Source organism: Salmo trutta, chromosome 7 (genome assembly GCF_901001165.1).
Source record: "Salmo trutta chromosome 7, fSalTru1.1, whole genome shotgun sequence".
In the NCBI taxonomy this organism is placed as follows: Eukaryota; Metazoa; Chordata; class Actinopteri; order Salmoniformes; family Salmonidae; genus Salmo; species Salmo trutta.
This window is the reverse complement of record NC_042963.1, coordinates 57180079-57244761: the sequence shown is the minus strand read 5'-3', so window position 1 is coordinate 57244761 and position 64683 is coordinate 57180079. Positions and strand designations below refer to the sequence as shown.

Below are 64683 nucleotides of genomic sequence, written 5' to 3'. Positions count from 1 at the left end.
ACTATTACAACAGCAACATCTCCTACCACTACTACAACAACAAGACATAGCACTACCCCATCAACTACTGCAACTACTTCAACAACTAAACCTACCACTACCCCATCAACTACTGCAACTACTTCAACAACTAAACCTTCCACTACCCCATCAACTACTGCAACTGCTTCAACAGCTAAACCTTCCACTACCCCATCAACTACTGCAACTGCTTCAACAACTAAACCTTCCACTACCCCATCAACTACTGCAACTACTTCAACAACTAAACCTTCCACTACCCCATCAACTACTGCAACTGCTTCAACAACTAAACCTTCCACTACCCCATCAACTACTGCAACTACTTCAACAACTAAACCTACCACTACCCCAACATCTCCTTCCACTACCCTAGCAACTACTACCACAACAACAACTCCTACCACTACCCTAACAACTATTACCACAGCAACATCTCCTACCACTACCCCAACAACAAGACATAGCACTACCCCATCAACTACTGCAACTACTTCAACAACTAAACCTACCACTACCCCATCAACTACTGCAACTACTTCAACAACTAAACCTTCCACTACCCCATCAACTACTGCAACTGCTTCAACAGCTAAACCTTCCACTACCCCATCAACTACTGCAACTACTTCAACAACTAAACCTTCCAATTCCCCATCAACTACTGCAACTACTTCAACAACTAAACCTTCCACTACCCCATCAACTACTGCAACTACTTCAACAACTAAACCTTCCACTACCCCATCAACTACTGCAACTACTTCAACAGCTAAACCTTCCACTACCCCATCAACTACTGCAACTACTTCAACAGCTAAACCTTCCACTACCCCATCAACTACTGCAACTACTTCAACAGCTAAACCTTCCACTACCCCATCAACTACTGCAACTACTTCAACAGCTAAACCTTCCACTACCCCATCAACTACTGCAACTACTTCAACAGCTAAACCTTCCACTACCCCATCAACTACTGCAACTACTTCAACAACTAAACCTTCCACTACCCCATCAACTACTGCAACTGCTTCAACAACTAAACCTTCCACTACCCCATCAACTACTGCAACTGCTTCAACAGCTAAACCTTCCACTACCCCATCAACTACTGCAACTGCTTCAACAACTAAACCGTCCACTACCCCATCAACTACAGCAACAAGTAAACCTTCCACTACCCCATCAACTACTGCAACTACTTCAACAACTAAACCTTCCACTACCCCATCAACTACTGCAACTGCTTCAACAACTAAACATTCCACTACCCCATCAACTACTGCAACTACTTCAACAACTAAACCTTCCACTACCCCATCAACTACTGCAACTACTTCAACAACTAAACCTTCCACTACCCCATCAACTACTGCAACTGCTTCAACAACTAAACCTTCCACTACCCCATCAACTACTGCAACTACTTCAACAACTAAACCTTCCACTACCCCATCAACTACTGCAACTGCTTCAACAACTAAACCTTCCACTACCCCATCAACTACTGCAACTGCTTCAACAACTAAACCTTCCACTACCCCATCAACTACTGCAACTGCTTCAACAGCTAAACCTTCCACTACCCCATCAACTACTGCAACTTCTTCAACAACTAAACCGTCCACTACCCCATCAACTACTGCAACTACTTCAACAAGTAAACCTTCCACTACCCCATCAACTACTGCAACTACTTCAACAAGTAAACATTCCACTACCCCATCAACTACTGCAACTGCTTCAACAACTAAACCTTCCACTACCCCATCAACTACTGCAACTACTTCAACAACTAAACCTTCCACTACCACAACAACAACTATTGCAACTACTTCAACAACATCTCCTACCACTACCCCAACAACTCCTTCAACATCAAAACCTACCACTACACCAACAACAAAACCTACCATTGCCCCAACCACAACCCCGGGCTGTGAATATGTCATTCCACCAAGAAAGGTAATGAAATAAAGTAAACAGAATAATTGTATTTCTTAGTTCATAATGTTGTGTAGTTCATAGTGTTGTGTAGTTCATAGTGTTGTGTAGTTCATAGTGTTGTGTAGTTTATAGTGTTGTGTAGTTATAGTGTTGTGTAGTTCATAGTGTTGTGCAGTTATAGTGTTGTGTAGTTCATAGTGTTGTGTAGTTCATAGTGTTGTGTAGTTATAGTGTTGTGTAGTTCATAGTGTTGTGTAGTTCATAGTGTTGTGTAGTTCATAGTGTTGTGTAGTTATAGTGTTGTGTAGTTCATAGTGTTGTGTAGTTCATAGTGCTGTGTAGTTCATAGTGCTGTGTAGTTCATAGTGTTGTGTAGTTCGTAGTGTTGTGTAGTTCATAGTGTTGTGTAGTTCATAGTGTTGTGTAGTTCATAGTGTTGTGTAGTTATAGTGTTGTGTAGTTCATAGTGTTGTGTAGTTCATAGTGCTGTGTAGTTCATAGTGTTGTGTAGTTCATAGTGTTGTGTAGTTCATAGTGTTGTGTAGTTCATAGTGTTGTGTAGTTCATAGTGTTGTGTATTTCATAGTGTTGTGCAGTTATAGTGTTGTGGTGTTCATAGTGTTGTGTAGTTTATAGTGTTGTGCAGTTATAGTGTTGTGTAGTTCATAGTGTTGTGTAGTTCATAGTTTGTTTCTTAGTTCATAGTGTTGTGTAGTTCATAGTGTTGTGTAGTTCATAGTGTTGTGTAGTTCATAGTGTTGTGTAGTTATAGTGTTGTGTAGTTCATAGTGTTGTGTAGTTCATAGTGTTGTGTAGTACATAGTGTTGTATAGTTCATAGTGTTGTGTAGTACGTAGTGTGTTTACTTTCAGGACTAAAACATACATTTTCAACTTTAGGATGGTGAGACTTGGAAGACAGACAACTGCACTACTCAAACTTGCCACAGCGGTGTAATTACCACAACGTATGTGGTCTGTGAGTCTGCAGAAAAGCCTGTGTGTGAAAATGGATTCCCACCAGCTAAAGTCTATGACGAATCAGGTTGCTGCTATCACTATGAATGTGAATGTAAGTTCAAAACCTAATGTTTTTAATTATCTTCTCTCCTTCTACAAATACTTATTTCTCCAAGTTTACTTGTTTTAAAGACGTCCTCCAGTGATTTTTGAACATTTCCTGTTGGAAAGTGATATCCCAAGTGTAAATACAGTAAAGAAATACAATATGTTTTGAACAAAATTGTGTTTTTTTTGGACACAACTGCAAACTTCAAAGAGTTAGTCTGATCCAGGAGCGCAACTTTGGTTTTAGAAGTGGGGGGAACATAAGTATTATTATTATTATTTTCATCCAGTCAGATAAACACACCAAACAGCCTACTCAACCACTCAGAGACATCCGCATGGTCCTAAAGCACAGTGTTGCCTTGTTTTGAAACACATTCCAATGATAAAACTGGAGGTGGAACAAAAATGCAATTTCAGAATGTGGGGGCGACATGCTCCCTGTAAACCCACCGTCCCCCGATCCCCAGTGAACGTTGCACCCTTGGTCTGATCTGATGGTGACATTGTGATGTTATCAGCTTGTGCCATTTCATGAGGATACCTAGACCACCTGTTGTGTTCAGTAAATCAGGTGTTAAATGAGGTGAAAAGGAGACTGGGGTAGGACATTAAACTCTTGTATTGATGAGTGATCTATCTATTTGCTACCTTTTTCTGTTCCATCTCTCAGGTATATGCTATGGATGGGGAGACCCTCACTACGTCACATTTGATGGCCAATATTACAGTTTCCAGGAAAACTGCACCTACGTTTTGATTAAAGAAATAGTTCCTCGACAGAACTTTAGTGTCAACATCGACAACTATAACTGCGATCCGTCTGGACATGCGACCTGCCCTCAGTCTCTGATTGTCTATTACAAGTCCTATAAAATCGTTCTTACTCCGAAGAGATTAAACGTGACAACAAATATGGTAATTATAACTGTGCTATTGTACACATTTATACACTTTAAAAAAGTGCACTTTGATACAGACATTCTTTGATACAGGCATTCTTTGATACAGGCATTCTTTGATACAGGCATTCGTTATACAGGCATTATTTGAGATAGACATTCTCATACCACTTTAGGACTTTAAATTATCCAGCTTCATATTTTGAAATGTATTATTTACTTTTTTGTAAATTGGGGGAATTGATTAATAATAATATAATATCTGATCTTGTCGACTATGCCAAATGCAATTTGCAGTACTACACTTCAGTAGTTACAAATAGTTATTTAACAACATTACATATTGGTTAACCACTTTGATGATTTCATCACGTTAACTCAAAAACCATCATCAAGGTATCTGAAACAGTCCCATGACATTTCAAAGAATTTCATTTTATTGACAAAAGATTGACTGACTACCAACTCTTGTTGTGACTTCATTTAGTTCTGGAAACCATATCTGATCTACAGTATTGTAATGTTATTCTGTTCTCTATTCTCATTCGTTATGTAATGTTTTTCCTTATCATTCACAAGGTTTACATCAATGGAAATCAGATCTTCCCGACCTATTCTAATGAAGACCTCATGATCACCAGCACTGGGGTAGAGTTACTGTTGAAGATCCCTGCCATTAAAGCAACAGTGATGTTTAAGTCCATTATGTTCAGTGTAACCCTGCCAAACTCCCTATTCCACAACAACACAGAGGGGCAGTGTGGTAAGTATGTAGGCATTGTCTGCATCCCAAATGGTACACTGTTCCCAATGTAGTGCACTCCTTTTAACCAGGGGGAATAGGGTCCCATTGTAGTGCACTCCTTTTAACCAGGGGGAATAGGGTCCCAACGTAGTGCACTCCTTTAACCAGAGGGAATAGGGTTTCATTTGGGATGCACCCATTATGTAGACAATAAACACTTTCAGTATGAATCAGAAGAACAGCTTGTAGTACTCTGAGTAAACTGAACTTTTGTTGCAATGATTTGATGTTATTTTGTTGCATGTTATTGCTTTTCCATGGCATTAAAAAGTTCACTGTACAGTTAGAATGATAGCATAACCAGTTAAAATATAGTGTAGGTAGGCTTAATGTTATAAGCGTTTCTAACATCAAAGAACTTGTGTTTATTCTCATTCCCATATTCATTTTACCTTTATAAAGGTACCTGTGACAATAACAGGAAAAACGATTGCAGATTACCGAATGGACAGATTGATCCATCATGTCCTGGGATGGCTCATGAATGGAAGATTCCTGATGATAAAAAACCCTACTGTGATCTGCAACACCCTACCCCACCTACCCCTACGCCTACGCCTCCACCCTGCCCGTCAGGAAAGACATCAATCTGTGACATCATACTTAGCTCGTAAGACGTGCAACCTTGTAATAACACAGAGAGACAGCTATATTACCAAGGGAGTCTGATTGAGGTTGCTATGACACTGTATACATGCAAGTCTGTAAACTTTCCGGTAAAGGCATGGGTTGTTTTTCCAAAACTTAGTACCAAACTTATCTTGCAGACTTGTTATTCCATATAAAATATGTCATATTCTTAAGAACTTCATAGATGCTTCACAAATAATTTAACGTGTAAGGCATACAGTAATCAATATTTGTAAGAGATCTGTCGTGACATGTTATATGCCCCATTTGGGTTAGGCCTACATAATAGCTTAAATGGGTTCTTTATTTTGGAAGGGTCTTTAAGCAATGCCATGACGTTATCCCACCACAAGCCTTCTTCGAGGCCTGTAAGTTTGATGTCTGCCACATTCCAAATATCTCAATCGGCTGCTCCAGCCTGGAAGCCTACGCCGTGAGGTGTGCAGCAGCTGGAGTCTGTATCGACTGGAGGAACTCAACTAATGGAAAATGTGGTAGGGAAGGACTTTCATATCAAATAAAGGTTGTGTCACAAATGGGTTCCTATTCCCTACATAGAGCACTGCTTTTGACCAGGCTCTGGCCAAAAGTAGTGATCTATGTAGGGAATAGGATCCCATTTGGGATGCAGGCAAGATGTTAACACTTTTTTAAATAATTCTAATAACTTTAAGATTTATCATAATTATTTTTATTTTGTCAACCTGCATTTACAAATTGTGCTCTTACTGTTTTGTCTTTCATTCCATCTTGACCATATTATAGAACTGACATGCCCTAAGACCAAAGTGTATAAGGCATGTGGCTCTACTATCCAGCCAACATGCAATTCAAGGTATCCATCTCATTCCCATCTCATCTCATCTCATCTCATTTCATTCCCATATCATCTCATTCTCATTTACATTTACATTTAAGTAATTTAGCAGACGCTCTTATCCAGAGCGACTTACAAATTGGTGCATTCACCTTATGATATCCAGTGGAATAACCACTTTACAATAGTGCATCTAAATCTTTTAGGGGGGGTTAGAAGGATTACTTTATCCTATCCTAGGTATTCCTTAAAGAGGTGGGGTTTCAGGTGTCTCCGGAAGGTGGTGATTGACTCCGCTGTCCTGGCGTCATGAGGGAGCTTGTTCCACCATAGGGGTGCCAGAGCAGCGAACAGTTTTGACTGGGCTGAGCGGGAACTGTGCTTCCTCAGAGGTAGGGGGGCCAGCAGGCCAGAGGTGCATGAGCGCAGTGCCCTCGTTTGGGTGTAGGGACTGATCAGAGCCAGAAGGTACGGAGGTATCGTTCCCCTCACGGCTCCGTAGGCAAGCACCATGGTCTTGTAGCAGATGCGAGCTTCAACGGGAAGCCAGTGGAGAGAGCGGAGGAGCGGGGTGACGTGAGAGAACTTTGGAAGGTTGAACACCAGATGGGCTGTGGCGTTCTGGATGAGTTGTAGGGGTTTAATGGCACAGGCAGGGAGCCCAGCCAACAGCGAGTTGCAGTCATCCAGACGGGAGATGACAAGTGCCTGGATTAGGACCTGCGCCGCTTCCTGTGTGAGGCAGGGTCGTACTCTGCGAATGTTGTAGAGCATGAACCTACAGGATCGGGTCACCGCCTTGATGTTAGTGGAGAACGACAGGGTGTTGTCCAGGGTCACGCCAAGGTTCTTAGCACTCTGGGAGGAGGACACAATGGAGTTGTCAACCGTGATGGCGAGATCATGGAACGGGCAGTCCTTCCCCGGGAGGAAAAGCAGCTCCGTCTTGCCGAGGTTCAGCTTGAGGTGGTCATCCGTCATCCACACTGATATGTCTGCCAGACATGCAGAGATGCGATTCGCCACCTGGTTATCAGAAGGGGGAAAGGAGAAGATTAATTGTGTGTCGTCTGCATAGCAATGATAGGAGAGACTATGTGAGGATATGACAGAGCCAAGTGACTTGGTGTATAGCGAGAATAGGAGAGGGACTAGAACAGAGCCCTGGGTGACACCAGTGGTGAGAGCACGTGGTGTGGAGACAGATTCTCGCCACGCCACCTGGTAGGAGCAACCTGTCAGGTAGGACGCAATCCAAGCGTGGGCCGCGCCGGAGATGCCCAACTCGGAGAGGGTGGAGAGGAGGATCTGGTGGTTCACAGTATCAAAGGCAGCAGATCGGTCTAAAAGGATGAGAGTAGAGGAGAGAGAGTTAGCTTTAGCAGTGCGGAGAGCCTCCGTGACACAGAGAAGAGCAGTCTCAGTTGAATGACCAGTCTTGAAACCTGACTGATTTGGATCAAGAAGGTCATTCTGAGAGAGATAGCAAGAGAGCTGGCCAAGGACGGCACGCTCAAGAGTTTTGGAGAGAAAAGAAAGAAGGGATACTGGTCTGTAGTTGTTGACATCGGACGGATCGAGTGTAGGTTTTTTCAGAAGGGGTGCAACTCTCGCTCTCTTGAGGACGGAAGGGACGTATCCAGTGGTCAAGGATGAGTTGATGAACGAGGTGAGATAAGGGAGAAGGTCTCCGGAAATGGTCTGGAGGAGAGAGGAGGGGATAGGGTCAAGCGGGCAGGTTGTTGGGTGGCCGGCCGTCATAAGTCGTAAGATTTCATCTGGAGAGAGAGGGGAGAAAGAGGTCAAAGCATAGGGTAGGGCAATGTGAGCAGGACCAGTGGTAGAAAGTGGACCAGCGGTGTCGTTTGACTTAACAAACGAGGAGCGGATGTCGTCAACCTTCTTACAATTACTACTAGCTGGTGAAGTAGGCTAGCTAGCAGTGGCTGCGTTGTTGACTTTTGTTTGAAAGTGTAGCTGGTTAGGTAACCTCGATAGTTTCACTACTACACCTTTGTCATGATACAAAGGCAACTATGTAGCTAGCTAACATAACACTAATCAAGACGTTCCTTTGTAATGTATTTAGCTTCTACAATGCTGCTCGTCGGTAATAGTTGGCTAGGTTTGGAAAATGGCGTCGCGGAGGACGAAAATAGCTGGCTAGCTAACCTCGATAATTACTCTAAACTACACAATTATCAAACTATGACAAAGACAACTATGTAGCTAGCTAACACTACACTAATCAAATCGTTCCGTTGTAATGTATTAGTTTCTACAGTGCTGCTAGTCGGTAAAGGTTGGCTAGCTAGCAGTGGGTTTGATGTTGACTAGGTGTGTTGACTAAGTTTGGAGAACGGCGTCGCGGCGGACGAAAATAGCTGGCTAGCTAACCTCGATAATTACTCTAAACTAAACAATTATCAAACTATGACAAAGACAACTATGTAGCTAGCTAACACTATACTAATCAAATCGTTCTGTTGTAATGTATTAGTTTCTACAGTGCTGCTAGTCGGTAGAAGTTGGCTAGCTAGCAGTGTTGACTAAGTTTGGAGAACGCCGTCACGGCGGACGAAAATAGCTGGCTAGCTAACCTCGATAATTACTCTAAACTCCACAATTATCTTTGATACAAAGACAGCTATGTAGCTAGCTAAAAATTGCTCAGATCAAACAAATAAATCAAACCGTTGTAATGTAAAGAAATGTAATATTACCTGCGGAGCGAAGTACTCGCACGACTACTCGCTCCAAACCCCTCATCTCATTCCCATCTCATTCCCATCTCATCTCATCTCATCTCATTCCCATCTCATTCCCATCTCATCTCATTCCCATCTCATTCCCTTCTCATTCCCATCTCATCTCATTCCCATCTCATTCCCTTCTCATTCCCATCTCATCTCATTCCCATCTCATTCCCTTCTCATTCCCTTCTCATTCCCATCTCATCTCATTCCCATCTCATTCCCTTCTCATTCCCATCTCATTCTCATTCCCATCTCATTCCCATCTCATTCCCATCTCATCTCGTTCCCATCTCATTCCCATCTCATTTTCATTTCATTCCCATCTCATCTCATTCTCATCTCATTCTCATTCTCATCTCATTCTCATTCCCATCTCATTCCCATCTCATCTCATTCCCATCTCCTTCTCATCTCATTCCCATCTCATTCTCATCTCATTCCCATTTCATTCCCATCTCATTCTCATTCTCATTTCATTCCCATCTCATTCTCATTCTCATCTCATTCCCATCTCATTCCCATCTCATTCTCATTCCCATTTCATCTCATCTCATCTCATTCCCATCTCATTCCCATCTCATCTCATTCCCATCTCATTCCCATCTCATTCCCATCTCATTCCCATCTCATTCCCATCTCATCTCATTCCCATCTCATTCCCATCTCATTTTCATTTCATTCCCATCTCATTCTCATTCCCATCTCATTCTCATTCCCATCTCATTCCCATCTCATTCCCATCTCATTCTCATCTCATTCTCATTCCCATCTCATTCCCATCTCATTCCCATCTCATTCCCATCTCATTCTCATCTCATTCCCATCTCATTCTCATTCCCATCTCATTCCCATCTCATCTCATTCCCATCTCATCTCATTCTCATTCTCATCTCATTCCCATCTCATTTCCATTCTCATTCCCATCTCATTCTCATTCTCATCTCATTCCCATCTCATTCCCATCTCATTCTCATTCCCATCTCATCTCATTCCCATCTCATCTCATTCCCATCTCATCTCATTCCCATCTCATCTCATTCCCATCTCATCTCATTCTCATCTCATTCCCATCTCATTCCCATCTCATTCCCATCTCATCTCATTCCCATCTCATCTCATTCCCATCTCATCTCATTCTCATTCTCATCTCATTCCCATCTCATTCCCATCTCATTCCCATCTCATTCCCATCTCATTCCCATCTCATCTCATTCCCATCCCATCTCATTCCCATCTCATTCCCATCTCATTCCCATCTCATTCCCATCTCATCTCATTCCCATCTCATCTCATTCCCATCTCATTATTTTACACCACTACCTAATGGACATACATTCTTAAAGGTTTCCATTATATTAAACGTTTCTAGTCTGTAATGAATTGTTTTCTCTTGTCATAGATACAATGACAAATATGTGCATTCATGTCAGGGAGCACAAATGACCCGTGACTTTGTATGTGACTCATTCATGGAGGGCTGTTTCTGTCCTGAGGGTACCGTCTTGTTCAACACATTCTCTGACACCTGTGTTCGTGACTGTGGTAAGGATGTTTTAGTTTGAGGAATACATTGTTTAACTGTGTCTCAAAGTACTACCATGTATGACTTAAAATCTTATTTTCCCTTCAAGGATGTACTGGACCTGATGGAAAACCCAAACAGGTAATAATGTGGATGTATACTACAATGAATCTGTCAGAAGAAATGGTTCAACAGCTCACTTCACATTATATCCCACAAAAAGGTTCTGTATAGAACCCCAATTTTAAGCAATTTACTAGTTTCATTGGGGCTTGTTAGAGGTCCAAGCCCTGAAGAGGCTGGAGCCCTATTGTTATTATTAATCAATCAAATGTATTTGATAAAGCCCTTTCTTCATCAGCAGTGGTCACAAAGCGCTTTACAGATACCCAGCCTAAAACCTCAAAGAGCAGGCAATGCAGAGGCAGAAAGAGTGGCTAGGAAAAACTCCCTAGAAGGAAGGAACCTAGGAATAAACCAAGAGAGGAACCAGGTTCTGAGGGGTTGCCAGTCCTCGTCTTAATAAGTTTAAAGTTTCTGCTAACAGTGTTTGTTTTGTCCCAACACAGTTTGGTGAGACTTGGAACAGTAACTGCCAGAAGTGCACGTGTAATGCTGACACCCTGAGTGTCCAGTGTGAACCAGTGAAATATCCGGCACAAGAAAATGTTACCTGTAAGAAGTACGGTGAGGTGTTGGTCAACGAGACGGTGGACTGCTGTCAGATAAATAAATGCGGTGAGTAGAGACAGGATTTGAGTTTAGACCAGATAGAGGCACCTTAACGTGCCAGCAGGTTAGCTGGGTACAAGTCTGTGTGTGCTAAATGTTTGGCATATGACAAGGAGTACAAGGAGTGGAATGTTAGCACAAAACAGGACTTCATTCTAGCTACTTCATAAAGCCTTCATAAGCACTACATAAATGTGTTACAAAGCATCTATAACATGCTTTATAAAGGGTTCATAAATGTCGCATAACTCTGTGACATAATCACCAGACTGTGAATAGTGTAGCTTGTCCCTGAGCTGGTTTCTTACCTCTCTTTCTGCTGGAGGTACTGCATGTTGATTCCAACCTTAAAAGTAACAACAAAGAAATTTAGGGAATGCCTTTGTCACACCAATTCCATTAAATGTAAGGTCTTTATTGGCATGGGAAACATATTTTAACATTGCCAAAGCAAGTGAAGTAGATAATAAACAAAGGTGAAATAAACAATAAAAATGAACAGTAAACATTACACTCATAGAAGTTCCAAAAGAATAAAGACATTTCAAATGTTATATTGTGTCTATATACAGAACAGTGTTGTAAGGATGTGCAAATTTTTTGAAATAACAACTGAGATAGCTACAATAAGTAATCTAACTCAACACTTAACTACTATAAACTCATTCAAAATTACAATAAATATATGTTAATTATTCATAAGGCTTTTATTAAGCAGTGCTTATGCAAATCAAATCAAATCAAATCAAATTTATTTATATAGCCCTTCGTACATCAGCTGAAATCTCAAAGTGCTGTACAGAAACCCAGCCTAAAACCCCAAACAGCAAGCAATGCATGTGAAAGAAGCACGGTGGCTGGGAAAAACTCCCTAGGAAAAACTCCTGAGAAAGGCCAAAAACCTAGGAAGAAACCTAGAGAGGAACCAGGCTATGAGGGGTGGCCAGTCCTCTTCTGGCTGTGCCGGGTGGATATTATAACAGAACATGGTCAAGATGTTAAAATGTTCGTAAATGACCAGCATGGTCAAATAATAATAATCATAGTAATTGTCGAGGGTGCAACAAGCACGTCCGGTGAACAGGTCAGGGTTCCGTAGCCGCAGGCAGAACAGTTGAAACTGGAGCAGCAGCATGGCCAGGTGGACTGGGGACAGCAAGGAGTCATCATGCCAGGTAGTCCTAGGGCTCAGGTCCTCCGAGAGAAAGAAAGAAAGAAAGAAAGAAAGAGAGAATTAGAGAGAGCATATTTACATTCACACAGGACACCGGATAAGACAAGAGAATACTCCAGATGTAACAGACTGACCCTAGCCCCCCGACACATAAACTACTGCAGCATAAATACTGGAGGCTGAGACAGGAGGGATCAGAAGACACTGTGGCCCCATCCGATGATACCCCCGGACAGGGCCAAACAGGCAGGATATAACCCCACCCACTTTGCCAAAGCACAGCCCCCACACCACTAGAGGGATATCTACAACCACCAACTTACCGTCCGAAGACAAGGCCGAGTATAGCCCACAAAGATGTCCGCCACGGCACAACCCAAGGGGGGGGCGCCAACCCAGACAGGAAGACCACGTCAGTGGCTCAACCTACTCAAGTGACGCACCCCTCCCATGGACGGCATGGAAGAACACCAGTAAGTCAGTGACTCAGCCCCTGTAAAAGGGTTAGAGGCAGAGAATCCCAGTGGGAAGAGGGGAACCGACAAGGCAGAGACAGCAAGGGCGGTTCGTTGCTCCAGCCTTTCCGTTCACCTTCACACTCCTGGGCCAGACTATACTTAATCATAGGACCTACTGAAGAGATAAGTCTTCAGTAAAGACTTAAAGGTTGAGACTGAGTCTGCGTCTCTCACATGCCACCGTTTAGAAAGCACAGGTTTGTCTAATTGGACACAGTGGGTTATGTCATACAGTTATGCCACATTTTTGAACCCTTTATAAAGCATGACATATGGTTATAGATGATTTGTAACACATTTTGGTAGTGTTTATGAAGCCTTTATACTGACCATGTCATTGGACCATCTTATTGGACCATGTCATTGGACCATGATATTGGACCATGATATTGGACCCTGTCATTGGACCATCTCATTGGACCATCACGCACCATAATTTAAAAACTGTGTATAGTGATTAAACAGTGACTTCATATTTCTATTCCTAGAACGTGGAAAGGCACAGCGCTCGCTCAATCATATCATAACATAGACTTTAACTTCAACCTGGAGCTAATTATTAAGGATGTAAATATTGTCATGAACATGGTGCAGGTGTCGTGATGGTAACGTGGTGCAGGTGTCGTGATGGTAACATGGTGCAGGTGTCGTGATGGTAACATGGTGCAGGTGTCGTGATGGTAACATGGTGCAGGTGTCGTGATGGTAACGTGGTGCAGGTGTCGTGATGGTAACATGGTGCAGGAATTGTGACTAACTTAACTGTTCAACAACTGTTATGTCTCAACCATTGTCTGACCCTTTTATTGTGTCTTCTCTCAGTACCCAAACCTGTTTGTGTCTACAATAATACTGAATACATGGTGAGAAGTAACACGTTTTTGATATCACTCAGAGCAGTATTACAGTAAATCATTTGTACAATTTGTATAAAATTAACCTAAATATTGATGTGCCAATCATAGATTGCCCCTTTAAGTAATCCTGAGAGCCACTGTGGCCCCAAGCTTAATTTTTGCTTCAGTACATGATACTAACTCTTGCTTGCACTCTCCAGCTTGGTGAAAATGTTCCCAGCGGCACCTGTGAGGAGTGCAAGTGTGGCCCTAATAAGGATCCAGTTTCCAAGCTGTATGTTGTAGACTGTGTCCAAATCAACTGTTCCACCACCTGCCAAACGGTACTGTACTCGGGATAATTGCAAACTCGGTTTAACATAAGTGAAACATTTTACATTGTAGGCTATACAGTATAATATTCCAGGTATATATGAAGGAAATCCACTAATGATGTCACCTTGTTGATTCTCCTCCAGGGTTATGAGTATGAAGTCGTACCTGAGAAATGTTGTGGAACGTGTGTCCAGAAGGACTGTGTTGTAGTTCTCCCAGATGCCACATCTCACATCATTCAGGTGACGTTGATGAGATAATACACCCAAATTAGATTATTTTTAATATCAGATATCTTTGTGATATCTCAAAGGGACGAATTACATCACTAATGAGATCATTTAAATGCTTACAAATGTTCATAAATGCTTCTTAAATGATCATAAATGTTAAAGGTGTAAATACTTAAGAATTGTACTGCTTGTTTACATTTTCAAATAATGAAGAACTTATTTCTGAAAAGTTTATAAATGATTTATCAATGCTTATTTATTGAAGTTTTTATAATGTACAGTATTAAATTACCAACATTTCTTTTGTTGCTACTTGACAGCTTGGGAAGTTTTGGTCGCCCCCTAGTGACCGTTGTGTGAAGTATGACTGCTCAAAAACAAAAAAACAGCTCATCGTTGTGAAATCCAAATTGGAATGCCCAGTGTTCCGTCCAGAGGACTGCGTCCCTGTAAGTAGATGAGGAAACTGGTTGAATGTGTTTGTTTGAAGTAAAGTAACTATACCTAAATATACTGGTTCCTTCATTTGATAGTCACTTTTAGGTTATATTGAATTTACACCCGAGTAGCATATTCATAGATGATCATAGTTTTCCATTATAACATCTATACTGTGTTCTCTAGCTCAATAGACTGTAACTAGTCATATCCAAATTGAGCTGAACGCTATTCTTTTTGACAGGGAACTGAGAAAACTGATGCAAATGGATGTTGCACAACCTGTAAGTTAAAACAATATACTGATTTATTTATAAATATTCATGATTTGTGTGAAGTTGTATTTTTTGTTTATACATCAGATCTACTAGTCAAATATAACCTCTTATGAACCTGACCTCTTATGAACCTCTTATGAACATAACCTCTTATCAACATAACCTCTTATGAACATAACCTCTTATGAACATAACCTCTTATGAACATAACCTCTTATGAACATAACCTCTTATGAACATAACCTCTTATGAACCTCTTATGAACATAACCTCTTATGAACATAACCTCTTATGAACATAACCTCTTATGAACATAACGTCTTATGAACATAACCTCTTATGAACATAACCTCTCATGACTTAATAAATCAATGTTGAGTTTCTGTAGATGAAACTGAATACAGATATGATGTGATATACTTTTTCAAGATGCTCAAACTCAGCAATTTAAGATGTCTTCCTTAACTCTGTCTACCTAAACAGGCACTTTACGTAGTCACTGTGATGTGAAGAACACCACCACCTACCTAGAGGTGAATAACTGCACGTCTACTGTGCCGGTGGAAATCTCAGCCTGCGGGGGATCCTGTGGAACGTCTTCTATGTGAGTATAAACTCTAAGAACACACACACACACACACACACACACACACACACACACACACACACACACACACACACACACACACACACACACACACACACACACACACACACACACACACACACACACACACACACACACACACACACACACACATGCCAAAAAAGCACATAGAAACAAACGCGACATGCATTTGGGTCTTGCAGAAATTTGTACTTGGGGAATTGGATTGAAGGGTGAGAAATCAGTGGGAGTTGACCTATAGCACAATAAATGTAATACTGTTTCTAACGGTGTTGTTTGTTGTGTCCTGTTTGCTAGGTACTCTGCAGAGAAAAACACCTTGATGCACTCCTGCTCCTGCTGTCAGGAGATGTCTACCAGTGAGAGGAAGGTGGAGATGCTCTGCCCTGACGGGAAGAAGATCATGCAGAACTACATTTACATTGATAAGTGCGGCTGCCATGACTCTGAGTGTGACAAGAAGAACCACGTCGATTAGGCCTTGAAGAATTAAGTCTTTTGATTTGTTCTTATTTACATTAACTGCATGGAATATTAAATACTTTTATCTAAAGGGAACCAATAGGGGCTGTCTCATTATCATATAGGCTACTTTCATGAACTGTATGTCCTTTCTCTCTACACTATCATAGACATTATGCAAACGTATTAAACTGATGAAGAAGCATGAAGTCATTATCTTGTTTTATTTCATATTGTCAAGTGCATCAATGTGTGACTAGGTAAAAAGTACACATAGATTTTAATAAAGAACGCATTCATTACATAACTGTTACGATTAGAAGGGACAATCTGCGAATCAAACAATAACATTTTGGCCAACCTGCCATTGTTTTGGCAAAAAGCTGAAGCATGGGGCTGGAGAAATGTAACCACTCTCAAATTCATAGACAGGGCCATGGATGCAAGGACTGACCGTCCATGATATCAACATTATAGTTTTAATCACGTTTTGAGGCTATACAGTGTTTGTTAACAATCATGTTGTTTTCAAACAATGGAGTAAAACAATCTTATATTCTGGGTTCTGATGAGCTACGACAATTGAGCTCAGCTCATTAGGCATTTATAAGTTATATTCTTCAAGAAACAATGGGTATCATCAATTTAAAAGTCAAAAGGACATGGAGCAGAGAGATCGGAGCTTGTTGGTGTTCTATAAGGACATGGTGCAGAGAGATCGGAGCTTGTTGGTGTTCTATAAGGACATGGTGCAGAGAGATCGGAGCTTGTTGGTGTTCTATAAGGACATGGTGCAGAGAGATCGGAGCTTGTTGGTGTTCTATAAGGACATGGTGCAGAGAGATCGGAGCTTGTTGGTGTTCTATAAGGACATGGTGCAGAGAGATCGGAGCTTGTTGGTGTTCTATAAGGACATGGTGCAGAGAGATAAAGCCAAGAAAATAGGGAGGTATAAGGTGTTTGCTTAACCCAGATGCCAGCTGCACCAATGTGTCAGAGGAAACACAGTACAACTGACGACCAGAATCAGCATGCTGAGGGCCATGGATGCAAGGACATTATAGTTTTAATCATGTTTTGAGGCTATACAGTGTTTGTTAACAATTATGTTGTTTACAAACAATGGAATAAAACAATCTTATATTCTGGGTTCTGATGAGCTACGACATTTGAACAGCTCATTAGGCATTTATAAGTTATATTCTTCAAGAATCAATTGGTATTATCAATTTAAAAGTCCAAAAATATATGTACCGATCACAGATTAGTCACTGAAATCTGAAACATTGATTACCTATACTAATATATTGATGTCAAAATGTCACAAGAACCACACCCACTGGGCACATATATGTTAATTCAACATCTATTCAACATTGGTTCAGGGTAATTTCATTGAAATGACGTGTAAACTATGTTGAATTAACCAGTGTGTGCCCATCGGGTAATATATTATTAGAAAAACAATTAGGGTACACAATATGCATGCAGTCACTGACAACTTACCATGAGCTGTTTTCTAAACGGATGTGATTGAATGTAACAAACTGGCTACCTATCTGTCATTTCCAGAGATCCTCTCACTGATAGAAATAACATAAATCTATCTCAATGAATGTATCTGTCACTTCAAGAGGTTGCTAATATCCACCTAAATATTTGTTTATTTTTTAACAACAACTGAGAATGGAGGCAGTGAGAATGGTCCAGGACCAGGGAGATACAGGATCAAGGTAGAGTAGACTGTGAGAATGGTCCAGGACCAGGGAGATACAGGATCAAGGTAGAGAAGACAGTGAGAATGGTCCAGGACCAGGGAGATACAAGATCAAGGTGAAGACAGTGAGAATGGTCCAGGACCAGGGAGATACAAGATCAAGGTAGAGAAGTGTAGTGGAATTATTGTAATCAAAAGGAGAGACTTTTAGATTTCTTCAAAACAATCAAACTTTATTATTTAATTACTGCAGTAATGGAGCCTGTCGGTAGTCACTCCTGGAGGTGATCACTGAGAACTCAACCAGCTGGTCGGTAATCACCCCTGGAGATGATCACTGAGAACTCAATGAACGGATTTGAGCCATATCATTTTATAGCAAATTCCATCCTCCTGGATGTTCATGACAAACAACAGATTTCTGGAATGGGTCACAAGGTTACTAATAATTCACATTCCCCAAATTGTGAGAGTCCTCTCAATTTAAAAGAAAATGACAAGATTTAAAAACATTAATTCACATGTAGAAAATGCATACATTCTTCATTAACCTCTCTAGGGTAGGTGGCACCAAATCGTCCCACCTACGTAACAGCCAGTGGAATCCTGTGGCGCGTTATTCAAATACCTTAGAAATGCTATTACTTCAATTTCTCAAACATATGACTATTTTACAGCATTTTAAAGACAAGACTCTCGTTAACCTGTTATGGATAGGGGGCAGTATTGTCACGGCCGGATAAAAAACGTACCCGATTTAATCTGATTATTACTCCTGCCCAGAAACTAGAATATGCATATAATTATTAGCTTTGGATAGAAAACACTCCAAAGTTTCTAAAACTGTTTGAATGGTGTCTGTGAGTATAGCAGAACTCATTTGGCAGGCCAAAACCTGAGAAGATTCCAAACAGGAAGCGCCCTCTCTGACCATTTTTTTCCCTCCTTGATCATCTCTATCCAATACAGGGGATCTCTGCTGTTACGTGACACTTCCTACGGCTCCCATGGGCTCTCAGAAGGCGGCAAAAAGCTGAATGATGTAATTCCAAGCCCTGGCTGAAAAGCTTTAGCGCATTTGCTAAGTGGTCTATCAGCGGACAATGGGACTCATGCTCGTGCACGAGACGACCCCATGTTTTTGAACGGATACAACGACTCCCGGTCGGAATATTAACGCTTTTTTACGAGAAAATTATTATTTTAAACAGCGGTTGACATGCTTCGAAGTACGGTAATGTAATATTTAGAATTTTTTTGCCACGAAATGCGTCGTGCTCGTAACCCTTCTTTATCATTTGGATAGTGTCTTGAACGCATGAACAAAACACCGCTGTTTGGATATAACTATCGATTATTTGGGACCAAACCAACATTTGTTATTGAAGTTGATGATAAGAAAGTCTCCTTTCCATTCTCCTGTCGTTGTTACTCCTTCCACCTCTATCAGGTGTATCTGCCAGAGTAGGTATGTCATCAGGAGCAACAGGCATGTCACTCCTCCCCATCCCTGGATTCTCTGGATATTCAGGAGAGAGTGTCTGTTGGCTGTTGGAAGTTGCTCCTCGATCCACCTCCTCTTCGGCTCCTGCCTGGCTCCTGCCTGGCTCCTGCCTGGCTCCTGCCTGGCTCCTGCCTGGCTCCTGCCTGGCTCCTGCCTGGCTCCTGCCTGGCTCCTGCCTGGCTCCTGCCTGGCTCCTGCCTGGCTCCTGCCTGGCTCCTGCCTGGCTCCTGCCTGGCTCCTGCCTGGCTCCTTGATTTCCTCTGCTCCCGTTCCCTTTGGACACCCACCTGGTGTACCAGCATCCTCTGTGTCTTCATGGCCTGGTGGCCCCTCTTTTCTGACGGGACTTTGGTACAGTGGTTTAGATGATAGACCACGTGTTGCTTCCTTTCACCTGGACAGCAGTTAACGTTGTTCAAGCCACCTTGTAAGGACCCTCCCTCCTTGGCTCATTCCTTTCACCTGGACAGCAGTTAACGTTGTTCGAGCCACCTTGTAAGGACCCTCCCTCCTTGGCTCATTCCTTTCTTCCGGAACACTCGGACCTGGTCACCTTGGATCACCAGACGTGGAACCTCTGGTCCTGGTTCAGGTTTCTGCCTTATTTCTGTGAGACATTCAAACTTAGAGACTTATGGCCTCTGTTTTATGATTACACCATACATCCACTTATTTCCATCACTCATCATACACCAACTAACATTCCAGCTGAAGCTGGCGACCCCTCTCCTTCTGGTTCCTAAGCCTAAGACTTGGAAAGTGAAAAACAAAAACACAACAGTATCGACAATGTGATATGTCATGCATAAATATATTCATGAAAACCGAAATCTGAGACCATGACAATTCCCACTCTCTCTTCACCTGACTCTATGCCTCCAGGATACTTTTCTGCTGGAATCCACAAAAATAAAAGCACTAAAAAGCTTCCTCATGCTTTCACCCAGTCTTCCCCTTTCGGCCCCAGGTTCTGAGAGGTGTTCCCAAATCATGTCATTTTCACTTTGTTCCCCATCTGCTCCATTTCACCCGATAGGCATATCCCTAATCAACATTATATCTTATCTTCTTAATTCAACACTGTATATGCTTTCGCATTATTGCCTTCAACATGTTGTTTAGAGCACAATTACCCTAACATCTGTCCTTTTTCATATGATGCATTAACCAATAAAATAAGTAGCTCCCAAAATGCAACAACTGTATGTCTACAGTGGAATATAGTCTCTCTCGCTCTCTCCACGTCCTCTGTCATGGTGTTTTCAAGCTCACCCATTATTCAGCTGGACCTTACTCGTTGTGAGAATTATGATTTTTACCACTGCAGGTGCTGTAAGAAGTATACCCCCAGCCTGGTGTATCTTGATGTACACTCAATCTCCAGAATTCAGCCCATGCCCTTGGTTATTTCTGGCTTATTGTGTGCTGTTTTTTCTCCTGAGGACATACACACTAACACATGGGTTATTTCCTGACAACTTTCCTCTTATGTCAAGATCACTACATTGTAATGTTTAAATAACAGCCCCATGTAAACATTCTGTCTCAAATACCTGGCCTCCTGCCACAGATATACTTATACATAATGATAGCCAAATTATGGTCCCTACAGCAACTGCTGTTAGAATAACATGTCATCAGTCAAGTGTCTTCCAGTTGGAAGAATATCCAACCTCTTAAAACTCCAAGTCATAACTCTCTTAAACTTTTACTATAGTGTTCAAAAATTTCACCACTATCACTTTTACTCTTATCATAATCTAGGTATGTGTAATGTTCAATTTACTCAGAATTGTCCCTATGTTGTGCATCCCTATATTTTACACAGCCAGCTGTCCTTTCTCTTCTGTGAGTTACCTTCCTCTAATAATATACATAGTCTCTAGAAATAACACCCCTCTACTACCATAACCTTCATTTATGAGCCCCCACAGATCCCCAATGTAGTCACAGTTCTTCTAACTTCTAACCCATAACACATCATTTCCTACTTCTAATTTCCTTCCACTGTTTGATATATACGAAAACATTCTCAAATCAATTTTAGTCAATTTATATCATTCCCTCCTCAGGAACAATAAACACACTTATGTTCCTTAAAACAAAAAATAAATTGACCAGACAAGAAAAGAGAAAAATAAATTACAATAGCTGCATATTTGTAATAAGTGACCACTACTCATAATGTAACTAAACCACTACTCATAATGTAACTAAACCACTACTCATAATGTAACTAAACCACTACTCATAATGTAACTAAACCTGGGGAAAACGTCCATCCGTTACGTTCTATGCCCATGTTATGTTGGTCTCCTCCTTCATCCTTGTGTGTTATCGCAAAACAGACTATAAACCTTTTATGCAATTAATTATATCAATACAATTTAACATTACATTTCTAATGACATAATAAAACAAAAGAAACAAAAACCTTTGATCTAATCTTCTGTAAGTTCTGACAACCTCCCTGTCTCAGGATTTAGTTTCCAGAGCTTCCCTAGGCCTAGTAAATTTAAACAGTTCTATGTCCAAATCATAACTACAACGTTTTATAAATTGTCCAACCCAAATCAGAATTCAGTCCTTAGTGCTTCATCCCCTTAAAAATGTACATTTATACTAAACTTGTAGTACCAGTACTATCTATTCATATTACAGCCGCCTTTTGCCTCTGTTTTTCTGTCACGAGAGGCCTGGTAATGAAAGGTCAGTAACCTATTCCCCTTTAGTCTTCCTTCACATATCATTCCAGCATGTTTTATTTCAGATACAGTTCACAGGTCATCAGACACAGTTGTCCCTCACTCTTCAGCCGGTTAGGGAGGGTTTGAGCTTCACACACACTTGTGGTAAAAATATCTCTCCCATGTATTAAAGCATTCTGACATCACCTTCCATGATAACTCCCTTATTCTACTGGTGATCTCAGACGAGTTACAGATAATTTAACAACATAACCCCTCGCAAACTTCAATATCCCAATGTTGCAAATTTTGTGTTGAAATAAAAACACAAAATGAAATCATCTTTACTTATATCATAATTCATTTGGAGTAACTGTCATCCCTTGTTAACAGATATTCCCTTCTATATGCAGACTGAACAAAGCACATTTGTATATTTACCCAAAAACCATAACCCCATGGAACTGATCATTTTCCCTGTGAACACATGATTCAACAACAACATGTTAAATCAAAAAATACAATTATTTGAGTAACTAGTCGATTTAAGATTACAAATCTTCATTTTCATATGGAAATAATAGAATTTCAAAGTAATTGTACACTCTGAATAGAGACTGGTGTTTCTTAGTCATTTTATATTTAAATCCCACCTATTCCAATAATTTCTAGTGAAGTTGATCAGTCTTCACGGGAAATTCTTAGGATTCAGGGCATTTGACACCATTAAATGTTTCCTCTCCCTTCTCTGTCCCTGTCCTTCAGAAACCATTTAGATATATTTCAAAACATTTCCATCTTCCTGTATACCCAGTTTAAATTGATGATACCCATTGCTTCTTGAAGAATATAGCTTATAATGCATAATGAGCTTAGCTCAATTGTCGTAGCCCATCAGAACCCAAAATATAAGATTGTTTTACTCCATTGTTTGAAAACAACATAATTGTTAACAAACACTGTATAGCCTCAAAACGGGATTAAAACTATAATGTTGATATCATGGACGGTCAGTCCTTGCATCCATGGCCCTCTCTATGAATTTGAGAGTGGCTACATTTCTCCAGCCCCATCCTTCAGCTTTTTGCCAAAAAAGTGGCAGGTTGGCCACTTTGTTGTTGTTTGAATTGCAGATTGCCCCTTATAATAGTAACAGTTATGTAATGAATGTGTTCTTTATTAAATACTATGTGTACTTTTTACCTAGTCACACATTGATGCGCTTGACAATATGAAATAAAACAAGAAAGATAATGACTTCATGCTTCTTCATCAGTTTAATAAGTTTGCATAATGTCTATGATAGTGTAGAGAGAAAGGACATACAGTTCATGAAAGTAGCCTATATGATAATGAGACAGCCCCTATTGGTTCCCTTTAGATACAAGTATTTAATATTCCATGCAGTTAATGTAAATAAGAACAAATCAAAAGACTTCATTCTTCAAGGCCTAATCTACGTGGTTCTTCTTGTCACACTCAGAGTCATGGCAGCCGCACTTATCAATGTAAATGTAGTTCTGCATGATCTTCTTCCCGTCAGGGCAGAGCATCTCCACCTTCCTCTCACTGGTAGACATCTCCTGACAGCAGGAGCAGGAGTGCATCAAGGTGTTTTTCTCTGCAGAGTACCTAGCAAACAGAACACAACAAACAACACCGTTAGAAACAGTATTACATTTATTCTGCTATAGGTAAGCTCCCACTGATTTCTCACCCTTCAATCCAATTCCCCAAGTACAAATTTATGCAAGACCCAAATGCATGTTGCATTTGTTTCTATGTGCTTTTTTGGCGTGTGTGTTCTTAGAGTTTATACTCACATAGAAGACGTTCCACAGGATCCCCCGCAGGCTGAGATTTCCACCGGCACAGTAGACCTGCAGTTATTCACCTCTAGGTAGGTGGTGGTGTTAGTCACATCACAGTGACTACGTAAAGTGCCTGTTTAGGTAGACAGAGTTAAGGAGGGAATTTTAAAGTGGTGAGTTTCCCCCTTACTATGTAAAGTGCACAGACTTTGAGCAACTTGAAAAAGTATATCACATCATAACTGTATTCAGTTTCATCGACAGAAACTGAACATTGATTTATTAAGTCATGAGAGGTTATGTTCATAAGAGGTTGTTCATAAGAGGTTATGTTCATAAGAGGTTATGTTCATAAGAGGTTCATAAGAGGTCAGGTTCATAAGAGGTTATATTTGACTAGTAGATCTGATGTATAAACAAAAAATACAACTTCACACAATCATGAATATTTATAAATGAATCAGTATATTGTTTTAACTTACAGGTTGTGCAACATCCATTTGCATCAGTTTTCTCAGTTCCCTGTCAAAAAGAATAGCGTTCAGCTCAATTTGGATATGACTAGTTACAGTCTACTGAGCTAGAGAACACAGTATAGATGTTATAATGGAAAACTATGATCATCTATGAATATGCTACTCGGGTGTAAATTCAATATAACTTAAAAGTTACTATCAAATGAAGCAACCAGTATATTTAGGTATAGTTACTTTACTTCAAACAAACACATTCAACCAGTTTCCTCATCTACTTACAGGGACGCAGTCCTCTGGACGGAACACTGGGCATTCCAATTTGGATTTCACAACGATGAGCTGTTTTTTTGTTTTTGAGCAGTCATACTTCACACAGCGGTCACTAGGGGGTGACCAAAACTCCCCAAGCTGTCAAGTAGCAACAAAAGAAATGTTGGTAATTTAATACTGTACATTATAAAAACTTCAATAAATAAGCATTGATAAATCATTTATAAACTTTCAGAAATAAGTTCTTCATTATTTGAAAATGTAAACAAGCAGTACAATTCTTAAGTATTTACACCTTTAACATTTATGATCATTTAAGAAGCATTTATGAACATTTGTAAGCATTTAAATGATCTCATTAGTGATGTAATTCGTCCCTTTGAGATATCACAAAGATATCTGATATTAAAAATAATCTAATTTGGGTGCATTATCTAATCAACGTCACCTGAATGATGTGAGATGTGGCATCTGGGAGAACTACAACACAGTCCTTCTGGACACACGTTCCACAACATTTCTCAGGTACGACTTCATACTCATAACCCTGGAGGAGAATCAACAAGGTGACATCATTAGTGGATTTCCTTCATATATACCTGGAATATTATACTGCATAGCCTACCATGCAAAATGTTTCACTTATGTTAAACCGAGTTTGCAATTATCCCGAGTACAGTATCGTTTGGCAGGTGGTGGAACAGTTGATTTGGACACAGTCTACAACATACAGCTTGGAAACTGGATCCTTATTAGGGCCACACTTGCACTCCTCACAGGTGCCGCTGGGAACATTTTCACCAAGCTGGAGAGCGCAAGCAAGAGTTAGTATCATGTACTGAAGCAAAAATTAAGCTTGGGGCCACAGTGGCTCTCAGGATTACTTAAAGGGGCAATCTGTGATTGACACATCAATATTTAGGTTTATTTTATACACAATTTACAAATGATTTATTGTAATACTGCTCTGTTCTGCCTGCAAAAATATATTTGTGCAGAGTGATATCAAAAATGTGTTACTTCTCACCATGTATTCAGTATTATTGTAGACACAAACAGGTTTGGGTACTGAGAGAAGACACAATAAAAGGGTCAGACAATGGTTGAGACATAACAGTTGTTGAACAGTTAAGTTAGTCACAATTCCTGCACCACGTTACCATCACGACACCTGCACCATGTTACCATCATGACACCTGCACCACGTTACCATCATGACACCTGCACCATGAAATATTAAGTCACTGTTTTATCACTATACAGTTTTGAAATTATGGTGCGTGATGGTCTAATGAGATGGTCCAATGACATGGTCCAATGACATGGTCCAATGACATGGTACAATGACATGGTACAATGACATGGTACAATGACATGGTCCAATAACATGGTCCAATAACATGGTCCAATGACATGGTCCAATGAAATGGTCCAATGACATGGTCCAATGACAGGGTCCAATATCATGGTCCAATGACAGGGTCCAATGACATGGTCCAATGACGGGGTCCAATGAAATGGTCCAATGAAATGGTCCAATGAAATGGTACAATGACATGGTACAATGACATGGTCCAATGACATGGTCCAATGACAGGGTCCAATATCAGGGTCCAATGACAGGGTCCAATGACAGGGTCCAATGACATGGTCCAATATCATGGTCCAATGACAGGGTCCAATGACAGGGTCCAATATCATGGTTCAATGAAATGGTCCAATGACATGGTCCAATGACATGGTCCAATGACAGGGTCCAATATCATGGTCCAATATCATGGTCCAATGACAGGGTCCAATGACATGGTCCAATGACATGGTCAGTATAAAGCCTTCATAAACACTACCGAAATGTGTTACAAATCATCTATAACCATATGTCATGCTTTATAAAGGGTTCATAAATGTGACATAACTGTATGACATAACCCACTGTGTCAAATTAGACAAACCTGTGCTTTCTAAACGGTGGCATCAACACTGCTTAATAAAGGCCTTATGAATAATTCAACTGACAACGTATTACCCTGTCATGCATCTAGATAGAGTATTGCAAAACCAGGATATTGTGCCCGATTCCCAGGACCACCCATACGTAAAAATGTATTCATGCTTTGGATAAAAGCATTTGCTAAATTGTATATATTATATTACTCTAAAACATTTCTAGGATGGCCCAAACTATTTCCCTCTTCGCATAGTCAGTATTGAACCTGACCTCAAATTCCCCCAAAATGCTATGCTGCAGTTTTTATTTTTTGCCTACTTCAGAAAAATGCTGTTGTTTTCTTGATTTTGTTTTTCCAGGTATCGGATTTCAATTTTTTTTCTGGTTTACATGAGTTTTTTTTCCTCACCATTTTAATAGAAACATGACTAAATGTGATTTTCTGTGTTCACAACAATGCTTAAACCAAATCAGGGGATGACTTTTGAGGTCTGGGAAAAATCTAAGAAACTTCAATTTTTTAGCTTAGTTGCCCTTTAATTCAGTGAGCATGCCCTGCACTGTTGATTGGTTAGAGGGTTTTCTGTAGTGCAGTAAGGCACATGTGATGTGAGTCAGCCGCAATGAAATGGAGTAAAAGGCCAGCAATACTCTGAATTATTCAGAGCCCCATGAAATGACTCCATATTTTACGTTCTACATACACTACTGACCCTACTGAGTGTTCTCTACAATATTTTTACTGCTGCACCCAGATTAGTTCTTGCTTTAAGCCAATATATATTCCTTTGGGGGCATTTTCTTTCACCTTGGAAAATGTTTTAAAACCGACATTTTATACAAATGTTCTTAAAAATGTACAAATATGAATCAGTTCATGTTTAAAAAATAATGTATCATATATCATGAATGGTATTGACCCTTTTCCACTATTAAGTAGGGGACTTTTAATTTGAAATGTATCAATATTGCTTGACCCGGAGGTACTTATTTTTAGTGATGCTGATGAGACGTACTACGCTGATTATGTAATGATTTCGCAAATCAAATTCTTAACTTGTGCTGCTACTGGAGATCGAAAAACAAGTTAGTTAACCTAGATTTATTGTATTATAGTAGTTAAGTGTTGAGTTAGATTTCATATTGTCGCTATCTCAATTGTTATTTCAAATAATTTGCACATATTTACAACACTGTTCTATATATAGGCACAATATGACATTTGAAAGGTCTTTATTCTTTTGGAACTTCTATGAGTGTAATGTTTACTGTTCATTTTTATAGTTAATTTCACTTTTGTTTATTATCTACTTCACTTGCTTTGGCAATGTTAACATATGTTTCCCATGCCAATAAAGCCCTTAAATTTAATTGAATTGGTGTGACAAAGGCATTTCCTAACACACCTGCTAAATTTCTTTGTTGTTACTTTTAAGGTTGGAATCAACATGCAGTACCTCCAGCAGAAAGAGAGGTAAGAAACCATTGGTCCACCAGCTCAGGGACAAGCTACACTATTCACAGTCTGGTGATTATGTCACAGAGTTATGCCACATTTATGAACCCTTTATAAAGCATGTTATAGATGCTTTGTAACACATTTATGTAGTGCTTATGAAGGCTTTATGAAGTAGCTAGAATGAAGACCTGTTTTGTGCAAACATTCCACTCCTTGTACTCCTTGTCATATGCCAAACATTTATCACACACAGACTTGTACCCAGCTAACCTGCTGGCACGTTAAGGTGCCTCTATCTGGTCTCAACTCAGATCCTGTCTCTACTCACCGCATTTATTTATCTGACAGCAGTCCACCGTCTCGTTGACCAACACCTCACCGTACTTCTTACAGGTAACAATTTCTTGTGGCGGACATTTCACTGGTTCACACTGGACACTCATTATGTCAGCATTACACGTGCACTTCTGGCAGTTACTGTACCACGTCTCACCAAACTGTGTTGGGACAAAAAAACACTGTTAGCAGAAACTTTAAACTTATTTAGACGAGGACTGGCAACCCCTCAGAACCTGGTTCCTCTCTTGGTTTATTGCTAGGTTCCTTCCTTCTAGGGAGTTTTTCCTAGCCACTGTCTTTCTGCCTCTGCATTGCCAGCTCTTTTAGGTTTTAGGCTGGGTATCTGTAAAGCGCTTTGTGACCACTGCTTATGAAAAAAGGGCTTTATCAAATACATTTGATTGATTAATAATAACAATAGGGCTCCAGCCTCTTCAGGGCTTGGACCACTAACAAGCCCCAATGAAACTAGTAAACTGCTTAAAATAATTGGGGTTCTATACAGAACCTTTTTGTGGGCTATATTGTGAAGTGAGCTGTTGAACCATTTCTTCTGACAGATTCATTGTGGTATACATCCACATTATTACCTGTTTGGGTTTTCCATCAGGTCCAGTACATCCTTGAATGGAAAATAAGATTTTAAGTCATACATGGTAGTACTTTGAGACACAGTTAAACAATGTATTCCTCAAACTGACATATCCTTACCACAGTCACGAACACAGGTGTCAGAGAATGTGTTGAACAAGACGGTACCCTCAGGGCAGAAACAGCCCTCCATGAATGAGTCACATACAAAGTCACGGGTCATTTGTGCTCCCTGACATGGATGCACATATTTGTCATTGTATCTATGACAAGAGAAAACAATTCATTACAGACTAGAAACATTTAATATAATGGAAACCTTTAAGAATGTATGTCCATTAGGTCGTGTGGTAAAATAATGAGATGGGAATGAGATGAGATTGGAATGAGATGGATACCTTGAATTGCATGTTGGCTGGATAGTAGAGCCACATGCCATATAGACTTTGGTCTTAGGGCATGTCAGTTCTGTAATATGGTCAAGATGGAATGAAAGACAAAACAGTAAGAACTCAATTTGTAAATGCAGGTTGACAAAATACAATAATAGAATAATTTAAAACCGTGTTAACATCTTGCCTGAATCCCAATTTGGATCCTATTCCCTACATAGATCACTACTTTTGGCCGCATTCTGGTCAAAAGCAGTGCACTATGTAGGGAATAGGATCCCATTTGGAATACAACCCTTATTTGATTTGAAAGTCCTTCCCTACCACATTTTCCATTAGTTGAGTTCCTCCAGTCGATACAGACTCCAGCTGCTGCACACCTCACGGCGTAGGCTTCCAGGCTGGAGCAGCCGATTGAGATATTTGGCATGTGGCAGACATCAAATTTACAGGCCTCGAAGAAGGCTTGTGGTGGGATAACGTCATGGCATTGCTTAAAGACCCTTCCAAAATAAAGAACACATTTAAGTTATTATATAGGCCTAACCCAAATGGGGCATATAAGATGTCACGACAGATCTCTTACAAATATTGATTACTGTATGCCTTACACGTTAAATTATTTGTGAAGCATCTATGAAGTTCTTATGAATATGACATATTTTATATGGCATAACAAGTCTGCAAGATAAGTTTGGTACTAAGTTTTGGAAAAACAACCCATGCCTTTACCGGAAAGTTTACAGACTTGCATGTATACAGTGTCATAGCAACCTCAATCAGACTCCCTTGGTAATATAGCTGTCTCTCTGTGTTATTACAAGGTTGCACGTCTTACGGGCTAAGTATGATGTCACAGATTGATGTCTTTCCTGAGGGGCAGGGTGGAGGCGTAGGGGTAGGTGGGGTAGGGCGTTGCAGATCACAGTAGGGTTTTTTATCATCAGGAATCTTCCATTCATGAGCCATCCCAGGACATGATGGATGAATCTGTGCATTCGGTAATCTGCAATCGTTTTTCCTGTTATTGTCACAGGTACCTTTATAAAGGTAAAATAAATATGGGAATGAGAATAAACACAAGTTCTTTGATGTTAGAAACGCTTATAACATTAAGCCTACCTACACTATATTTTAATTGGTTATGCTATCATTGTAACTGTACAGTGAACTCTTTAATGCCATGAAAATACAATAATATTCAACAAAATAACATCAAATCATTGCAACAAATGTTCAGTTTACTCACAGAGTACTACAAGCTGTTCTTCTGATTCATTCTTAAAGTGTTTATTGTCTACATTATGGGTGCATTCCAAATGGAACCCTATTCCCCCTGGTTAAAAGGAGTGCACTACAATGGAACCCTATTCCCCCTGGTTAAAAGGAGTGCACTACATTGGGAACAGCGTACCATTTGGGATGTAGACAATGCCTACATACTTACCACACTGCCCCTCTGTGTTGTTGTGGAATAGGGAGTTTGGCAGGGTTACACTGAACATAAGGGACTTAAACATCACTGTTGCTTTAATGGCAGGGATCTTCAACAGTAACTCTACCCCAGTGCTGGTGATCATGAGGTCTTCATTAGAAAAGGTCGGGAAGATCTGTTTTCCATTGATGTAAACCTTGTGAATGATAAGGAAAAACATGACATAATGAATGAGAATAGAGAACAGAATAACATTACAATACTGTAGATAAGATATGGTTTCCAGAACTAAATGAAGTCACAACAAGAGTTGGTAGTCAGTCAATCTTTTGTCAATAAAATGAAAATCTTTGAAATGTCATGGGACTGTTTCAGATACCTTGATGATGGTTTTTGAGTTGACGTGATGGCATCATCAAAGTGGTTAACCAATATGTAATGTTGTTAAATAACTATTTGTAACTACTGAAGTGTAGTACTGCAAATTACATTTGTCATAGTCGACAAGATCAGATATTCCTATTAATCAATACCCCCACGTTACAAAAAGTAAATAATACATTTCAAAATATGAAGATAGATTATTTTAAGTCTTAAAGTGGTATGAGAACGTCTCTCTCAAAGAATGTCTGTATCAAAGAATGTCTGTATCAAAGAATGTCTGTATCAAAGAATGTCTATCTCAAAGAATGTCTGTATCAAAGAATGTCTGTATCAAAGAATGTCTGTATCAAAGAATGTCTATCTCAAAGAATGTCTATCTCAAAGAATGTCTATCTCAAAGAATGTCTGTATCAAAGAATGTCTATATCAAAGAATGTCTGTATCAAAGTGCACTTTTATAAAAGTGTATAAATGTGTACAATAGCACAGTTATAATTACCATATTTGTTGTCACGTTTAATCTCTTCGGAGTAAGAACAATTTTATAGGACTTGTAATAGACAATCAGAGACTGAGGGCAGGTCGCATGTCCAGACGGATCGCAGTTATAGTTGTCGATGTTGACACTAAAGTTCTGTCGAGGAACTATTTCTTTAATCAAAACGTAGGTGCAGTTTTCCTGGAAACTGTAATATTGGCCATCAAATGTGACGTAGTGAGGGTCTCCCCATCCATAGCATATACCTGAGAGATGGAACAGATAAAGGTAGCAAATAGATCACTCATCAATACAAGAGTTTAAAGTCCTACTCCAGTCTCCTTTACACCTCATTTAACACCTGATTTACTGAACACAACAGGTGGTCTAGGTATCCTCATGAAATGGCTCAAGCTGATAACATCACAATGTCACCATCAGATCAGACCAAGGGTGCAACGTTCACTGGGGATGGGGGGACGGTGGGTTTACAGGGAGCATGTCGCCCCCAAATTCTGAAATTGCATTTTTGTTCCACTCCAAGTTTTATCATTGGAATGTGTTTCAAAACAAGGCAACACTGTGCTTTAGGACCATGAGGATGCCTCTGAGTGGTCGAGTAGGCTGTTTGGTGTGTTTATCCAACTGGATGAAAATAATAATAATAATACTTATGTCCCCCCCACTTCTAAAACCAAAGTTGCGCGCCTGGATCAGACCAACTCCTTGAAGTTTGCAGTTGTGTCCAAAAAAAAACACAATTTTGTTCAAAACATATTGTATTTCTTTACTGTATTTACACTTGGGATATCACTTTCCAACAGGAAATGTTCAAAAATCACTGGAGGACGTCTTTAAAACAAGTAAACTTGGAGAAATAAGTATTTGTAGAAGGAGAGAAGATAAATAAAAACATTAAGTTTTGAACTTACATTCACATTCATAGTGATAGCAGCAACCTGATTCGTCATAGACTTTCACTGGTGGATATCCATTTTCACACACAGGCTTTTCTGCAGACTCACAGACCACATACGTTGTGGTAATTACACCGCTGTGGCAAGTTTGAGTAGTGCAGTTGTCTGTCTTCCAAGTCTCACCATCCTAAAGTTGAAAATGTATGTTTTAGTCCTGAAAGTAAACACACTACGTACTACACAACACTATGAACTACACAACACTATGTACTACACAACACTATAACTACACAACACTATGAACTACACAACACTATAACTACACAACACTGTGAACTACACAACACTATGTACTACACAACACTATAACTACACAACACTGTGAACTACACAACAATATGAACTAAGAAACACAAATATTCTGTTTAATTTATTTCATTACCTTTCTTGGTGGAATGGCATATTCACAGCCCATGTAAGGTGTAGTCGGGGACAATGTAGATGGTGTAGTATGTGTAACTTCTGTTGTTGCTGAGACAGTGCTGACTGTAGTTGAGACAGTGCTGACTGTAGCTGGGGTCGTAGAGGGACATGGTCTGGCTTGTTTCTCAACAATACAACTTGAGTTACAGTAGGAGGTGAAACACCAGCCTGCCCCGTCAGTCTCATTATATATCAAGGAACCTAAACAAAAACATATTATTAGTAATGAATAGATATTAAATGAAGTGAATTAATGCATTATGTAGTCAGAATTTATCATTTTAATGAAGGAAACTATCACTTACCAGCAGGGAAATGTAGATTTTTGTATGTGCAAAAACATAATGTGGTAGGGGTAGGGGTAGTGGTAGTGGTAGGGGTTGTTGTTGGGGTAGTGGTAGGGGTAGTGGTAGGGGTTGTTGTTGGGGTAATGGTAGGGGTTGTTGTGGGTATTGTTGATTCAGGACCAGTTGTAATTTCCCCTGTTGTTTCGCTTGTTGTGGAATATGTTGTTGTCTCAGACGTTACTGTGGTTGATGGACTTCCTGTGGTGGTTGTTGTTGTTGTGGTAGTGGTAGTAGGTGTTGTTGATTCTGGACCAGTTGTAACTTCCTCTGTTACTTTTATTGTTGTGGATGGAGTTGTTGACGTAGTTGTGGTTGTTGGACTTTCTGTTGTTGTTGTTGGACTTTCTGTTGTTGTTGTTGTTGTTGTTGTTGTTGTTGGGGTAGTAGTTGTTGTTGGACTTTCTGTTGTTGTTGTTGTTCTTGTTGGGGTAGTTGTTGTTGTTGGACTTTCTGTTGTTGTTGTTGTTGTTGTTGGGGTAGTTGTTGTTGTTGGACTTTCTGTTGTTGTTGTTGTTGTTGTTGGGGAAGTTGTTGTTGTTGGACTTTCTGTTGTTGTTGTGGATGGAGTTGTTGACTTAGTTGTGGTTGATGGACTTTCTGGTGTTGTTGTTGGGGTAGTTGTTGTTGTTGAACTTTCTGTTGTTGTTGTTGTTGGTGTTGTTGTTGTTGTGGGTGTTGTTGATTCAGGACCAGTTGTAATTTCCCCTGTTGTTTCGCTTGTTGTGGAATATGTTGTTGTCTCAGACGTTACTGTGGTTGATGGACTTCCTGTGGTGGTTGTTGTTGTTGTGGTAGTGGTAGTAGGTGTTGTTGATTCTGGACCAGTTGTAACTTCCTCTGTTACTTGTGTTGTTGTGGATGGAGTTGTTGACTTAATTATGGTTGTTGGACTTTCTGTTGTTGTTGTGGATGGAGTTGTTGACTTAGTTGTGGTTGATGGACTTTCTGGTGTTGTTGTTGGACGTTCTGTTGTTGTGGTTGTTGTTGTTGGGGTAGTTGTTGAACTTTCTGTTGTTGTTGTTGGGGTAGTTGTTGTTGTTGGACGTTCTGTTGTTGTTGTTGTTGCTGTTGTTGGGGTAGTTGTTGTTGTTGGACGTTCTGTTGTTGTTGTTGTTGTTGGGGTAGTTGTTGTTGTTGTTGGACTTTCTGTTGTTGTTGTTGTTTTTGTTGGGGTAGTTGTTGTTGTTGGACTTTCTGTTGTTGTTGTTGTTGTTGTTGTTGTTGTTGGACTTTCTGTTGTTGTTGTTGTTGTTGTTTGGGTAGCTGTAGTAGTTGTTGTGGTAGTGGTAAGTTTTGATGTTGGGGTAGTTGTCGTAGCTGTTGGGGTAGTTGTAGTAGTTTTTGTGGGGGTAGTGGTACGTGTTGTTGTTGGGGTAGTGGTACGTGTTGTTGTTGGGATAGTTGTTGATGTTGGACTTTCTGTTGTTGTTGTTGTTGTTGTTGTTGTTGTGGTAGTGGTAAGTTTTGATGTTGGGGTAGTTGTCGTAGCTGTTGGGGTAGTTGTAGTAGTTTTTGGGGTTGTAGTAGGAGTTATTGTTGGGGTAGCTGTAGTAGTTGTTGTGGTAGTGGTAAGTTTTGATGTTGGGGTAGTTGTCGTAGCTGTTGGGGTAGTTGTAGTAGTTTTTGTGGGGGTAGTGGTACGTGTTGTTGTTGGGGTAGTTGTTGATGTTGTAATGGTTGTTGTGGGCCGTTCTGAGGTGGTAGTTGTCTCATTGCTACAAACATCAACACAACATCTGACTCTGATCTCGTAGTTGTAGCATATTGGTGGGATGCCTTGATCCTTGTTGTGGCATATCAGTCCAACTGAGGGATTGCATTCAACATTTTGACCTAGTTCGGCCAAAGGAACATCGATGTTTTCTTTGGATCTGCATTCTACTTCCTTAGGTTGGCTACAAATATTGTTACCAGATTTCCTTATATTTTCTATGGTTTCATAATCTCCTCCTGTTTCTATAGTAGGATAGTGACTGTCAATCCAGCCTGACCAATCACAGACAGTCTTGATCAGGCAGTGTGGAGTAGTAGTGGGTGAAGTGGTTGTTGGTGAAGTAGGAGTTGTTGTGGGGGTAGTGGTAGGAGTTGTTGTGGGGGTAGTGGTAGTGGTTGTTGTGGGGGTAGTGGTAGGAGTTGTTGTGGGGGTAGTGGTAGGGGTTGTTGTGGGGGTAGTGGTAGGGGTTGTTGTGGGGGTAGTGGTAGGGGTTGTTGTGGGGGTAGGGGTTGTTGTGGGGGTAGTGGTAGGGGTTGTTGTGGGGGTAGTGGTAGGGGTTGTTGTGGGGGTAGTGGTAGGGGTTGTTGTGGGAGTAGTGGTAGGGGTTGTTGTGGGGGTAGTGGTAGGAGTTGTTGTGGGGGTAGTGGTAGGGGTTGTTGTGGGGGTAGTGGTAGGAGTTGTTGTGGGGGTAGGGGTTGTTGTGGGGGTAGTGGTAGGAGTTGTTGTGGGGGTAGTGGTAGGGGTTGTTGTGGGGGTAGTGGTAGGAGTTGTTGTGGGGGTAGTGGTAGGGGTTGTTGTGGGGGTAGTGGTAGGAGTTGTTGTGGGGGTAGTGGTAGGGGTTGTTGGTGAAGTAGGGGTTGTTGTGGGGGTAGTGGTAGGGGTTGTTGTGGGGGTAGTGGTAGGGGTTGTTGGTGAAGTAGGGGTTGTTGTGGGGGTAGTGGTAGGGGTTGTTGTGGGGGTAGTGGTAGGGGTTGTTGTGGGGGTAGTGGTAGGGGTTGTTGTGGGGGTAATGGTAGGGGTTGTTGTGGGGGTAGTGGTAGGGGTTGTTGTGGGGGTAGTGGAAGGGGTTGTTGTGGGGGTAGTGGTAGGGGTTGTTGTGGGGGTAGTGGAAGGGGTTGTTGAGGGTGTAATGGTTGTTGTCGTTGTTGTTGATTCTGGACCAGTTGTAATTTCCTCTGTTGTTTCTCTTGTTGTGGAATATTTAGTTGACATAGTTGTTGTGGTTGATGTTGGACTTTCTGTTGTTGTTGTTGGACTTTCTGTTGTTGTTGTTGTTGTTGAGGTAATGGTAGGGGTTGTTGTTGGGGTACTGGTAGGGGTTGTGGTTGGGTTTGATGTAGTAGTTTCTTCTGTCTGTATTGTCAAAGTTGAGATTTGCTTTCCAGTTGCGTTTGTGTATGGTGGATTTGTGACAACAGTGAACTTTGTTGTTGTGATAGATGATTTGGTGGTGGCTGTTGTCGTTTCCTCAGAGGTAGTCCTTGTCTGAGTCGTTGTTGTGGTAGTAGTTGGGGTAGTAGTAGAGGTTGTTGTGGGTATTGTTGATTCAGGACCAGTTGTAATTTCCCCTGTTGTTTCGCTTGTTGTGGAATATGTTGTTGTCTCAGACGTTACTGTGGTTGATGGACTTCCTGTGGTGGTTGTTGTTGTTGTGGTAGTGGTAGCAGGTGTTGTTGATTCTGGACCAGTTGTAACTTCCTCTGTTACTTGTGTTGTTGTGGATGGAGTTGTTGACTTAGTTGTGGTTGATGGACTTTCTGGTGTTGTTGTTGGACGTTCTGTTGTTGTTGTAGGGGTAGCTGTAGTAGTTTTTGGGGTAGTAGTAGGAGTTATTGTTGGGGTAGCTGTAGTAGTTTTTGTGGTAGTGGTAAGTTTTGATGTTGGGGTAGTTGTCGTAGCTGTTGGGGTAGTTGTAGTAGTTTTTGTGGGGGTAGTGGTAGAAGTTGTAATGGTTGTTGTGGGCCTTTCTGAGGTGGTAGTTGTCTCATTGCTACAAACATCAACACAACATCTGACTCTAATCTCGTAGTTGTAGCATATTGGTGGGATGCCTTGATCCTTGTTGTGGCATATCAGTCCAACTGAGGGATTGCATTCAACATTTTGACCTAGTTCGGCCAAAGGAACATCGATGTTTTCTTTGGATCTGCATTCTACTTCCTTAGGTTGGCTACAAATATCAGTTCTATTTTTCCTTATATTTTCGATGGTTTCATAATCTCCTCCTGTTTCTATAGTAGGATAGTAACTGTCAATCCAGCCTGACCAATCACAGACAGTCTTGATCAGGCAGTGTGGAGTAGTAGTGGGTAAAGTGGTTGTTGGTGAAGTAGGAGTTGTTGTGGGGGTAGTGGTAGGGGTTGTTGTGGGGGTAGTGGTAGGGGTTGTTGTGGGGGTAGTGGTAGGGGTTGTTGTGGGGGTAGTGGTAGGGGTTGTTGTGGGGGTAGTGGTAGGGGTTGTTGTGGGGGTAGTGGTAGGGGTTGTTGTGGGGGTAGTGGTAGGGGTTGTTGTGGGGGTAGTGGTAGGGGTTGTTGTGGGGGTAGTGGTAGGGGTTGTTGTGGGGGTAGTGGTAGGGGTTGTTGTGGGGGTAGTGGTAGGGGTTGTTGTGGGGGTAGTGGTAGGGGTTGTTGTGGGGGTAGTGGTAGGGGTTGTTGTGGGGGTAGTGGTAGGGGTTGTTGTGGGGGTAGTGGTAGGGGTTGTGGGGTAGTGTAGGGTTGTGGGGGTAGTGGTAGGGGTTGTTGTGGGGGTAGTGGTAGGGGTTGTTGTGGGGGTAGTGGTAGGGGTTGTTGTGGGGGTAGTGGTAGGAGTTGTTGTGGGGGTAGTGGTAGGGGTTGTTGTGGGGGTAGTGGTAGGAGTTGTTGTGGGGGTAGTGGTAGGGGTTGTTGTGGGGGTAGTGGTAGGGGTTGTTGTGGGGGTAGTGGTAGGGGTTGTTGTGGGGGTAGTGGTAGGGGTTGTTGTGGGGGTAGTGGTAGGGGTTGTTGTGGGGGTAGTGGTAGGAGTTGTTGTGGGGGTAGTGGTAGGGGTTGTTGTGGGGGTAGTGGTAGGGGTTGTTGTGGGGGTAGTGGTAGGGGTTGTTGTGGGGGTAGTGGTAGGGGTTGTTGTGGGGGTAGTGGTAGGGGTTGTTGTGGGGGTAGTGGTAGGGGTTGTTGTGGGGGTAGGGGTTGTTGTGGGGGTAGTGGTAGGGGTTGTGTAGGTGGTAGGGGTTGTTGTGGGGGTAGTGGTAGGAGTTGAGAAAACAAATACTGTTGTGGTCGGTGCTTGAGTGGATATCTGTGTTGTTGTAACCCTTGGTGTAGTTGGTGGAGTTGTGGTGCTGGGACAGTGGTTCATAATCCGGACAATGGTTCCGTTCTCTTTGCAGGTGGCAGTAATACAGGTCTCATCACCGTCAGATGTGTGATATATGGTCGCTCCATACGGGTATGTTCTGCCGTCGTATAAACAATAGCAAGCTGCAATAGGGTTTTCACAGGGAACACAAGTTATTATCATGTAATCATCTTGTTATGTTACCTTCTTGGTAATAATGTAGGCTAATGTTTCAGTTTGTAGTGGTTTTCCTTACCTTGGACATCATATCTGCATCTGACCTTAGTTGATGAGCAACGACTAGAAAAAGAAAGAAGGTTACAGTACCTTTCAAAGTCAAATAAAATATTAAGAGCTATTTGTTATGAAGTACAAAACAATGTTATATGTTATATTCACAATAAGGAATAAACAGGACAAATCACAACATGGTTTTAACAGGTCAAATCCCAAGAAGGTATTAACAGGTCAAAACACAATATGGTTTTAACAGGTCAAATCACAATAAGGTATTAACAGGTCAAAACACAATCTTTGAAAAGCAAAATGAATTGAATGGTAGGAAAACCTCTTTGTAAGGGGACTATTGACATTGCCTTATCTCACCAGAAATACAGGCTACCTTAAGGCTTATACCAACCATATTAAATCCTATGTAATGTAAATACAGTCTCTATGTATATGTCAAAATGTTGATCTGAAAACATACCATTTCTGACAGTTCTCCTTGGAAGGTATAACCTCTCCCTCGTTGTAATGAGTTCCATCTCCATCGTAGCAACCACAGTCCACGATAGGGACACACGTCATGGAACTTTCTTCCAAATAAGGCTTGGCCGTAGGACATTTTGGAAAGCAACCTTTAAGATATAAACAGTCAATTTAATCCAGAACACCTGCACAGATTAGATCATCCTCATGGTATCTAGTTCACCAAAGCTGTAATGGATATGATATTTCAATATTTGTATTTCGTTTTCAGTATAAATGGACAAGGGAGGGAATTACATATTTTATACTGTACATTTGTTTAACCTGTTACATCTAGGGGGCAGTAATTTCACGGCTGGATAAAAAACGTACCCGATTTAATCTGATTATTAGTCCTGCCCAGAAACTGGAATATGCATATAATTATTAGCTTTGGAGAGAAAACACTCCAAAGTTTCTGAAACTGTTTGAATGGTGTCTGTGAGTATAACAGAACTCCTATGGCAGGCAAAAACCTGAGATGCTTCTGTTCAGGAAGTACCCTGTCTGAACATTTCTTGCCCTTCTTTATTATCTCTGTCGTTTACAAAGGATCTCTGCTCTCACGTGACACTTCTCACGTCAACAATGGAGTCTCACAGCCCGGGAAAAACAGGAATGATGTCATTCAAAGCCCTGGCTGAAGCACACGAGAGCAAATGCTGAGTGGTCAGTCAATGGACTAAGCCTTAGGCGCGTGACACGCCCCGCCCCCGGCTTTTGTTTTTTTCCTCAGTTTACAGACAGGCAGATTCCCGGTCGGAATATTATCGCTTCTCTACGAGATAAATTGCATAAATATTGGTTTTAAACAGCGGTTGACATGCTTCGAAGTACGGTAATGGAATATTTCGAAATTTTTTGTCATATTTTGCGTCATGCTCGTGGCCGAGATTTAGCGTTGGGATAGTGTCTAGAACGCACGAACAAAACGTCGCTGTTTGGATATAACGATGGATTATTTGGGACCAAACCTACATTTGTTATTGAAGTAGAAGTCCTGGCAGTGTATTCTGATGAAGAACAAGCAAGGTAAGAACATTTTTCTTATAGGAAATGTGATTTTGGTGAAGGCTACACTGGGTGGGTGTCTAAATAGCTAGCCCTGTAACGCCGGGCTATGTACTTACATTATTGCAAAATGTGCTTCATCCGAAAAGCTATTTTAAAATCGGACATATCGAGTGCATAGAGGAGTTCTGTATCTATAATTCTTAAAATAATTGTTATGCTTTTTGTGAACGTTTATCGTGAGTAATTTAGTAAAATCACCGGAAGTGTTCGGTGGGAATGCTAGTTCTGAACGTCACATGCTAATGTAAAAAGCTGGTTTTTGATATAAATATGAACTTGATTGAACAGACATGCATGTATTGTATAACACAATGTCCTAGGTGTGTCATCTGATGAAGATCATCAAAGGTTAGTGCTGCATTTAGATATGGTTTGGGTTTATGTGACATGATATGCTAGCTTGAAAAATGGCTGTGTGATTATTCCTGGCTGGGTACTCTGCTGACATAATCTAATGTTTTGCTTTCGCTGTAAAGCCTTTTTGAAATCGGACAGTTTGGTTAGATAAAGGAGAGTCTTGTCTTTAAATAGCTGTAACATAGTCATATGTTTGAAAAGTGTAAGTTTTCGGATTTAGAGGAGTTTGAATTTCGCGCCCCGCCCATCATTGGATATTGGAGCAGACGTTCCGCTAGCGGAACGTGTAGATGTAAGAAGTTAACAACTTGGAATGTAAATTGTCAAAATCAAACGGCCAAGCTGTTATGAAGGGCTATTAGTTACCTTCCAGTGCAGGGATCTGACTGGAGCATGTTCCTGAGGGATTCTTGCAGGTCTTCATACATGGATATCCACACGGATTATAATGCCACTCACACTCACCAATAGGGTTGTAGAAATCACAGAACAGAGCTGGTGAAATTAAAAACATGTCACATTTTAACCAGGGTCCCAAAAGAAGATTGATTGAAAAGTTACATGTACAAATCATAAATTAGAATTTTGTCCCTATAGCAAAACAATCCCAGCTATCCATCAATCAATTGTCCCACTCAAAGCAAATGACTCACGGCAGATGTCTGGTGTTCTCCACTTGATACAAGCCCCTGCCTCGTTACAGGCCTGGGCGTAGGCTGCTACAGCTGTACAGAAACACTCGCAGTCTCCCCCAGTGTCACAGGCACACGAGTCCCTCACACAGGCATCATGGAATGGCGTGGGGTCCACCTTTTAGGAAGATGCATTAAGCCATCATTTATTTATTCAATGTATTTCTCAGCTTGTTAAACAGACTACAGATGAACTATTGACGATGATTATTATTGTGTTGGATGGTTGACTTTAAGGCCTAGATTCAATCCATGTTATAGAGCGATTGAGCCAACAAATGCAGCGTTTACCATGAATGTGGTCTCCACGAACACGGAAATATAGCTTTTTAAAGGTGGATAGCTGAAAAGGGAATCTAGCCCTTTTAGAGTTGAGCCCTCAGTCTCCTGACTCACATCTCAGGTCCATATTTATATTGCAGATGAACTTTTCTACTACCTATACTGCAGTAACGTGCAGAGAGGTCAGTGGCTGGGTAACAACTGGTTATTATCAAAGCCAGATTTACTCACAAATAAACCTTGATGAAGGCCAAGTTCCCCATACAACAGATATCTCCAACAACCAGAGTGATTTAGGCTATTAATCCTTAAAAAGAGTATATTGACGCACCTGTGTGTCCATCTAATTAACATCATTAAAAAATCCAGATCACAATCTGTCAATTTAAGCTAGAGATATCAGGTTTTTGCCTGGCCTGCTTCTCAATCCTACATCGGCCTTCCACATCTGCGGTGAACGGTGGCTGAGCTATAGACCACGAGACGTCCCAAAAATCTGTCTTTTCACAGAAACGTCTGTAGCGCCCAAATGGTTTGGCCTAGAAACTGTTATGAAAGGGGAGACTCCTGTGAACAAGATGGTGGAAGAAACCCATACAAACGAATGGAAGTATGGAGGTAGCTTTGTGGCAACAAAAATAAGGGGTTAAATATGTCCCCCCCCCAAAAAATGTATTCCTGAGCTTTCTTAAATCTCCTAGATATTCGACAGATACTTTAAAATCATATTCGTTATGATTTATTTTTGACTGTCTTTTTTGCCATTTATGAATGTGTTGTTACGGCCTGTAGTAGTAAATGCCAAATTCAATATTTTAAATGTTTTCTTTCTCATATATGTATTTTTGAAACATAAAGGGGTCCTAAAATTATAAATGAAATATTTAAATTATCAATGGTATCTTAAACAATTCCATATGTAATCCCCCCCAACTACTTAGACTTTTACGAGAAAATTACAATTTTCACCAAACGTAAATACCAATGTACCCAAGATACATAAGCGATAGCCTCTGTTCAGCTTGTTTTAACCTGCCGACTGCATGTATCTGCTGTACTGTCTATTGAATGAACCTGCTGTACTGTCTATTGAATGTATTGGCTGTAGTCTCTATTGAATGTTTCTGCTGTAGTCTCTATTGAATGTATCTGCTGTACTGTCTATTGAATGTATCTGCTCTACTCTCTATTGAATGTGTAGGTTACGCAAATGAAAGTATTTATACGTGTGTCTTTTTGTCTTGGTTTATATCAGCTGCACTACGTCAACTTCCTAACAACGTCGGTTGGTATGGCAATAAAGTATTGAATCTATATTGAATAGTATCTGCTGTGTACTGTACCTGTGAGTGGCAGGCTGAGAAAACCTTACTGGTGATGATGCTGCAGCGTTTCAGAGACCAGGACTGCCTGTATGATCTTAAAGTGCATGGGTTTTTTATGACATCAGCATTGGGGCAACTGGGTGACACTTTCCAGCTGTTCCCAAACTCCAGAGCTTCAACAACCACTTCCTGGTTTCTGGACGTGAAGTCATTCTTTCCATTACCGTCGTAGTTTCCACACAGACCACACACTCTGCCCTGGAAGAAAATTAAACATTTAAAAAGAATAACTTGAAGTAGCTAATAAAACAATTTTAAAAAATGGTATGCCAATGCAATTGCTAAACAAAGATACAGTGCAATCACTGGTTCAAAATGTCCTATTCTAGTCACTCACCTGGAAGGTAGAGCTGAGTTTGATGAACAGGCTATTCTTCTTATCCCACATGAGGATCAGGCCATTTTCAGCCTCAACAACAACATAGAGACCGATAGAGTGGACCTGGTATGGCACGTCTACCCCGTTCTCTTGTTTGATCACTTTTACAGATTCATCTGCTAGTATGATCTCATTTCTCTGAAAGAAAGATACAGAAAGTGTTCATTGCTAATGTAGACAGGTTTACACTGTGGTGGTGCTGGGTTTATACTGTGGTGGTGCTGGGTTTATACTGTGGTGGTGCTGGGTTTATACTGTGGTGGTGCTGGGTTTACACTGTGGTGGTGCTGGGTTTATACTGTGGTGGTGCTGGGTTTACACTGTGGTGGTGCTGGGTTTACACTGTGGTGGTGCTGGGTTTATACTGTGGTGGTGCTGGGTTTACACTGTGGTGGTGCTGGGTTTACACTGTGGTGGTGCTGGGTTTACACTGTGGTGGTGGTGCTGGGTTTACACTGTGGTGGTGCTGGGTTTACACTGTGGTGGTGCTGGGTTTATACTGTGGTGGTGCTGGGTTTACACTGTGGTGGTGCTGGGTTTACACTGTGGTGGTGCTGGGTTTATACTGTGGTGGTGCTGGGTTTATACTGTGGTGGTGCTGGGTTTACACTGTGGTGGTGCTGGGCTTATACTGTGGTGGTGCTGGGTTTATACTGTGGTGGTGCTGGGTTTATACTGTGGTGGTGCTGGGATTTACACTATCCAGGGTTACACTGTGGTGGTGCTGGGATTTACATTATCCAGGGTTACACTATGGTGGTGCTGGGCTTATACTGTGGTGGTGCTGGGTTTATACTGTGGTGGTGCTGGGATTTACACTATCCAGGGTTACACTGTGGTGGTGATGGGTTTTACACTATTCAGTTTGTACAGATACCACATGACGATTTGAAATTCTACTGTCCAAATACATAGCTAACCCTAACCCAAATACATAGCTAACCCTAACCCTAATACATAGCTAACCCTAACCCTAATACATAGCTAACCCTAACCCAAATACATAGCTAACCCTAACCCAAATACATAGCTAACCCTAACACTAATACATAGCTAACACTAACCCAAATACATAGCTAACCCTAACCCTAATACATAGCTAACCCTAACAATAACCCTAATACATAGCTAGCCCTAACCCTAATAAATAGCTAACATTAACCCACAATACATAGCTAACCCTAACCCTAATACATAGCTAACCCTAAACCAAATACATAGCTAACCCTAACCCTAATACATAGCTAACACTAGCCCAAAATACATAGCTAACCCTAACCCAAATACATAGCTAACCCTAACCCAAATACATAGCTAACCCTAACCCTAATACATAGCTAATACTAACCCTAATACATAGCTAACCTTAACCCAAATACATAGCTAACATTAACCCTAATACAAAGCTAACCCTAACCCTAACCCAAATACATAGCTAACCCTAACTCAGATACATAGCTAACCCTAACCCAGTTACATACCTAACCCTAACCCTAATACATAGCTAACCCTAACCCTAATACATAGCTAACCCTAACTCAAATACATAGCTAACCCTAACCCAGTTACATAGCTAACCCTAACCCAAATACATAGCTAACCCTAACACTAACCCAAATACATAGCTAACCCTAACTCAGATACATAGCTAACCCTAACCCTAATACATAGCTAACCCTAACCCTAACCCAAATACATAGCTAACCCTAACCCTAATACATAGCTAACACTAACCCTAATACATAGCTAATCCTAACCCGAATACATAGCTAACACTAACCCTAATACATAGCTAACCCTAGCCCTAATACATAGCTAACCCTAACCCTAACCCAAATACATAGCTAACCCTAACCCTAATACATAGCTAACCCTAAACCAAATACATAGCTAACCCTAACCCTAATACATAGCTAACACTAACCAAAAAACATAGCTCACCCTAATACATAGCTAACCCTAACCCTAATACATAGCTAACCCTAAGCCTAACCCAAATACATAGCTAACCCTAACCCTAATACATAGCTAACCCTAACCCTAATACATAGCTAACACTAACCCTAATACATAGCTAACCCGAAGCTTATACATAGCCAAACCTAACCCAAATACATAGCTAACACTAACCCAAATACATAGTTAACCCTAACGCTAATATATAGCTAACCCTAACCCTAATACATAGCTAACCCTAACCCAAATACATAGCTAACCATAACCCAAATACATAGCTAACACTAACCCTAATACATAGCTAACACTAACCCAAATACATAGCTAACCCTAACCCTAATACATAGCTAACCCTAACAATAACCCTGATACATAGCTAACCCTAACCCTAATACATAGCTAACACTAACCCACAATACATAGCTAACCCTAACCCTAATACATAGCTAACCCTAACCCAAATACATAGCTAACCCTAACCCTAATACATAGCTAACACTAGCCCAAATTACATAGCTAACCCTAACCCAAATACATATCTAACCCTAACACAAATACATAGCTAACCCTAACCCTAATACAAAGCTAATACTAACCCTAATACATAGCTAACCTTAACCCAAATACATAGCTAACATTAACCCTAATACAAAAATAACCCTAACCCTAACCCAAATACATAGCTAACACTAACCCAAATACATAGCTAACCCTAACCCTAATACATAGCTAACCCTAACAATAACCCTGATACATAGCTAACCCTAACCCTAATACATAGCTAACACTAACCCACAATACATAGCTAACCCTAACCCTAATACATAGCTAACCCTAACCCTAATACATAGCTAACCCTAACTCAAATACATAGCTAACCCTAACCCAGTTACATAGCTAACCCTAACCCAAATACATAGCTAACCCTAACCCTAACCCAAATACATAGCTAACCCTAACTCAGATACATAGCTAACCCTAACCCTAATACATAGCTAACCCTAACCCTAACACATCGCTAACCCTAACCCTAATACATAGCTAACCCTAACCCTAACCCAAATACATAGCTAACCCTAACCCTAATACATAGCTAACCGTTACCCAAATACATAGCTAACCCTAACCCTAATACAGAGCTAACCCTAATACATAGCTAACCCTAATACATAGCTAACCCTAACCCTAATACATAGCTAACCCTAATACATAGCTAACCCTAATACATAGCTAACCCTAACCCAAATACATAGCTAACCCTAATACATAGCTAACCCTAACCCAAATACATAGCTAACCCTAATACATAGCTAACCCTAATACATAGCTAACCCTAGCCCTAATACATAGCTAACCCTAACCCTAATACATAGCTAACCCTAACCCTAATACATAGCTAACCCTAATACATAGGGGTGATGTTTGTGCTGCTATTAAATCTGCCCGACAATAATTCTAAGCAGACACTCCGTCAGACAGCCCTGTCAATCTGCTAACAAAACGTATGGGGGGACGAGATAAGTGCATCCAGAGTTCAGCATGCAATTCCCATCACAGTCACCGGTGTCGACATTGTATCAAATGTCCAGACTTGTCCATTGTACCTTTAATGTATTTATGAAGCCGTTTATAAACAGTAGTTCCTACCCCCAAGAAGAGCTTGATGGTCTTGGAACAGGTGGTGCCGGTGGTTCCACAGGGAATGTTCTCTGTGATCACTCTAAAGGTACCGTTTGGATTGTTGCTGCAGTAGTCCTGCAGGATGTATTAATATACACAGTCAGAAAACCTTGTCCTCTTAGTTGTCTTTACTTCATCTTAATCATAAATAGAAAATTTGTGCATCATACATAAAGTAGGGGTTTTATTAAAATACAAATAAAATCAGAAATACAAATGATTAATGCCCTACCTGAGTAAGAGTGTATTCACAATCTCCATTGAAAGTGAACCTTTTCTCATCAAAAGTGATGAAATGCCCATCTCCATATATGGCACACATCCCATCACACTCCTTATTGGTACACTGCCATTTTCTGCCTTCGCAGGTGCTACAATGATGCAAACATAATCACATGGCAAGATTTTAGAGGGAAGCATTTGACATATCCAAAGAAGAAGAAGAAGAGTGATAGAAGTTGATTTTACCAGGTATTGCAGTCTACTTTGAGCACATGTCCAGGTTGGTAGTAGACTCCATTGTGAGAACAGGGACATAGGTCTTCCTTGATGCATCCTCCGTTTCCATCAGACAGCAGACCATCAGGACATACACAGCCCGACACACACTCTGAACTGATCTATAACACACAATGAAATAGGGAAGGACTGACATGAATTTAAGTTGGGCATTATGTGCCTGTATGTCCCTCCACCCTCCAGGGTATAATATGTGGACATTATGTGCCTGTATGTCCCTCCACCCTCCAGGGTATAAGATGTAGATATTATGTGTCTGTATGTCCCTCCACCCTCCAGGGTATAAGATGTGGATATTATGTGCCTGTATGTCCCTCCACCCTCCAAGGCATAAGATGAAAGTTTGGATCCTGGGCATAGCTATGTCTAAGGTAATAAATCATTTGATCAATCTGACACTGTGTAAAAATAACATTGTCCTTGTATGTTTTTATTGACGTGTTGTAAGGTATGTTTTTATTAAAATGTTGTAAGGCATGTTTTTATTAACGTGTTGTAAGGCATGTTTTTATTAACGTGTTGTAAGGCATGTTTTTATTGACGTGTTGTAAGGCATGTTTTTATTAACGTGTTGTAAGGCATGTTTTTATTAAAATGTTGTAAGGCATGTTTTTATTAACGTGTTGTAATGCATGTTTTTATTGACGTGTTGTAAGGCATGTTTTTATTAACGTGTTGTAAGGCATGTTTTTATTGACGTGTTGTAAGGCATGTTTTTATTAACGTGTTGTAAGGCATGTTTTTATTAACATGTTGTAAGGCATGTTTTTATTAACGTGTTGTAAGGCATGTTTTTATTAACGTGTTGTAAGGCATGTTTTTATTAACGTGTTGTAATGCATGTTATTATTAACGTGTTGTAAGGCATGTTTTTATTAACGTGTTGTAAGGCATGTTTTTATTAACCTGTCTGGGCTAGGTGGCAGTATTTTCACGGCCGGATGGAAAACGTACGCAATTTAAACAGGTTAGTACTCTGGCCCAGGAACTAGAATATGCATATTATTAGTAGATTTGGATAGAAAACACTCTGAAGTTTCTAAAACTGTTTGAATGGTGTCTGTGAGTATAACAGAACGCATATGGCAGGCAAAAACCTGAGAATAATTCAAGCAGGAAGTGGAAAGTCTGAGAATTGTAGATCTTCTTTTGATTCTCTATCAACACCTCACAGGCATGTTTTAATTAACGTGTTGTAAGGCATGTTTTAATTAACATGAAGTAAGGCATGTTTTTATTAACGTGTTGTAAGGCATGTTTTTATTAACGTGTTGTAAGGCATGTTTTTATTGACGTGTTGTAAGGCATGTTTTTATTGACGTGTTGTAAGGCATGTTTTTATTAACGTGTTGTAAGGCATGTTTTTATTAACGTGTTGTAAGGCATGTTTTTATTAACGTGTTGTAAGGCATGTTTTTATTAACGTGTTGTAATGTATGTTTTTATTAACGTGTTGTAAGGCATGTTTTTATTAACGTGTTGTAAGGCATGTTTTTATTGACGTGTTGTAAGGCATGTTTTTATTAATGTGTTGTAAGGCATGTTTTAATTAACATGTAGTAAGGCATGTTTTTATTAACGTGTTGTAAGGCATGTTTTTATTAACGTGTTGTAAGGCATGTTTTTATTGACGTGTTGTAAGGCATGTTTTTATTAACGCGTTGTAAGGCATGTTTTTATTAACGTGTTGTAAGGCATGTTTTTATTAACGTGTTGTAAGGCATGTTTTTATTAACGTGTTGTAATGCATGTTTTTATTAACGTGTTGTAAGGCATGTTTTTATTAACGTGTTGTAAGGCATGTTTTTATTGACGTGTTGTAAGGCATGTTTTTATTAACGTGTTGTAAGGCATGTTTTTATTAAAATGTTGTAAGGCATGTTTTTATTAACGTGTTGTAAGGCCTGTTTTTATTAAAACGTGTTGTAAGGCATGTTTTTATTAGCATGTTGTAAGGCATGTTTTTATTAACGTGTTGTAAGGCATGTTTTCATTAACGTGTTGTAAGGCATGTTTTTATTAGCATGTTGTAAGGCATGTTTTTATTGACGTGTTGTAAGGCATGTTTTCATTAACGTGTTGTAAGGCATGTTTTTATTGACGTGTTGTAAGGAATGTTTTTATTAACGTGTTGTAAGGCATGTTTTTATTAGCATGTTGTAAGGCATGTTTTTAACGTGTTGTAAGGCATGTCCCATTTGTAGACTTACACAGTGACTGTCTAGTGTTTGACAGCTCTTCTGACACTCTGAGCCCTTGGCTCCGGGCCCTGCACTTGAACAGTTGAAGAAACCCATTGGTTCTTCACAGGCTGTAGGGAACAAAAGTAGGCTTTATAGGTTTGTAGGGACTAAAGTACAGAGTCTTGGTTGTGAAGTGATTTGCTGTATTTGGCAAATAAAGATGTGTTCTGAATTTCAGAGTACTCACATAATTGTTTTGGTTCTCCAGCACAGCTTAATTTCCCTTGTCTGCAAGAGCTGGGTGGTTAAGAGGGATACAAGAGGAGGGGGTTAAGCATGGTTTAACATGCCTCTTGAAGTAAACCAAGACTTCAGAAGAAGACAGTCGATTTCTAAATATTTTAGTAGACCCACAACAGAGAAAACCATCAGAGTTTCAGAGATTTTCTTTCACATGCCAACCAAGTCCTCACCAAGTAACCCCATAGATCCTTGTGATCTCTCCAGGGGGTACTACTGTGCCTCCATGGTAGCAGGAGCAGCGTGAGGCAGGGACACACTCTCCCTGGTCGTTCAGGTAGGTTCCCTCGGCACAGCCACAGCCGTCCACAGACACATGGTCTAACTGTTCAATTAAATTAAAAATGTTTTATCCATGATGGGAAATTACTTTGGGCTTGCCTCCAACAACAACATCCACAACAACAAGAAGATAAAAGACAACAACAACAACAACAACAACAACAAAGACAACAACAACATCCACAACAACAAGAAGATACAAGACAACAACAACAACAAAGACAACAACAACATCCACAACAACAAGAAGATACAAGACAACAACAACTACAACATACACAACAGCAACAACAAGACAACAACAACATACGCAACAACAACAAAACAGCAACAACAAGAAAACGACAACAAGACATTAATAAAATGAATAATAATAACAATAATAATATTAAATAAATAATATTAATAGAAATGAGATGTCCATGTAAATGTACCTGGCAGGTAAAGTCTGGCTGGCTCAGTGAACGACAGGTGCGGTCACAGCTGGTCATGGTGTAGTCATAGACCATCGTGTCAGGGCAGCTAGAGGAGTACTTCCCTGTGGAAAACAGTATGGTGATTCAACATTTAATTTACATGTTTGGGGTTTTTTGTTTTTAAATAAGAGGGTAAACCCTGAACACCGTGGGTAAATAGGAGGGTAAACCCTGAACACCATGGGTAAATAGGAGGGTAAACCCTGAACACCGTGGGTAAATAGGAGGGTAAACCCTGGACACCGTGGGTAAATAGGAGGGTAAACCCTGGGCACTGTGGGTAAATAGGAGGGTAAACCCTGGACACCGTGGGTAAATAGGAGGGCAAACCCTGGACACCGTGGGTAAATAGGAGGGTAAACCCTGGATACCGTGGGTTAATAGGAGGGTAAACCCTGGACACCGTGGGTTAATAGGAGGGTAAACCCTGGACACCGTGGGTTAATAGGAGGGTAAACCCTGAACACCGTGGGTTAATAGGAGGGGAAACCCTGGACACCGTAGGTAAATAGGAGGGTAAACCCTGGAGACTGTGGGTTAATAGAAGGGGAAACCCTTCTTTAATTAATAAATAAATAATTAAATTCAGTGTCTCTGATGTTTATCTTACCACAGGTGGTGTTTCTCCATCCACTGAGCAGGACGCCTGCAGCAGCACATGCATGGACGTAGGAGGAGACCGCAGCACACATGCACTCCTCACTCCTCTCACAGTTACAGCTGTCATATAGGCAGATCTATAGGGAGAGAAGAAGAAACAGAAGAAGAAGAAGGTTCAGTTATGAGATGTGTTAATGAAGAAAACTACTGTTTTCTGAAATCACACACAAGCACAGGACAATAGTATTATAGAAATCTGATTAGATGTTTTGAGATAAATTAAATTAATATTATATCATTTTGATATAGAACTTCTTAAATGATTGTTTAAAAATATATATATTCTTAGAGCTTTGGGATAACTCTGTAGTTAAAGAGCATTTGACAAATTAAAATCATCATACTTACTTCCTTGTAGTAATTTGGGTCGATCTCAGTGTGGCATTGGGAAAATATTCCTGCACGATCTGACAGCATCGAGCACCAGTGCTTGGCATATCTCTCTGTAAAACATTTTAGCAACATTTCACAAAGTACAAAGAGTTTTTATCTAGGCTTTACTGTGCATCTCAGTAGACATACGCAAGTGTAATCCCCAATAAGTATTCCAAGGCTCTGATAAAGGCTCTCTATGCCGAAACATTATGAAACAATTTAAATGGTTAGTTAGAAAATAAACTCAGATCTATGAACAGAGTGATCCTTTTTCTATGACTATTTGGATAGAAAACACTGACGTTTCTAAAACTGTTTGAATGATGTCTGTGAGTATAACAGAACTCATATAGCAGGCAAAAACCTGAGAAAAATCCAACCAGGAAGTGTGGAAATCTGAGGCTTGTGGTTTTTCAAGTGATTCCCTATCCAGTACACAGTGACTTAGGGTTCATTTTGTACTTCCTAAGGCTTCCACTAGATGTCAACAGTCTTTAGAACGTTGTTTCATGCTTCTACTGTGAATATGGAGCGAACAAGAGGGCCTGGAGTCAGATGAGCGAGAAATGACATGAGCTCAGAGGTGCACGCTCACGTGAGTGTGAGCTGTGTTCCTTTTCTTTTCTGAAGACATTGGAATTGTCCGGTTGTAATATTACTAAAGATTTATGTTAAAAACGTCCTAAAGATTGATGCTATACATCGTTTGACATATTTCTACGAATGTAAATAGAACTTTTTTGGACTTTTCGTCGTAACATTATCGCGCGCTTCCTGCATTTGGAGTAGTGGACTGAACACGCGAACAAAAAAGAGGGATTTGGACATAAATGATGGACTTTATTGAACAAAACAAACATTTATTGTGGACATGGGATTCCTGAGTGCATTCTGATGAAGATCATCAAAGGTAAGTGAATATTTATAATATTTATAAGTTTTATTGACTCCACAAAATGACGAGTTTGGTTTTGTGTCTGAACGCTGTACTCAGATTATTGCAAAGTGTGCTTTTGCTGTAAAGTTTTTTTGAAATCTGACACAGCGGTTGCATTAAGGAGAAGTGTATCTATAATTCTTTGAATGACAGTTTAATATTTTATCAACGTTTATGATGAGTATTTCTGTAAATTGATGTGCTCATTCATCGGAAGTTTTGGGAGGCAAAACATTTCTGAACATTACACGCCAATGTAAAATGGGGTTTTTGGATATAAATATGAACTTTATCGAGCAAAACATACATGTATTGTGTAACATGAAGTCCTATAAGTGCCATCTGATGAAGATCATCAAAGGTTAGTGATTAATTTTAGCTGTATTTCTGGTTTTTGTGACGCCTCTCCTTGCTTGGAAAATGGCTGTGTGGTTTTTCTTGTCAAGGTGATGTCCTAACATAATCTAATGCTATGCTTTCGCCGTAAAGCCTTTTTGAAATCAGACACTGTGGTTGGATTAACGAGAACATTATCTTTAAAATGGTGTATAGTACTTGTATGTGTGAGAAAATTGAATGATGAGATTTTTGTTGTTTTGAATTTGGCGCCCTGCTATTTCACTGGCTGTTGAATAGTGTGTCCCGCAGGTGGGACGGTCACGTCCCACATACCCCAGAGAGGTTATAAAGAGGTTGAAGGAGTACCATTCTCTACACTCAGACTGCATGGGATCTCAAAGCTCTGTGCCACATCAGGACAGCTTGCTTTGTTCTTCCACGTGTTGGCGAATGTCACAGCGGTTCCTTCCACAAGTCCATTGATGGTTCTGAAGTCATCAGCTTGGACGCTGTTAAAGTCTCCGCAAAGACCTGGATAAGAGATACAAAACATTATAACAGGTGGTTTGAACTAACATTGACTGAAGATGCAATGCATCAAGTATCATTAGTTTATTAATAATTGTTTCAGGTGAGGTCTGACCGAACCCCTCAAACAAGTGGTATAGTGACACACGTTACAATAACAATAGTTTGATAACCAATCAGCTTTTATAATAATAATAATGCATGAGATTATTATTATAGACCCAAAAACGCTTATCTTTTCACAAAGACGTTAAATGAACAGAGAGAAACATACCCTGGGTTTTTTCTTTGTGTGAACTGCTAGCTACGATGTAGACCTGCATTATAGGTGTTATCTGCACCTCTAGTCGGAGCCCATAAGAGGTATGCACGACGATGTAGAACGTAGAGGGCTGAAAGATCTTTACATCCGCTGTGGAAAATATACACAAGTTCTAGTCACAATCTGGTTTAGCATGAACTTTTAGCTCCCACTTCCCTATTGTGGGATGCTTATGGTGTTACATGCTGCTAGACAAGGAAAGAAAGACGATAAAAAGAGACAACTTCTGGTACAGTACGTTCTGCACGGAAGGGTTACAAACATACGTTTATACTGATTATTAACTACCAAAAAATAGACAGATATCACATTTCTGTATCTCTTTTCTCAAGCAGCCATCAATCAGTCACTCACCCATGAAAAGCGGCAACTGAGAAAACATCTTGTCGACAAAAACCCTTCCACTGGCCTCGATGACGATAATCTGCAAGTGACAAATTACAACTTGAATAAAAACGACTCCCCAGGTGATAAGGAGTGTGGAACAAGGTTGGAGTCAATTCCAGTCAATTCAGAGAGTAAACCTAATTCCAATTCCAAATGTTCCTCACTGAAAAAACAATGAAGAGCATTGGAATTGGAATTTCAGTGGACTGCCTGAACTGACTGGAATTTAAATGGAATTTACTCCAACCCTGAAGTGGTGATACGAGTCACTGACAGCAGCAGAAGTCTCAACATTGAGTTTTTTTCCCCTGAACATATACAACATGGTTTGATGTTGATATATTTTAATATGACACTATCAGGTGGGTGTGTCACTGCAGAAAGGCTAACTTACCATGGACTCTGGAGTCACCAGGGTTACAGATCTTAGGCAGGTCTCAATGTCTGTCTTCCCACATTTCACTATGTCACCCAGGACTGTGAAAGCAGTCTTGTTGGTTTGCTGGGGACAATTGGTACACGGTATGACAGAAAAAGTTATGGAATGATAGTAAAGTTAAGGCATGACAGTAAGGATAAGGGAACACGTTTTTTGTAACACACTACTTACTACTTGCCTACTTTCGGTTCTAGGGAATTACAGTTCCTTCAGGAAGTATTCACACCCCTTGACTTATTCCACATGTTGTTGTGTTACAGCCTGAATTTAAAATGTATTAAATATATGTTTTTTCACACAATACCCAATAATGACAAAGTGAAAACATGTTTTTAGAAACTTTTGCTAATTTATTGAAAATGAAATACAGAAATATCTTATTTACATTAGTATTCATCCCCTGAGTCAATACATGTTAGAATCACCTTTGGCGGTGATTACAGCTGTGTGTGTTTCTGGGTAAGTTTCTAAGAGATTTGCACTCCTGGATTGTACACTATTTGCAATTATTTATTTTTGTACATTCTTCAAGCTCTGTCAAGTTGGATGTTGATCATTGATAGACAGCGATTTTCAAGTCTTGCCATAGATTTTAAAACTGATTTATGTTCAAACTGTAACTAGGCCACTCAGGAACATTCAATATCATCTTGGTAAGCAACTCCAGTGTATACTTGGCCTTGTGTTTTAGGTTATCGTCCAACTGAATGGTGAATTTGTCTCCCAGTGTCTGATGGAAAGCAGACTGAACTAGGTTTCCTCTAGGATTTTGTCTGTGCTTAACTCCATTCTGTTTATCTTTTATCCTGAAAAGCTCCCCAGTCTTTAACGATTACAAGCATACTCATAACATGAAGCAGCCATAACATGATGCAGCCACCACAATGCTTGAAAATATGAAGAGTGGTACTCAGTAATGTCTTGTATTGTATTTGTGTCACGTCCTGACCAGTATAAGGGGTTATTTGTTAATGTAGTTTGGTCAGGACGTGGCAGGGGTGTTTGTTTAGAGTGTTTCGGGGTTTGTTGGGCTATGTTCATATTTAAGAGGGGTGTTTGTTTAGAGTGTTTCCGGGTTTGTTGGGCTATGTTCTTTGTTAGTCTATTTCTATGTTAGTTCTAGTATGTCTATTTCTATGTGATGTTTATTGGGTGGACCTTCAATAGGAGGCAGCTGCTCCTCGTTGCTTCTAATTGAAGGTCCTATTTAAGAGGGGTGTGGGTAGTTGTTCCTTGTTTAGTGTTTGTTACACAACAAAATGTGGAAAATTTCAAGGGGTGTAAATACCTTCTGAAGGCACTGTACATTATGATTGAACTTGATTGAAAAGTCTGATGTTATTTATGAGATTAATATGGATAGTGATAGCAATGGTATCTATAAGCACCTCCAATGCAAGTGGCTGCCAGCTGTCAGCCGCAACCGATGCTTGATGTGGCCCGTTCGTGGGCCAGTACATGTTCGCTAGCGAGTTAGGAGTTAAGTCTACTAAACATACAGTACGTGTCAGCATGGAGTCATATTACTGCCAACTGACATGGAATCTGAATTGAATCACTGTGAATTTGTATGAAAAAAATCACACTTTTATTCAGTATTTCTCCATACAGTAGGTTAGATCCCTACCTTGGACAGGACATATGAGCAGTCTCCATGGAAGGTGTAGGTTTTCCCATCGTAGGTGGTGATGTGGGAACCTCCCACTATGGAGCAGGTAGCTGGGCAATCTAGATCCACACAACTCCACTGGCCTTGGATACAGGTACTAACGGAGAGAGACAGTCAGTTTAGCTTCAACACACCTGGCTCAACACATCCAGTTTAGCCTCAACACATCCAGCTCAACACAGCCAGTTTAGCCTCAACACATCCAGCTCAACACAGTCAGTTTAGCTTCAACACATCCAGCTCATCACAATGCAGCTCTCAACACATCCAGTTTAGCTTCAACACATCCAGCTCAACACATCCACCTCAACACACACAATAATTCAGTGTATATAAACACAATGCAGCTCTTACCATTCATGGCATGTTCTTGAGAATGATTGTCCAGGCTGGTAAGATTGTCCGTTGTGGAGACAAGAGCACTGGTTCACAGCTACACAGCCTTTATGAGTGATGTCATCAAACACAGTTCCTATGAGAAAGGCATTCAACACATTTAGTCACCTGATCCCGTAAATTACATTCAATACATTACATTTAGTCACCTGATCCCATGAATTACATTTAATACATTACATTTAGTCATCTGATCCCATAAATTACATTAAATATATTTAGTCACCTGATCCCATAAATGACATTCAATGAATTTAGTACTTCCTTATCTCATAAAATACATTGATCCATGTAGTTCAGTATATTAATTACTACGGGACATCTGTTGCAGAACTTTTGTCAAATAATGAAATCTCCAGTCCTACAATAAGGCTACTCTTCCAATCTATGTAACCTTTAACCTGTTACTGGTTTAAAGAGCCACATAACTGATATCAGGGTTTATACAGCCTTCCTGGTTTAAATAGCCACATAACTGATATCAGGGTTTTATACAGCCTTCCTGGTTTAAAGAGCCACATAAGTGATATCAGGGTTTTATACAGTCTTCCTGGTTTAAATAGCCACATAACTGATATCAGGGTTTTATACAGCCTTCCTGGTTTAAACGGCCACATAACTGATATCAGGGTTTTATACAGTCTTCCTGATTTAAATAGCCACATAACCATTATGAGTTTTAATACAGTCTTCCTGGTTTAAAATCCAGGGATGTGGACTCCAGTCATGTTGCAACTTGAGACTTGACAAAAAGTAAAACACTTCCCACTATACTTTGACTTGAGCATCTATGACTCGTAATTTAACTTGGACTTGAGCTGTATGACTCGATTTGTCATCTTGCGCATGTAAGGGGAGGGGGGGGGGGGGGGTGCAGTTTGTAAAATGTGGGGCCAAAATCACTGAACTTTACTTGGTACTTACCCACTATTACTTGGGACTTGACTCTTAACTCGAAAAATAAGACTTGAGACTTGCTTAGGACTTGAAAAATTGAGACTTGGTTTCATCTCTGTTAAAATCAGTGAGTGTGCAGTACCGGCAGAGCAGAAGCATCCGTCGGTGAGATTGCATTTGTTTATTTTTAATGCTACTTTAAAATAGTTATATAGCTGACATATGATGTTGTATTCAGCTACTTTAAAATAGTTACACAGCTGACATATGATGTTGTAGTCGGCTACTTTAAAATAGTTACATAGCTGACATATAATGTTGTATTCAGTAAATGAGTACATGTACCAGCAGGGCAGAAGCATCCGTCAGTGCAGTGTTCCTCACAATGCTGGTTCCTCTTTGGGTTGGTGCAGGTATCAGTGCAGGGACTACCACACTCCTGGTACTGCATGCTTAAAGGACACGTCTTCACTGCTCAACACAGACAAATAACCCTGGTCACAAATCTGTTTCTGAGTCTTCATTAGTTCACATTTTCACATATTCTTCTATTGAAATCATTGGAAGACTAAGTGAAAATTGGGATTTGCTCCTCAGTTTTCAGTCACATAAATGTAAATACTAGCATGTCAAAGAAGAAAACACAATAGGTTACCTAAGGCAAAGCATTATTGCATGTCAAAAGTGTTTACTTTGAGTTACAACAAAGCTCTGGCTGAGGATTTTTTTCCCCTCCCACATCAAAACTACCAACAGAGAAATACAAACAAACAATCCAAAATAAAAACAAAAAGGATTAAAAAAAAAAGATTCCCTTACTGCAGAACTGGTCGGTCTTCCACTCTTGGGGTTTCCCCCCTGCGTGAGCACACTGGCGGGAGTACTCTGACATGGTGGGGCAGGCGCAGGCACTGCTGCTGCTGTTGCCACAGTGACACATGTCTTCTGCACAGGCCTTGATGAAGGAGTCTGTGGCAATCAGGTCCTTACAGCTACTGAAGGCAAGACTGGTGAGAAGCTGCTCACAAAGTTCGGTCTGAAAGGATGAAGAACAAGAAGAATTACTAAAGACAACATAGAGGGATTATGTATTGATCAAATGTCAGCCATGATGATGTTGATATTTTAAACTAACAGTCATGTTTAAATGTAATGAATTAGAAATCTTAAATGTTCAGCTCAGATCTAGGCTTGTAAATACCTGTTCTTCACACTGCTCAGTGTGACCAGGGATTTCTGTACAGGTCTCTGTTGGGCCATTCATCTTCCAAATATCACCATAGTCGATTGTCTTCAGATGATCATCTGTAGGAAAATAAACATAGTTTTATCTTACCTGTTATTTCCCCTAACAAACAGTCTCTGTCATCATGTGTTTTGTGTTTTTGATAACCCTTTCTTAAAATGGTACCTTGAAAAATACTTTATAACCCCTTCCTAACCCATAGATTGAACCTATACATTCATAAACAGAACAGGAGCGTAATCCGCCCCTCTAAGACATTTGGTGATTTTGTTTACCATTCCTAATGAACTCGTTGTAAATCTGGACTCCGTTGAAGTCTCCACACAGCCCACAAGTCTGATTCTGGAACTTTGAGTCCAGCTCCACCTATAAAACCAATGGAAGATAACTGAGGGTTAATGCATCGCAAATATGTACATTTCACATACAGCTAGCTGGCCATGCAGCTACAGCAGTTTATATGTACTGAAATTTCACATGCTTCATCTGTTCTAGCCTGGGTACCAGTCTGTTTATGCTAACATTCCAATCCTGGTTCTAGCCTGGGTACCAGTCTGTTTATGCTAACATTCCACTACTTGTTCTAGCCTGGGAACCAGTCTGTTTATGCTAACATTCCACTCCTTGTTCTAGCCTGGGTACCAGTCTGTTTATGCTAACATTCCACTCCTTGTTCTAGCCTGGGTACCAGTCTGTTTATGCTAACATTCCACTCCTTGTTCTAGCCTGGGTACCAGCCTGTTTATGCTAACATTCCACTCCTTGTTCTAGCCTGGGTACCAGTCTGTTTATGCTAGCATTCCACTCCTTGTTCTAGCCTGGGTACCAGTCTGTTTATGCTAACATTCCAATCCTTGTTCTAGCCTGGGTACCAGTCTGTTTATGCTAACATTCCACTCCTTGTTCTAGCCTGGGTACCAGTCTGTTTATGCTAACATTCCACTACTTGTACCTGTGTTACAAGCATTTCGCTACTTCCACAATAATATCTGTTAAATATGTGTATGCGACCAGTAGAATTTGATTTGATATACCTATGTTTGGCATATGATGCTGAGTACAAGGAGTGGGATGTGAGCACAAAACAGGCATTGTGTTTCAGGTTAGGTATGTACAGATAGAATCAACACAGAGCATTAGGCTACCTAAAACAAATACAAATGTGTGCCCAGGACTTTGCTAATATTGTTTAATGTTTAATGTATTGTATACCCAAGTGGTTATTCATTAAAGTGAATTATGTGGATTAGGGATTATGTCTACAATATATCTACAATAGGAAACCTGTTTCACTGTAGTTTTATTCTGGTCTGACATGAAACGGATAGGATCTAACAACAATACCAAATACATTCACTGTATGAATCTTCCCAACTATTTGTTTCTCCGTTTTAATAATCAGGATTCTACTTTTTGTTGGTTTGTGTTCTATAAACATCTGAAAGGGGAGGTGTCTTACAATCCCCTCTGTTTTTACCTCTCCTGTACATGCACTCTTCCCTTTAAAACCTTTTAAACTCTCATCATGTTGTTAAAACCTTTTAAACTCTCATCATGTTGTTAAAACCTTTTAAACTCTCATCATGTTGTTAAAACCTTTTAAACTCTCATCATTTGTTAAAACCTTTTAAACTCTCATCATTTGTTAAAACCTTTTAAACTCTCATCATGTTTTGTATTTTCTTGCGTGCATTTAGAATAATAATAAAATGAAGCATCATATTCATGATGTTTTCCTCATTAAATTGAATGTGAGTTGTCTGAAAACTGGTCTGTCTGCTGTGCAAATATGTTTCAGTCTGAGGTTATGATGTTTGAGTACACTGGGATTATTTACATACACACGAAGGGGAACGATGATACATACAGTATTTACTCACAACAATGTCAATAGATATTGAGACAATATCGTGACTTCTGATCTAATCACACTCTGGAACTGATTAAACTAATACGTTCTTCCATATTGTCCCCACCAAATGGCACCCTATACCCTATATAGTACACGACTTTCAACAAGAGCCTTATGTGCCCTAATCCAAAGTAGTGCACTATAAAGGGAATAGGGTGCCATTTAGGACAACGCTTTTCTGAGTGTTTTCACTGAAGCCTAGATGATGAAAGGGGTTGGTGGAGGAAGTACATTGTTCCACATTTTTGATTGGAGCAAAGACTATTCTAATATCACTTTACCTGCCAATCTGTGGCCCTACTAAAGAGACCACAACTGTTGGAATGATCATTGATGTTCCCAACAGTTCCTCTAACACTGATGTTCCCAACAGTTCCTCTATCACTGATGTTCCCAACAGTTCCTCTAACACTGATGTTCCCAACAGTTCCTCTATCACTGATGTTCCCAACAGTTCCTCTAACGCTGATGTTCCCAACAGTTCCTCTAACACTGATGTTCCCAACAGTTCCTCTATCACTGATGTTCCCAACAGTTCCTCTAACACTGATGTTCCCAACAGTTCCTCTAACACTGATGTTCCCAACAGTTCCTCTAACACTGATGTTCCCAACAGTTCCTCTAACACTGATGTTCCCAACAGTTCCTCTAACACTGATGTTCCCAACAGTTCCTCTAACACTGATGTTCCCAACAGTTCCTCTAACACTGATATTCCCAACAGTTCCTCTAACACTGATGTTCCCAACAGTTCCTCTAACACTGATGTTCCCAACAGTTCCTCTAACACTGATGTTCCCAACAGTTCCTCTAACACTGATGTTCCCAACAGTTCCTCTATCACTGATGTTCCCAACAGTTCCTCTAACACTGATGTTCCCAACAGTTCCTCTAACACTGATGTTCCCAACAGTTCCTCTAACACTGATGTTCCCAACAGTTCCTCTATCACTGATGTTCCCAACAGTTCCTCTAACACTGATGTTCCCAACAGTTCCTCTAACACTGATGTTCCCAACAGTTCCTCTAACACTGATGTTCCCAACAGTTCCTCTAACACTGATGTTCCCAACAGTTCCTCTATCACTGATGTTCCCAACAGTTCCTCTAACACTGATGTTCCTTTCAGTTCCACTAACACTGATGTTCCCAACAGTTCCTCTAACACGGATGTTCCCAACAGTTCCTCTAACACTGATGTTCCCAACAGTTCCTCTAACACTGATGTTCCCAACAGTTCCTCTAACACTGATGTTCCTTTCAGTTCCACTAACACTGATGTTCCCAACAGTTCCTCTAACACGGATGTTCCCAACAGTTCCTCTAACACTGATGTTCCCAACAGTTCCTCTAACACTGATGTTCCCAACAGTTCCTCTAACACTGATGTTCCCAACAGTTCCTCTATCACTGATGTTCCCATCAGTTCCTCTAACACTGATGTTCTCAACAGTCACTAGCTAACTACAGACCGTTTTCATCAGGACCAGAATATTGCAGAAAAGCATCACATTTACATTTGACATTTAGCAGACACTCTCATCCAGAGCGATTTAAAATCAGTGTATTGAACCAAAGCAGGTGAAACAACCACATATCACTGTAGTGTAACAGAAGACATATGGAAATGAGAAAGCATACTGAACACATACCCAGAGGGAATCATCTTCATTCCACATGACGACTAACCCCAGCTTGGCTGTGATCTTCACATATGAAACAGTCCTCTCAATGAAGATGTTAAACTGACCAAATGGTATGGTGACCCTAGGGGGACAAAACAAAACAATCAGAGAGGAGAGTCGGTATTTCAACAAGGGTCGAAATTGTCCTTTAAAGTATTTTCTTTGTATTTTTCTTCCTCCCCTATTGAGACTGTACTAGGTAAACATGTCTGTATACATTAGGATTTCATCAAATGGAATTTCAGCTTGATAACGTTCATCTGTAAATGCACATCAACTAAACTTCAGAATATGAGTTTTACCTCTGAATGCTGTACAATGAATTATTTTAGATCGCTGATGAACTCACTGTTGCTCGTTGAAACTGACATTATGTAGATTGTTAAAACAGCAAAAAGTTGATCTCAAGATGAGTTAAATGATGATGCAGCACTGCATCCATTTTTTTTTAATTCTGAATTTTACCTCAAGTCTTCATACAAAAGTAGCAACTGAAGTGAAAAATAAATTACTTTCCATTCTTTTTTCCCCTTACATTTGATAAATGCAAGTGGACAAAACTAAAAAAAGATGGATCTCTGAATAAAATGAATCCCATTGGATGTAGTAAAGTGATAACAAACCCCCGTATCATTTACTTCCTGTATTACTATTTATTTTACACATCTAAGAGCCAATGGTTTTACACATCTGAGATCCATTGTTGACTAGACTGGGAACTCACTTTAATCCGTTGACGCTGACGTTACCGTTGGCCAGCTCCACGAAGGTTCCATCCAGCTTCAAAGAAACCTTAATAATAACAACAGTAGGACATTTTATTTGACAGACGCCTTTCAGGACCCTCAAGGTCACCTTACATTAAGATCATAGAGCATTAAACACAATTAATCAATAGTGAAATTTAAAACAATTAATCAATAGTGAAATTTAAAAACAATTAATCAACAGTGAAATTTTAAAATAATAAACGACTGATCACAAAGGAATACCTTGGTGATGGTGGGCAGCCCATCTACCTCCCCGCGCTGCAGCTGAATGTTAAAGGCCTCGTAGCCACTGCTGCTCTTACACAACGACGACAGCACGTAGTTACAGGTGTAGGGCAGCTGGAAGAAGTCTCCATCGTAGGTTTTGTAGTGGTAGTTACCCCATGTGCTGCAGACCTGCCCATTATGAGCTGGACTCACTCCTGCTGCATGGGGGGAAATGTACAGTATAGTTGCACCATCCATCTCTGAATATAAGATGTATAATATAACAGCACAGTAGAATATAGATATTTGAATATTAGGTGACATATATTCAACAACACAAATTACCTGATAAGATTTGCAGTTTGGCATCATATAGACTCCCAATGGAAGTCCTATCTGGAATCATAACTGGAAATAGACAGGGAACAAGTCTTATTTTGCTTCTAATCCAGCTCTTCTTTAGTTCCTAAACTATGCTACATGGGTTATCCTAAAGTGATAAATTGTATTTCATCATATCTTGTCTTGTCTTTTTTTACCAGTGTTAGAATGTGCAGCAGATAGTCCGAAGACGAGAGCGATCCACGGCTTCACCCATTGGAGTGCCATGATGGTTCTTCTAACGAGTCCTCCTGGTCCACCTGAACAGGTACTCTTCCTGTTCCTACTGATACTGTGAGGCACCAGTTGCCTGCTTTTAAACTACTACACTCAAGGAAGTACCTTGATGATGCTGGGATAGTTGATTCTGTATCTAAGGAGGGGACTGATCAAACTTTAGGTGTTAGCATTGTTCTGTTTGTCTGTCTGTCAGTGGTAGGATTACCTGTAATTGACATTGTGTAATGTATTAATCATAATAATCCCTAGGTAACTATCGATATTCCTGATAAGTAGGGTACATCCCAAAAGTGTTCCCTATACAATGAGTGTACAGAATATTAAGACTCCTTGTGAAAGCTATGATCCCTGATTGATGTCACCTGTTAAATCCTCTTCCACCAGTGTAGATGAAGGGAAGGAGACAGGTTAAAGAAAGATTTTTAAGCCTTGAGACAATTGAGACATGGATTGTGTATGTGTGCCATTCCGAGGATGAATGGGCAAGACAAAAGATTTAAGTGCCTTTGAACGGGGTATGGTAGTAGGTGCCAGGGCACCGGCTTGTGTCAAGAACTGCAACGCTGCTGGGTTTTTCACACTCAACAGTTTCCCGTGTGTATCAAGAATAAT

The 64683-nt window shown here is 40.3% G+C and overlaps 4 protein-coding genes across 4 annotated transcripts; all 4 read right to left on the bottom strand.

Annotated features, from left to right (window-relative positions):
- Positions 1–23832: 23832 nt before the first annotated feature.
- On the bottom strand, positions 23833–33950 carry LOC115196576 (mucin-2-like; the record flags this gene model as incomplete). The annotated part of the gene is made up of 17 exons (XM_029757418.1): positions 23833–23957; positions 24307–24346; positions 24580–24708; positions 25019–25117; positions 25253–25375; positions 25598–25638; positions 28306–28474; positions 28907–28938; positions 29028–29170; positions 29306–29375; positions 29624–29802; positions 30138–30339; positions 30747–30930; positions 31618–31862; positions 32529–32700; positions 32956–33197; positions 33302–33950. Coding segments are annotated over 17 exons (2844 nt in total), but the record flags the coding sequence as incomplete, so codon positions are not given.
- Positions 33951–34361: 411 nt separating this feature from the next.
- On the bottom strand, positions 34362–36298 carry LOC115196579 (mucin-2-like; the record flags this gene model as incomplete). The annotated part of the gene is made up of 1 exon (XM_029757422.1): positions 34362–36298. A coding segment is annotated over exon 1 (1908 nt), but the record flags the coding sequence as incomplete, so codon positions are not given.
- Positions 36299–36434: 136 nt separating this feature from the next.
- On the bottom strand, positions 36435–38629 carry LOC115196651 (mucin-2-like; the record flags this gene model as incomplete). The annotated part of the gene is made up of 2 exons (XM_029757495.1): positions 38623–38629; positions 36435–38509 (listed from the first exon to the last, which is right to left on the bottom strand). A coding segment is annotated over exon 2 (1953 nt), but the record flags the coding sequence as incomplete, so codon positions are not given.
- A 598-nt stretch (positions 38630–39227) lies between these two features.
- LOC115196564 (mucin-5AC-like) lies at positions 39228–64143 on the bottom strand. The gene is made up of 29 exons (XM_029757399.1): positions 63990–64143; positions 63796–63858; positions 63466–63668; positions 63198–63265; positions 62441–62555; positions 59152–59242; positions 58832–58935; positions 58450–58666; positions 57976–58101; positions 56692–56809; positions 56296–56434; positions 54624–54731; positions 54197–54266; positions 53795–53932; positions 53359–53523; positions 51690–51784; positions 51292–51418; positions 50640–50743; positions 50097–50248; positions 49871–49920; positions 49651–49751; positions 47390–47541; positions 47154–47292; positions 46889–46996; positions 43244–43423; positions 42865–43104; positions 41201–41357; positions 40914–41042; positions 39228–39305 (listed from the first exon to the last, which is right to left on the bottom strand). The coding sequence occupies exons 1-29, from the start codon at positions 64057–64059 to the stop codon at positions 39292–39294; spliced, it is 3543 nt and encodes a 1180-aa protein (XP_029613259.1). The 5' UTR covers positions 64060–64143; the 3' UTR covers positions 39228–39291.
- Positions 64144–64683: the final 540 nt, after the last annotated feature.

Excerpts from the sequence above, each read along its gene's own strand:
- LOC115196564 (XM_029757399.1), bottom strand. The coding sequence starts at position 64,059 with ATGGCACTCCAATGGGTGAAGCCGTGGATCGCTCTCGTCTTCGGACTA. Across the intron at positions 51,785-53,358 it reads CAGTCTGAGTGTAGAGAATG|AGAGATATGCCAAGCACTGG; the intron begins GTACTCCTTCAA and ends AATGTTTTACAG. Across the intron at positions 51,419-51,689 it reads ACCCAAATTACTACAAGGAA|ATCTGCCTATATGACAGCTG; the intron begins GTAAGTATGATG and ends CTCTCCCTATAG.